This window comes from Prosopis cineraria, unplaced genomic scaffold, assembly GCF_029017545.1.
Source record: "Prosopis cineraria cultivar Desert tree isolate PC_DT_omini unplaced genomic scaffold, ASM2901754v1 PC4, whole genome shotgun sequence".
Taxonomy (NCBI): domain Eukaryota; kingdom Viridiplantae; phylum Streptophyta; class Magnoliopsida; order Fabales; family Fabaceae; genus Prosopis; species Prosopis cineraria.
Window position 1 is genome coordinate 6976850 of NW_026555335.1, and position 50950 is coordinate 7027799.

General features: G+C 33.1%; 3 protein-coding genes and 1 pseudogene across 11 annotated transcripts; 2 read left to right on the plus strand and 2 right to left on the minus strand.

Moving 5' to 3' along the window:
• Positions 1–565: 565 nt before the first annotated feature.
• Positions 566–11489, plus strand: LOC129308546 (probable inactive DNA (cytosine-5)-methyltransferase DRM3). 4 transcript variants are annotated; one of them, XM_054949710.1, is made up of 11 exons: positions 566–973; positions 1245–1290; positions 2189–2316; positions 3071–3167; positions 3319–3365; positions 3719–3817; positions 6331–6430; positions 8719–8828; positions 9012–9111; positions 9469–9545; positions 10074–11489. In XM_054949710.1, the coding sequence occupies exons 3-11, from the start codon at positions 2230–2232 to the stop codon at positions 11400–11402; spliced, it is 2046 nt and encodes a 681-aa protein (XP_054805685.1). In that variant the 5' UTR covers positions 566–973; positions 1245–1290; positions 2189–2229; the 3' UTR covers positions 11403–11489. The 4 variants fall into 4 exon arrangements, with proteins under 4 accessions (XP_054805685.1, XP_054805686.1, XP_054805687.1 ...); XM_054949711.1 differs by lacking the exon at positions 566–973 and adding an exon at positions 1022–1125; XM_054949712.1 differs by lacking the exons at positions 566–973; positions 1245–1290 and having other exon boundaries at positions 2275–2316; positions 3763–3817.
• A 592-nt stretch (positions 11490–12081) lies between these two features.
• Positions 12082–14735, minus strand: LOC129309240 (uncharacterized). 6 transcript variants are annotated; one of them, XM_054950711.1, is made up of 5 exons: positions 14577–14735; positions 13906–13984; positions 13752–13796; positions 12809–12906; positions 12082–12577 (listed from the first exon to the last, which is right to left on the minus strand). In XM_054950711.1, exons 2-5 carry the CDS (start codon positions 13948–13950, stop codon positions 12490–12492), a joined length of 276 nt encoding a protein of 91 aa, XP_054806686.1. In that variant the 5' UTR covers positions 13951–13984; positions 14577–14735; the 3' UTR covers positions 12082–12489. The 6 variants fall into 6 exon arrangements, with proteins under 6 accessions (XP_054806686.1, XP_054806683.1, XP_054806687.1 ...); XM_054950708.1 differs by having other exon boundaries at positions 13897–13984; XM_054950712.1 differs by having other exon boundaries at positions 14524–14729.
• Positions 14736–32790: 18055 nt separating this feature from the next.
• On the plus strand, positions 32791–34421 carry LOC129308431 (uncharacterized; annotated as a pseudogene).
• A 21-nt stretch (positions 34422–34442) lies between these two features.
• LOC129307952 (polygalacturonase At1g48100) lies at positions 34443–39232 on the minus strand. The gene is made up of 7 exons (XM_054948905.1): positions 39148–39232; positions 36851–37256; positions 36585–36752; positions 36363–36407; positions 36060–36267; positions 35873–35954; positions 34443–35268 (listed from the first exon to the last, which is right to left on the minus strand). The coding sequence occupies exons 2-7, from the start codon at positions 37238–37240 to the stop codon at positions 34761–34763; spliced, it is 1401 nt and encodes a 466-aa protein (XP_054804880.1). The 5' UTR covers positions 37241–37256; positions 39148–39232; the 3' UTR covers positions 34443–34760.
• Positions 39233–50950: the final 11718 nt, after the last annotated feature.

Below are 50950 nucleotides of genomic sequence, written 5' to 3' on the forward strand. Positions count from 1 at the left end.
ATATAATATTAAAAATAAAGGTAATATTTCTATCACTTTCCAAAAAAAATTAAAAAAATTATAAGTTAAAAATTTTAAATATAAATCAAAATTAAATTCAAACTATTCAGAGTATATCTGAATAATTAATTTCTTAAAAAAATTAATATTAAACAAAACTTTTCGTATAAAATCTGTATTAACTAAATTAGTTATTAATAGACTTATTAAAAGTATTATATTTTTTTTATATAAATCTTTACTTTGGATAAATTGTGATTGTGCATTTATAAGTGAAAAACTTTTTTATACATCTATTTTTTATTATAAAAATTTACTGTCAAATTTTTCCACCTCCCATCCACAACACGATTTTCACTGTACACGATACATATCTCATTTTACTTCTATCCCACTTGAGTCTTTTTATTTTATGAAATATAATAAAGTTTTTAGTTTCCCCCCTACCTCAAAAGGAATCATTTAATCAGTAATACGATCAATAGGCTTTTTAGTTTTGGACGATCACTGATCTCATAACTCATGAAGGCTCCTGTTCCTGATCCTGAGATAAGGTCGTGCGACGCGTAACTCAGAATAGGTAACCGTTGGATATCGAGTAGCGATTGTATACGACAGATTTCCCTGGTGCTGCAGCCTGCATGGCTATGTAGAGAAAACTGGACACTTGTACCTCACACAAGAACTAGTAGTCGCCAGTGAACAGAGAATAGTTTCGACCAAAAAGAAAAGTCAACAGACAATAGTCAATAGCAAAATATAACAGATGAGGCAGATCGACCAAGCGAACTAGGAAAGAAGGGAGAAACCGAGAGAGTAACCCAAAACAGAGGAAGGGAGAAGCCACAGACGCGAAGGAAAGGAGATGAGGGTATTTTGGGTACTTAAGATGTTCAATTTTCTAATTATCACTGTCAACTGAGAACGCAGACGCAGAACGTCTCCGCAGCTTCTCCTGGAACGCCGATTTGAGGTAGAACGCGATTAACCCAAGGGGTTATTTTGTTTGTTTTCAAATTATTTGAACGGCGGTTTATAGCTTTGAAACGACGTTTTAAGCTGTTGAACGCCGATCCAAAGTCCGCAGGCGGGCTCCTCGCTGCGGAGCGAGCTTTCGCGCTGTAGGTCAGAAGTACTCTTTTCTTCAAGCGACGATCATGCATGTCCCGTTGCACTTCTGAATGTGTGAGTCTCGCCACGAGGGATTCACATTCGACTCTCTGATTTTTCTCTTTCATTTGCAGGCTCCCAACTCCCACTCCGCCTGATTGGATGCCGGTCTGAAGAAAGGTATAACGCGAAATGGTTTTCTTGGTTTTGAATTCTCTTAAACATTTATTGGAAGTAAAGAGAATCGAAATATTTTTCCATTGGGACAATTATTGGCTTCGCCAATTATTCAATGGGCTGGGTTATTCTCAAGCTTGATACTTTAAAGTATTTTAATTTGGCACTTTGCTTTAAATTTATAGACTTTACTCTTCAAGTTGGTGGACAGGTGATGCGTAATTTGAATTTGGACCGACGATTTTAACATGTGACCGAATACCTACTATTGAGGACTAGTTATTATAGAACAGGATTAAGTTGTGAGGTGCAGCCTTGCATGCCGGAGAATTGTATATATGTCTTTCACGTGCTTTCACGCCAAAGTCCTTTGGTGTTGATGAGAAGATTAGGCTTATCACTTTTGTCCAGGATTTTTATTTAATAACGGGAGAGGCAAGAATTGAATTACTCATTGCTTGGTCATGAAGGTTGTGATACAACGTCATGGAGTTGAAGTTGATTGCAGTCACGAGAATGCTTATCGAATGCCTAGTTGCCTACCAAATTCTTGGGATGTGACTCTGGAAACATTTACGGGGGTGATGATTCTTATGTTTGGAAAAGTATATTTAGCATAACAAAAGGGGACATTGTTAATGTGTTGTTTTTCCATTGCACAACTGACTTTTGTACAAGAGGAACTTCCCCCAGGCATATTATTTCTTACTGTTGTGCTATTCACAGAATCACAGCTCACTTAGAGTGTTAGAAAAGGGCAAATCTGCTTAATATCTTGTTGTCTCAGATAGTGTCCCTTTAGATTTTCCAATGGCAATCTTTTCTGAATGACTTTTACAGGTCATGCATTAACTTAAGATGGAGTACATATGCAGTTATAGTTTAATGCTTAATTCTGCAGGTGAGGTGGTAGGAAATTTGATTCGATATTGTTCCTCTGACATGGAAGGAAAACGGGTGGTGATTCCAAAGACCGAAGTCTTGGATTATGAATTGCCATCTTATACGACCTGCCCAAGGGATGTTGGGGTATGTTGCAGACTTTCAACACAGACACATAATAAGACAAGCATACTTAGTGATTTTGTATTTTCTTTATGCAGTTTGTGATATTCTATCCCTCATGTGTCTTTAGTTGATCAATTTTTGAGCTTTACTTTTAGTTGCTTGATGTTGAGCTTGATAATATTGTGAAAATTTAAAAAGAGTTCATCTGTTTCTCCAAAGAAAATGATATATTGAAAATGGAATATTCAACTAGAGATGCATTTGCTTGTACAAAATCAATTGTTGAGATTGGGTGGCATTTTAAATAATTTTGGTATTTTCTTCTCATAAGTTCTACAAGAGGCAGTGGTCTCTCATCTTTATGGAAATTGAAGAAAATAGGAAATTGGTTTTCTTGTTCCATATCGCTCTGAACCAGCTAGAAACAGATGGGAATAGAGGCCACAAGCCAGCAAATCAATCCTGATAATCAAGGAGCAAAATAAAATCATTATGTCAAATCTCTAAATATATGAACAGAAGATAATTAAATAGATAAAGAAATAAAATTAGATAATAAGGTAGATGGGCCCAAGATTTAGGCTCTTGTAGTCGCCCATAGAAATTAATATATTATTGTATCTACGATAGGGCTTAAACATTAATGAGATGTAGACATTTCCTCTTCTTTTTACCTGAACTTGTCTCTGAACTTTTTTATGATGTCAGTGTATAGACTTGCTGTGCATTGTTTCTTCAATTTATGTATGTTTAACGTCTGTCTTGCAAAAACCAGGACAACGTTGCAAGTTCATCTGGAGGCAATATAAGAGAATTCTTCATTGGAATGGGATTCCTACCATGTCTTGTTGATAAAGTGATTAAGGAAAATGGTACTTTATGCTTGAGCAAGATGCTCTTATCTGTACCAAGTGCATGGACATCTTATGCATTTCAGTATGCCAATGCAATTTCCGTACAGATTCTGATTGGTTAAACATCTTTGAAATTAACAAAAATAAACACTTTATTTCAAATTTATAGGTGAGGGTAATGCTGACCAGTTATTGGAGACTCTCTTTGCATATTCTGTAAGTAAACCACTTTGCATGTATTGTTTGCCATGTGGTGGGGAGTGAAGACAGTTATAACTATAATTATAAACTATAGATAGTGATAAAAGCCGTATTGTCTCCTGTGGTTCCGTTGTGCTGAGAGTTGTTAATTACTGCTCAGTGCCGACAGATATGCTGATAATTATGGGTTCAATATCGCACCTATTAAAATTTCCTTTTCTATCAAGAAATACTTCAAGGAAAACTTGGTTTTTTGTTGTATTTTGATGGATTAATTATTAGGAAATGGATGACTTAAAAGTTTTGACTAATATCATTTTTTCTCTTTTGTTAATGACTACTATTCAATTTGCCTTGTAATTACACAGGCTCTTGAAAAATCTAATTCGCAATCTTCTGATTCTCTGGATAGCTTATTTGATGATAAGGATACTCCGGAAATTTCCACTGGCATTAATCCAAAAGAGGTATTTGCCTCTTTTATTTAGTTGCTTTCCTCATTACTGTGGTGGCAATAATTTGTTGGATGCTTCTGCTTCTCTTATGAAGCATTTGAATGAAACTCTATCAATGGAGTGTAGGTTGGCTTGTTACCAATACTAGTTAGGGCCGCATCATTACAGTAGCTTTGTTCAATATCCGTTTTGGATCTCAAGAAAGAAAAAGTTATTTATTATTTCTCTAGTTCATGCTGTCATATTTGGTTGACCATTGTACCGTTAGCTAGTGTACCTTGCCATGGCTAAAGCTCTCTTTCTGATACATGGATAGATCTAATCTATCAAAGATACTATGTTGTTCCTAAGAAGAAAACTTGTTGAATTTCCTTTTATGTGGGCGTGCATGAGAATGAGTATGTGTTTGTGTTCATTGACCTCTGAAAATTTTCCTATCTTATCCTAACCTTGTTAACAATCCTTCCTGATGAAATAAGCATAATTTTTCTGACTGAAACATGCCTCATTAAAGTTTCCTTTTCTCTTGCTGAAATACACCTTTTTAAACATACCTGTCGCACACGTGCATATCAAGTATCCTGGGTGTGTTTGAGAGTTTAGGATTGAATGGAATGGTTATTAATGGAATGAAGTGAAGTGGAATGAGATTAAATATTCATTCCATTCCATTTTTTGGGAGTTTTTTTTTTTGGGAGAATGAACAATTTTATTTAATCACTATTTGGGAATTATTATAAAATTAAATATTTGAATTTAGTTATAATTTTGTTTTTCTAGTTCTAGAGTGGGAGGAAGTGAAAGAGTGAGAGGGGATGAGAAGGATGGGGGTAATTTTGTAGTAGTGTTGTTTATAACAAGCCATTCCATCCTTGATCCCCTAAATTTGGGGGCTAGGAAAAAATAGATTTACAATGTCTTTGAAGGTCATCTTAAGCCATTCCACCCCTTTTTAAAAGATTCCCCCAAACAATGGTAAAAAGCTTCTAGCCATCCCACTGCATTCCATTCCAAAAAACTCCCAAACACTAAGTTAGTTCTTGCAGCTAGAATAGCTAATAAATATTCAAATTATTCCATTAAATTTCCGATCATACAATGGTTTAATTTTTTTATTATTATTCTGGTGTACTTCTACATCATCGTCAGATTTACTGATAACTGTCATTACTTTTGGGATTTTCTTGCATCTTTTCTTGAGTCTGTAGAACCAATTTAACAAAATGACAAATGAGAGTTGAAGCTCATCTAATTAGCATATATGTGAATAGATCCAATGACCAATTTAGTAATCAATATTGTACCATAGATTGCCAAAAATATGCAAACTAGCTCCTTCAAATGCTGAGATTCAAGTCTCTACAGCTACACCAACAGACATAACTACCAGTAAGAATGCAATTCCATTTCCTTGTAATTTCTCAAAGCCACGTTAGGCATGAGGGGATAACCATTATAGTTGCCAAAGGTGAGACAGTTGCCCAGTAATGCTAGTAGCTACTTGGTAACATTAATCACAGTTTTTACTACTATCATAGCTATGCAAATCAAGATTTGATGTTCTAAATCTCTGAATGGGGCAAAATGAAAATGAATATGTGGTGAGAGTATGGACCTCTTTGTGTTTCAATAACAAGCAATCCTGCCCATTGTGGTCAATGCCCTCACAAGCTGAATTATCAAAATAGATTATCTAAGTGCATCGTGAGAGCCCAACAACAGAAAAGTGACCACAAGCCTTGGTAGACTTGATAAATTCTCCAATATATTTGACATTAATTTATTCAGTTTAGTTCTAAAAGGCCCAGCTTATGCAAGATCACATTATTCAAAGATCCCAAAACATCAATAAATATGACATTCACACGCTTGATTGCTATTGACTTAGCAGCATATACTTCACCCTGCTACTTTCATCTGTATTATTGCATCTGTCACTGGCCCAAAATTATTTTTCTTTTAAAAATCTAGATTCACTTGGCTCTACATTTTACTCTTTTATCACCTGTCTTGATATGCCATCTATTCCTTGTATTTCAACTTGATTCTACTAGGCATAATCTCTCCTGCAGGAAGTTAAGTCTTAATAACAAAATAGGGAAGTTAATCTTTATCTAAATCTGGACAAGGATCTCATTCAAATTAGATAAAGCCAGGAGGGAGAATCTCCAAATAAAGAGTCAGAAATCATCCATATCCATTCCTCAATTAACTTACAATTAAATAACACCATGAAGTGGCAGTTACAACTGTAACTTGACAGCACACACAAACTGACATCCTAAAACTTGACAACTCAGCATTCCTAAGACAAGAAACATAAACTGCAATATTAAAATACTGACAGCACATAAGAAGTAGTTATTCAGCATAAATAACTCCCTTATCAACTATTAAAATACTGAAAGCACATAAGAAGTAGTTATTCAGCATGAATAACTCCCTTATCAACTAATTTCATCGCTGTATTTTGACTTAAATCCTTCTTCCATCTTTTATATACCAATAATGGACTTCTATCACAGGAGCCTGGTGAGCTTTGTGAGGTTAATGATGATAGAAGAGCATCTTTACTGAGGATGAACTTCCCCGTGAAAGAAGTAGATTTTGCAATGCAAAAGCTTGGTATGTGTTTGTAGATCTGTCACATTTTGCTGCTGCTTCTGTATGATCAATATAGATTTTCTCATTTTATCACTGCATATAAATTTTTTTCTGCTTATGCTATCTTAACCAGGCTGTAAACATATGTTGAGGAGGTGACACAGAACTCTGATAAATCTTAAAAAAAAAAAATTGAGACAATGGAGAAATAGGAACAAGATTAAAGGACAAGATACCGTCTTACGTGGGAAAAAAAAAATCCTGAGTGAGCAATTAAACAGCATCTGATCTGCAAATGCAAATCTTACCAACCTTTTCACACATCCATCATAGAAACCTGTCTCAAGTAACCATTTGCCAAGCACCATAGCCAAGGAGCACTTCATACCATTTATTCAAACATTTCAATGGGTTAGTGTGAGGTTTTGGGGTTTTTTTTGTCCCAGTGGATTAGTCAAAGAAAATATGGCAATTGAAAGCCACGAAGCATAGATGGAAATTACATTGTATACAACATGAGATGGATTTTGGGATTGCAAGACAGCTAGGATATAACAACAACAACAAGCCTTATCCCACTAGGTAGGGCTGGCTACATGGATTATATGATGTCATTGTGCTTTATCATTTATTAAATATTTAAAAATACTGTTAATTAAAAGGTCTCATTCAATAATTTCCAAAACATTCTTTTTGACTTTCCTCTACCTTTCGTAACAGGGCTCAAAGTCATCTATTCCACTCTCCTCACAAGTGCCTCCCGTGATCTTTTTTGTACATGTTTAAATCACTTTAAACGATTTTCTATCATTTTTTTCTTTAATAGGTGCGATGCCTACTTTTTCTCGTATTAGCTCATTTTGGATTCTGTCTTTATATGTATATCCACACGTCCATCTTAATATTTTTATCTCTACTACTCCAATATATACTCTTGTTGTGTTGTTAAAGTCCAACATTCACTATCATATAATATTGCTAGTCTTATAGTAGTTCAATAAAACTTTCCTTTAAGTTTATTTGGTACTTTGCGATCGTAGATAACTCCTTTAGCCTTTCTTCAATTAAACCACCCAGTTTGTATCCTACGTGGTATATCTCCATCAATTTCTCCATTATGTTGAATAATCGCTCCCAAATATCTACACTTTTTCACTTGAGATATGATTTAATCACCCAATTTTAGTTCCCAAATTACTATTCGCTGATCTCTTATCAAAATTATAATGGAGTTATTCCATTTTACTCCTACTCAGGTGGAAACCTTGTGATTCCAACTTCTTCCTCCATAACTTAAGTTTACAATTAATATCTTCTCTTGTCTCTGCAATAAAAACTATATCATCCGCGAAAAAACATACATTTAGGAATTTCCTCTTGAATATGCTCAGTCAAAACATCTAAGACTAGATCAAACAAATAAGGGCTCAAAGATTATCTCTAATGCAGTCCAATCTTTATTAGGAAGTCTTGTTTTGCTGCCAAACGTTCTTATATGTTGCCTCCTCACATATGTTTTGTATAGCTCGAATATAGGCAACCCAGACACTCTTCTTTTTCAATGCCTTCCAAAGTACTTCTCTCGACGCACGATCATAAGTTTTTTTCAAATCAATGAAAGTCATATGTAAGTCTCTACCTTTGCAAGACAGCTAGGATTGACTTGATTAAATAATTCTATAATCTGCGATAGATGAACTTCTTTAGCCCCTCTTTCTTTACAAGCTTTATGTGTTATTGGTAATCTTTAATGATAAATATTTGAAAAAATTAATCATTTAGTCCTTGTAGTTTTGACCCAGTTATAACTCAGTCTCTCAACTTTGACTCATTATAACTCAGTTCTTGAAATTTTGACTCGGTTATAAATCAATTCCTGAACTTTGTCTTTTACAATTTAGTCCCTGAAGTTTCAACCTCTTAAATATTGGTCCCTGTATTTTAAGAAATAAAATTATAAAGATTAAAAATATTTTTAAAATTTTAATATTTATAAAGATTAAAAGGGTTTAATAATTTAAAATATTAGTAATAAATTTTAAAATATTTTTAATCTTTATAATTTTATTTTTTAAAATACAAGAATCAATATTTAAGAGGTTGAAACATTAGGAGCTAAATTGTAGAGGGGAAGTTCAGGGACAGATTTATAATGAAGTCAAAACTTCAAGAACTAAGTTATAATGAATCAAAGTTCAGGCATTGAATTACAACTAAGTCAAAATTACTATAACCAAATGATTAATTTTTCCTAAATATTTTGTTGTTACTTATATGTGTGTGGATTTCTTGCTTTGTTATTGTGTTAGGTGATAACGCTCCAATTCATAAGCTGGTGGATGTTATAGTTGCCGCTCAGATTGCCAAGAATATTGAAAAGGAAAAAGATGATGTTGCCATTATTTACACAAAAAATGAGGTCTTCATACTTGATACACTTGAATGGTCTTTCTACGGGTTTTTTTTATTTGGCTAATTTAAATTTATTCTTAAAGTCCAACCTAGACAGGAAAAAAAAAACACCTAGTTGTTCCGTGTCTATTTTCATTATCCTATGTCTTATACATGCATCTGATAATGATTATTAAACGTTGGATCTCAGGTAAATAATGAAAAACTGTTTGGGACCATGGAAAAAACACTTAAGCTACTTGAAATGGGCTTCTCTGAGCGTGAAGTGTCATCAGCAATTGAAAAACTAGGTGAGAAACAATTGTAATTATTTATCTCTGCAAACTCCAGTGATTGAGGTTATGTTTACAGTCTTTCCTTTGGAAGGCTTTTACTGGTTTTTTTTTTTTTTTGGGTTATGGGATAACACCTTTGGGGTAGATGGTTGACTGACAGTATCTGCTGTAGCAATGCCTTCTATAAATTAGAGCGATCATTTAGTTCTTCTATGTTTTATTTGCGCTCTATTTACTTGATCATTTTCTCCATCTTCTTTCGCATTTGAATTTAGAAATGTCATGTGCATGCTTTTATATTTTTTTCGGTTTCAAAAGGCCTACACTTTGCTTTTACTTCTGTATCTTTCATGTACTAATTAGCTATCTCAGGTACTGAGGCTCCTATATTAGAGCTTGCGAACTGTATTGTAGCAGAGCAAAATGGCATCAATTATGTTGTGTGTAAGGTTAATACTATATCCTACTTTTCATATTTCTTTAATTTTTTACTTTTCACAGTTAATTCATCTTTCTTAGTACTTTATAGCATCAGATTTTAGTCTTAAGAAAAAAACACTATTTTTCTACCTTCAAACAAAATATTTGATTGATATATCCAATAATGGTAGTATCCAACAATGGTGTAGTATTCACCCCTTGACCTATACTGATATTCTAACTAGAAAAAAAGATATTTATTCTCTTTACTTTGTATTCACTTAACCTACAAGATTTTCCTAGATAATTTCTTGAAAGGATATTCCTTTTCTTAGCTTTGAAAACCTTCTAAATTCTTCATGCCTCTTGACACATTATTTTGTTGAATCAAACTTGCATAGCTGTTTCTTAATTGCTCCGCACTAGATAGAATTGAAATTTTGCCAAGTGAGACTTTTATGAAAGACTGGTTTGTTTTATGCTGACCATCATGGTACTGTAATAATTTATTTACTATTCAGTTAGTCCCGAAATGATGGAATTTCTTGTTTGTCTAGTATCCCCCTGCTTCTAGTTCATGTTCTACGAGGATCAAAAAAGAGTTAAATGGCACAGAAGAAGTGAAAACAGAGAATTTTGGCCACGAACCTTTGCAGTCAAGGGATGTCAACTTAGAGGAACCTTATCGTGGTAAAAGGGTGAAGGATGAGTATGCTGGTGAATTTCCTGTTGCTAATTCTAGCATGGAGTATTCCAACTTCGAGGAAAATAATGTTGGTAAAAGGCCAAAGCAGGAACATTATGATGTCTCGACCTCTCCTCTTGATCCTGATTGGGTGGAAGAGAAAGTTAATATTGACACTGGTGGACTGCCCAAGCTTTACAAACCAAATCCATCCAGGTGTCTTAACATAGTAGCAGCAAAACCTCCATATTTCTTGTATGGAAACATAGCTAGTATATCTTATGACTCATGGGGAAAGATTTCTCAGTTCTTGTATGCTCTTGAACCTGAATTTGTGAATACTCAGTTCTTTTCAGCCGTGAGTAGAAGAGAAGGATATGTACACAATCTTCCAACTGAAAACAGATTCCGCATCGTCCCCATGCCACCTATGACTATTGCAGATGCAATACCGCATATAAAGAAATGGTGGCCATCTTGGGATCCAAGGAAGCAGTTGAGCTGCATTAGTTGTGAAACCAGTGGAATAGCTCAACATTGTGATAGATTAGGACGGACCCTAGCTAATTCTATTGGAACTCTCACATCTGAACAGAAGCAAGACATCCTACATCATTGCCATTCGCTAAATCTTGTGTGGGTTGGCAAGAACAAACTGGGCCCCATGGAGCCTGAACATTTGGAGGTTATCTTAGGCTATCCATTGCATCATACCCGTATTCCTGATATTAGTTTGAGAGATAGACTCAATCTACTAAAATACTGCTTTCAGACAGACACGTTGGGTTACCATCTTTCAACGTTGAAGGCCATGTTTCCTGATGGATTGACGCTGTTGTCAATTTTCAGTGGGATTGGTGGGGCAGAAGTTGCTCTTCATCGTCTAGGGATCAAGATAAAGAATGTTGTGTCAATTGAGAGTTCTGAGGCTAAGAGGAAGGTTCTGAAGAGGTGGTGGCAGACTTCTGGGCAAAAGGGGGAGTTGGTTCAGATCGAAGAAGTTCAAAAGCTCACAAGTAGCAGGCTTGACGGTATGATCAAAAAATTTGGTGGTATTGACCTGGTCATTTGTCAGAACCCATCCTCTTGCTCAAGCCCTAAAAGCCAGGGAGGTCAGACTCACATCGCTTTCGATTTTTCCTTGTTTTATGAATTTGTCCGTGTTGTGCAGCGTGTGAGGAGCTTGTGTGAAAGGAGGTGACACTGTAAATATTTCTGTTTCTTTTTATCATTTTGGAGACATGTAGTGACCCTAATATTCCATTTTCTCTTGAAGTTTTTCTTGGTACCCAATTCCAGCCAGCACAATGCCAAATAGTGTTCGAGGTAATTCAAGTGGGGAAGCTAATATTTTGACGTAAATGAATTATTCTATTAATTTTTTAATTTTTTTATAAATTGGATTATAAGGGATCTAATGTGTGAATTTTTTAGTTAATTGAGTCAATTGAAACAATAACTGGAATTTCAGAACTTTTTCTTACAAAATTCTCGCGCGCGCACAAGTAACAAATGCATGCATGCTTACAAATGTGTATGCTGAACATTACAGCATTCATTCACCTAAATTGATGGTAGAAATGAGATTTGGCTTTAATACTACAACCGATACACATTTTGTCAAATCATATAATCACTAATCCAACCAATTTGATGTTGATCCTTAAAATATTCAGTCTCAATAGCTGGTCAAATGTCTTTTAATCAAAATAGCATAGACTCTGTTTATCTTTAGCCCTTGGGATGGCCAAATCTAGTTTTCATTTTTTTGAAGAGGCGATTTAGTTTGGATAAAAGTATTTGAATGCCTACTTTGAGATGTAATTCAAGAAGCAAATCAAAAGAAAAAGCCCCTTTTTAAAAACTAGACTGGTAGAAGATTTTATCTGTAATTGTCAATCATTTAACGCCGTAAAAATCTTCCGCTTACAAAGATGCACGTGTCAATCTTGAAAGATGGAACAGATGGGAACAAAAATATAAAAACTTCCTATAGAAAATATAAAAAAACTGGAACAAATTTTCCTCCCAATAAACAACCCTCGGGAAGGCAAGGTTCTGCATTCATTAATAGCCAAATAGCCAAGACCTAGGATTGATGATGAAAACTGAATCGCCTCGAAAAAATTAACTAAAACTTCACTGCTCTAGAATGTGAGCGAGTAATTAAGAGACCACTGCACCTCCTCAATTATTTATTCGATCATAAACACGTTGGAAGAGTTGGTCTCCACTCATGATTTTTCAAAACCATAAATTGATGAGCAAACTGAATTGGAAGAAGAAGATTAAGCAACTTTAGGGTTCTGGCTGAATTTTCTACCAGACATTTCCTCCGACTCGTACAGGATATGGTTTATAAGTCCTCTCGCAGCACTGCAAAGCCCCAAATGTACATTATTTTGCGCTCTAAATAGAAGACACGTAGAAGAATAATGTTTACTTGCATAATCATGCGTATCTGTACATGCAGACATGCATTGTATCAACTGCATGTATTCTTACCGCAAAATATATCCCTCCCCACGCCCAAAAACAAAAAAAGAAATGGCTAAGGAGCAGGAATATATACTAGAATATATGCAACAAACTAAAGCAAAAGCTTACTCATCCTTTAGTTTCTGAATTTTCTCAGGATCTGTCTCGTGCATGTTTCTCTTAAACTGCTGCCTCACCATACTGACAAGGAGTTCTGTGTTATGTTGCTGCAACAGCAACCAGGTAAAAATTGGAATCAGTTTCACAAATCTTACTATAACCATACTAAGGACAAGCACTAGAGACACTTTAAACATCAACATCAATATCAATCAATATAAAATGTAAAAGTGCAAGGAACTGCACTGTTTACAACCATCAATTCAAGCTCCTCGCAGAAACAAGAAAACCAATCTAGTTAGAAGAGGTAGAGATAAAAAATAATGGGTGAATAGAAGCGAGGTTATAAAAGATGGAATTTGACCCCTTTAAGAGGAAAACATGGTCATGCTCAAATGAAGTGTCACGCATATAGCTCTTGTCAAATTTACAGATCTTGGCTAGCAACTTCTGGAAAACACTTGTATGTCTTCAAGAACCTTATGCAACGAAATTTAGACATGCAATTTATACTGTATCATTTTCTTCGTAAAGTTTACCATAGTATCGCCACATGCCACTATAAAAATGCCTTTCAAATGACATACAACACAGGAATTCATAAACTTCAGACTTCTTTATTCCCACGTTACGAACATGATATGACTGCAATGCATGGCTTCAGGTACAACTGCGGCATTAGAAGATTTGAGGAGAGTAATATGGCCTCCCTTTCAACAATGTTTTCACTACTAGAACACGGAGGACGCATTCCCAACTACAGTCAGTTACTTAGAAGCTAAAGGGCAATGACGAGTTCTTTACATGGCCATAAAAATCCCATAAAAGGAAAGAAGAATAAAGGGGAGATGGAGAATTCAATAAAAGCACTGCAATTCAATTGTTAAGGCAGCAACAAGGAGCCACAGAATTAGGGCAAAATTTGGTGTAAATGAGGGAGAGATTTACATACCCTATGTCCAATATATTTAGCTCTTCGTAGGCATTCACGGTAAAGCTGAAAAAAAAAAGGGTAGAAATCAGTAATACTAAATAAAAATTCAAAGAAAAGAACACTAAGGTAATTCAAATAGAAGAAAGAAAGAATCAATTAAAACCCTAATGACATTGTTGGCCAGCTCAGGAGGCAGAGCAGTTTGAAGAGAAGGCATTTTTATAACGGCTTCCTCTCAAAATTACACAGCCCTGCAAAACACCCCAAGCTATTTTATCTCCATACAGAATCTTCAATCAAGCAAAAAAAAAAAAAAAAAACAATATGATCCACCAAATTAGACCAGTTTAATTTAGGGCCTCAGCTCTCAACAGCTGACCTATATTGCTTTGAAATATGCATAATTGATATAATACCGTTTTCAGATACTTTGACACAACTCGAGCTAAGTCATTTACTAGATCATACACCTTGAGAATTTTCCAAACTAATGGTAATATAAAGAGATTAATAACAGAATGTCAATACACAATAAATGCAACATTGCAAAACAATCCAAAGCATAGCAGTCACTAGTAATCAAAATAAAGAGGGCTGAAGCATAATAGCCAATTACACACAATTCAAGCAAAAACTAGTTGCGAAGAAGTTAAACCGAATCTGTAAATATTCCCAAAATCAAAAGCGTCAATATTCAAACGGTTATTGGGTCCCAATAACCTAGAATTAGAACAAATTCAAACGGTTATTGAGATGATGCGGGGAACAAATTCAAGTCAAGATTCAAAACCAGATTGAGCAAATCAATCTCACTGGATGTTGGGAAACCCCTAGAATTAGAACCTTCTTCACTGCTTTCCAGAAAACAACCACGCAGGGATGAAAACGGTGGACGGCGTCTGGCAGGGTGTGGAATGCTTATTCGTCGACAACGAAAAAGGAATCCGCCACTTCTTTAGTTCTTCCTCCGACAGTGTGTTTTCTGGGGTTACAATTACCAAACATAAGGTACTAATGTCACTTAAAAGAGTTTAAATTATTGAAACACACTCTTTTATTTATCTTTATTTACATTTTTTGGCCAAAAATCTTTATTTATAATTTAAAAATAAATAATTATTGACATAGTTAATAAAAGTTAATTATTATAAATTAATCAAAGTTAATTGTAAATAAATGGATAATTTTATAAATTTGTGTATCATCACTCATAAATTAAAAAATAATTCTTTATAAATTTTAAGAATATTACTGATGAATTAATGAGAAAATAGTCATGAATAAATCAAGGTTAACTTATGATTTTCCCCATAGACAAATTTCCTGGTAATCAATCTGATGTATGGATCTGTGCATGGGGATAGAAGAAAACAATAACTACTTCATGATTATTAAGAAATTTGTTGAAAATAATTACTATTCTTCCTTTGTTTTTAATACAATTATTCATTATTCATGGATTAAGTTAGGTAAAATCACATCAGCAGCAAAAATCTTCCAAACAAGCATTTAACACGGATATATATTAAGAATTCAAACTTGAGATCATGAAGTGTTTTTCTCTAAAAACATCTTTGGTCATCTAAAGTTGCGGGTTTTAAAACGGATGGAATGTGAAATAATCGGATGATATGCTCGCATTTTAATCAAGATTTACGGCGGGCTGATGGTTGATGACACATTAAATTTGACATTATATATATATATATATATATATATATATATATATTTAAGAAGGAAAAGGCTAAAAAAAGAAAACAAATTCATCAATATATCACTTAAATCTCTTCCACTAAATTCCTCCTTATGAACAGTAACTAGGGGTAATTTTGGCTTTTTAAAACGTGCACCAATAATAGTTTACCAAGGGAAGGGCATTTTAGGTGTTTGAGTCTATTATTTGTTATTATTAAAATTACTTACTTTATTGTGAATTTCATTTTTTATTCATTGATTTGATCAATCAACTCCTGGACAAAGCTATTATCCTTCTCCTTTTGTTTCTTCTGCCTTCTCGAAAGGCTGTCATCCTTTTTTATCCATTATTTCGGTCAATCAACGCCTGCCAAATACCCATCCAATTCTCTCTTCCTCAAAAAGAACTTTAGCCACTTCACTAGAGGTTTGCCTCAACTGGCTTATTTTTTGTTTATCGAAATTTTAGCTAAGTTGTTTTCTTACTCCTTTACCATCTATTTCTAGAGGAGATAACACGAATATGGAGACTGTGCATCTTTCTCCTTTTTCAGCTAAGTTGTTTTCTTATTCATTTATGCCAACCCTTCCTGCCGCCCAAACCTCCATAGGATTGAGATTGCTCGAGCCTCCCCTCTTTATAAATGAACTCATGAAACTCTTACCAGCTCGTGAGGAATTTTGAGAGGCTCCGTTATTCTAAGAAGAGATGGATTCATTGATGCACGTCTCTAGTGGACAGGGAGGTTTTGACCTCCTTAGTGCTATTAATCAAAGTAAAATGATTTGGCGTATTCTTGTAAAGGTTGATCGCATGTATGGAACCACCAAAAGGGAATGTTTTCATGGGGATGTTGGTTATCCGAAACATCTTTCATCCATAACACTTCTGGTGTTTAATGTAGAAGTAAGTTGTTTCACACCCGAAATTTTTTTTTTACTTTCTGTTCAATTTTTCCCTGTGACTATTCATTAAGATGGGAACCCTATAAAACTCATCTGTCTCTTACCTTCTGTAAAGGGAACTCGAATGAAAATTTGTTTGGAGGGCGATATTATGAGGGGACCTATGAGGAATCAGTTCCAAGTGGGAAAGTCCTATGAAATATACAATTTTACAGTTTGTGTGGGAGGTCAACCAATTCATCCGGGATATCATATTCTGTTAAATGGAAGTTCTAAAATACATGAGCATGAATCCAATTTGGTAGGGCACAACCTGAAGTGGTCTTTAGTTCAAGACTTCCAGAAGTTGTCATTTCCTATATGCCGTGTAGTTGGTCAGTTTTGGTTTTTATGCTTAATTTTTGATACTTGAACTATTTAAGTTCTCTTTTCTTGATAGTGACTTTGAAATTTTATTTATGGTTCTAGATGTTGCTGGTATTTGTGTCCATGTTAGAGACCTTGAATGGGTAGATGTGGAAGAGGAGCCGTGGCTAACAACCAGAGAGCTTTGGGTTGCTCTACAGGATGAAAAGTATCTTGAGCTAACTTTCTATTTCGATTTATGCGAAAGTTTTCCTTTGTGATTAAAAACTAACAAATACCCTAACGAGAGGTCACATCTGATTGTTTTGGGGTATGTATATGTTTAAGGGGGGACATGATATGGTTTCACTTACACAGTGATTGTGCTGTCGAGGCTTGGACTGAATATCAGAGCTACAAAGACATTAAGGAGGTGGATGTAGTCATCTAGTATGCTACTGTGATGAGATGTCAAGGTAAATATGTTCTTCTATTAAATGCAAAATCCATTGCTTTAGTCATTTACTCAATTCATATACACATTCCTATTTTAATATTTCGATGCATTCTTTCAAGCTGGGTTTCTCTCACAGAGTACTCAAATGCTACCAAAGTTGGTTCAAAAATCTTGAGGAAAATCTTAAGGTACAAAATTAAATAGTTCTATTTGGTGGTAAATCATTAAATTTATTGTCAAAATTTCTTTCCCTTAATATGCAAATTGAATAGCAATACCCTGCTTTTTGAGGGCCTATTAAAAAAACATTTTGGTATTGAGAATTAATATCATGGAAGAGGATTAACTATCCATATGGATTCAAAATGCTAATAAAAGAAGGCATTCAGACATGATTAAAGAGAAATGCATTAAAAATTGAAAAATAGATATTAACATGAACTTCAAAATACAAGCCCATAACAAACCCAAAATAAGACAATGATTTAGTTGAAAATATCTTGAGCTCTATCATAGCAAACTAAAGTGTAAAATGGACTCCACAAAACTGGACTAATCAGAGACAAATCCCAACTCAGCACCTAATTGTGACGTGCTTGGAAGAACATTCTCAACTGGCATTGAAGGTTGCTCTTCTATGTTAACAAAGGAAGATGAGATTTCAACTGAGTATGCCATGTTTTCTGGTCAGTTGATGATTGTTCAGTTTCCACCTCATCCACCAATTATGAACTGATTGGGACATTGATCATCGTTGGTGGTGGAGCTTGCTCCATTCTATATAAAGATGAAGATGGATCTCCGATGGAGTATTGTATGTTTGTTTGGGCACTTCTAAGAAGAGGAGTAACTTTAAGGTATGTGTTATTGATGAAGTCCCTAATGATCAATGGTTGGCTTACTGATTCGGGGAACTTTACCAGAAGTTGTTAAGCGTGTACCCTTAATTCTTCGAGGTAATACACTGGTAATGCAAAGGGATAACCATATTTTGCATATTCCCATCGAAGGTTGGTGAATCTCATGCACCTCAATATTGCATATAGATAGCAAAATAAAAGGTATCTTGCATCATACCAGAACAAAGTACCTGCAGGTACGCTGAATCCTTCATATCCTTGAATGCATGTCATTGTAGAATGTATTAGAGCTTGCCTCAATATAATGAAAGGACCACAGCATAATCTAATGTAATGGACATTGTGTTCTTTCCATGTATGTAAGGTGGAGAACAATTTTTAGAATGAAAATGGAATGAACTGGTCCATATGTCAGCCAAGGAAAAAAAGTGAAATTAGAAGTGTGTGAGTGACCTTAAAATAAGGATTTAGTTCATACGATATACTTATATAGTTTTGTTCTTTCTTGGAATTAGCAATATATTTTTTAAGAGGTTAATAAATAAATAAATTAAATCAAGTATCTATTAAATCAATTTAAATCTATTAAATCAATGATTTGGAGTTTGAAATATGATAAAGGTCTCACAGTTGAAATTTTGACCAGCTATATTGCAAGGGCTTTACATAATTGGTATTCTTCTCAGAGGGGAGGTAAATAAGAGAATAGTGGCTAGGTAACATAGTTAGTAAGGTGTGCAAAAGGTATGCACAAGTCGGCTGATTGGACTTGCATGTTTTGGTGATTCATTGTTTCTACAAAACGATGTTGTCAGACATCCTGTAATGTATTTTTTAAATTTTTGGAGGCAACATGTAAATTCCTTATTTGTCTTTTTTTCCCTTGTGCTTTCCATATGCCATTTGGATAAAAATATGTTTCAATTGTTTGCATGATAGTCAAAAGGACTGTGTAGTTTATATATCATCTACTTCCAATTGTTAAGCAATCCAGAGTTGTTAGATTATATATCCTAGACTTGTGGAAGACAACCTATACATATTAAGGATATATTTAAGGCAAATTTTTAGACATATGGTTCTTCTATCTTCATGTATATTTACTTCTAAAAAACAAAATACAATATTGATGGTAATTTCCCTTTTATTCATAAATATAGAGATATATTACTCAAGTAATTTTATGTACGGTCTATAATGGTGGATTTCCAACGTCCATGCATTTTTATCTATTTTCTATGTCATTTATTTATCATTTTGAGGTAAACCTTTAGATTTGACCAATGATTGTTGAGGCTTCTTTCATTCTACCCGTGCATTGCGTGGGAAGTATTAACTAATTATATATTAATAATATTCAATGGCTATATTTCATCTAAATGTGTAATTAATTTTTCTTGCATTGCCATAAATCTTTGAAATGTAATGGACTAATCAAACAATATTTATGAAATTAGTAAGGGGATTTATTTCAGTATTAATAAGAGCACCAAATATACAAGTTATTGTAATATCTAGAGTCAATATAATACCCCATGTTTTGTGAAATAAATAAAATAAAAAGTCATGAGATGGTTTTAGATAATCCATTAAAGAATTCAAATTATATAATGTTATATGAAGGCAATTATAATTGTGAGAAGCATAACACAGAAAAACTCATTTCAATACTAATAAATACTTGATGAAAGAATTTCAATAAAAAACTAAAACATGTTTCATGAGAAGAGAAAAGAATAATCCTATATTCATAAATTGAGAAATCACATTGAAGCATTAATTTATTGCTACCACTTGGTGAAAAAGCTAATAAGTAGTATATCATAACTATAATGACCAATCACGCATTTCAATAGAGCTTCCATGCTTTCTTTCATTTGTGGATAAGTTTAGATAGTAGTAATGTGATTTTGAGATGAAAAAGTCATGGCTAGAAGTTAAAATAATATATCACAAAAAAGACATTAAATAAGAAAAGAGAAAGCTAGCTAACAGCAGAAACAAATGACACCCTATATAAGCATGTTAGCATCCTATCATTAAAGGGACATGAGCTCTAATTTTATTATGTAGATTGTAAAAAAATTCCAATTAAGGTCAATGACATTATCTTTATCTCAAAAAAAAAAATTAATGAGTAACTTTATCCTTAGAGCCAAATATTAAATCTCCAAACAAACTGATTTCATTCATTGTCGCATAGAACTATTAGCTTATTTTAACAAATTAGTTAAGATGCCAAAAAAAACACATGCATTAAAAATAACTTTATCCATTAAATTTAGTGAAATAAGAAAAAAAAAATACACAATAAATGCCTTGAAAGTAACATTCATATTAATCGTATTAACTCATTTTTTACCATTAGCCAAAGGCGAGGAACCTTTCATAATTCTTGTCCAAATAAATGAAGATACTTATATATAGTCCCAAACATTGTCTAAAATAATGACACAAGTTAAATAAAAATCCACAACAAAAAATAACAGCAAAATGTCAAGATGATCACAATAAACTTTCTCTGAATTAATGTCAAAATATTTGAAGATCTTGACTGGTTAATGTCTTTTTTACAAGGCAAATTTTTAGACGTATGGTTCTTCTATCTTCATGCATATTTACTTCTAAAAAATAAAATAAAATATTGATAGTAAATTCCCTTTTATTCATAAATATAGAGATATGTAACTCAAGTAATTTTATGTATGGTCTATAATGGTAGATTTCCAAGGTCTATGCATTTTTATCTATTTTCTATGTTATTTATTTATCATTTTGAGGTAAACCTTTGGATTTGACCAATGATGCAGAGTTATCGAGGTTTTTTTATTTTTTGTGATGAAAGATGGGCATACTTTAAGCACAGACAGCAAGCAAATTTCCATTGTTGAGTGATTTTTCAATCAACTAAGTACATAATGATGGCTACTTCTCATCTATGAAGTGACATGTGTTTTGATATTTTTACGACTTTTAGACCTGTGTTGTATAAATCCTACATGTGATCTGCACATCCCACATATAAAAGATGCTATAGACTGTAAAAGGTAGGAGGTGTCTAAATTTGTTATATAGTTTTGTCTTTAGTTTTTGTCATCTTTTTCACTTTTTAAAAAGGGGAGGCTGTGCTTAGCATTATTGTCTAAATCTGGCTTTTATGTTGACTATTTTAATAAGGACTATCCTTCATTAACCACTTTTATGTCAAATGTTTACAAATGTTATAGGTGTCAGATTAAGCATACTTTTTAAGATTGCAGACTATATGAAAAAATCACTAAGACCTGCCATCAACTTGGAGACTCAAAAAGTTCTGTACACAATTGAAACCCCCAACCTGATGTGATCTATTCAGGTTATAATACAATCTATGGTTGACCCTTCTTATATTAAAGGTTATAGGATCATCATATAGTATAGGCTATATATAATCTGAAACAATGCATAATATATGAAATCCTTAGAGCCTTTTACAGGTCGACTGTAAAAGGATCCTCAATGCCTTAATTTATTGAACACCTCATTGACCTCAATAGATTCTGCACATGTTGCATGAAGATAGGTAGTATGTGGAACTGTGCATGACCACAGCATACTGATTGAACTAATATAAGTTATAGACATTATAGTAATATCTTTTATAATGGTTGGTTTCCCATATGTAGTCCAGAATTTTCACACACTATTGACAGCACAATATCATAGTTAAATCTGTGAACCAAGTGGCTTTTTAAGACTGAGTCCTCTATGATATATTCATTCAAAATAGAAAGTATATAGGGTTCGTCACTTCCAATATGCACAAATCTAATATTTTTGTTGATAAGAATTTATTATGATAGCTACAACTAAATACACATGATTTGTATCTATTCAAGTTATTATACAATCTATGATTAACCCTTCTCATATTAAAGATTATAGGATCAGCATAGAGTGCAGGCTATATATAATCTAAAAGAATGCATGATATATGAAATCCTCAAAGCCTTATGCAATTCGACTATAAAAGAATGCTGCATACCTTCCTTTGTTGAACAACTCATTGACCTAAATAGGTTCTGCATATGTTGCATGAAGATAGGTAGTATGCAGAACTGTGCATAACCACAGCATACTGATTGAACCAATATATGTTATATATGTTATGGTAATATCTTCTACAATGGTTCATTCTAAAGGAATGGTCCAGAATTTTCACACACCATTGACAACACAATATCATAGTTGAAGTATTTGAAATAAGTAGCTTTTTTAGACTGTGCATTCTATGATATATTCATAGAAAATAGAAAGTATGTAAGGTTCATCACTTCCAATGTGCACAGATTTAATATTTTTGTGAATAAGAATTTATTAGGATAGCTACAGCTTAATAAACATGATTTGTAACAATATTGTATGCACAGTTCACACTACCACTGTGCACAGACCTAACATTTCTGAGTCAAAAGTATAGAGACATCACCTTTAGTGTACAGTAATGAGAGTAACAATTCTGAGTCACACCTTTACTGTAGTAGTTGTTGTTGTCCTTCAAGGTGTTCATTAGTGGTTATAAAATGGTGTCTTGGTTGCTTCATATAAACACACCGATCTTAACCTTTCAAGTAAACTGGTGAATACTAGAGAACAGAATCAACAATGTCAAGACAATCTATGATTAAGGATCTTCATGATGGAACAGATAGGTGGATCATTGTTGCTAAGTCTTGAGGAAATGGAATGTGTATCAAAAATCTAACCCGACAGAGGTCTTTTACTTCACAATGGTGTTAGTTGATGAAGAGGTTAGTTCAACTTATATGTATCTATTTCTCCCTTAATACTCTTAATGGTACTAACCGTCAATGCTGTCATTTTTTTAAGGATCTAAGATCCAAGCAAGTATCCTGACCAAGAGCCTACTTGATCACTATCGCCAGACACCTGTAGAGGACCAAACATATTTCATAGCTAATTTTATGTTGTCAACTAACACTAACCAATTTAGAGCAACGACTCATCCATGTAAGATAACATTCTCTCAACAAACTTTTATGAGGGAAGAAGTGGCTGGAATCCCAAAAATGTGTTTCACATTCTTTCCTATTTCTGAGATAATTAAGCAAAAGGAGGATGAATCTATTGATCATCTTATTGGTGATCATATACTCTTCTTTATACTTTTATATTTGTATTGTAGATTAATATTACGATTGTACGAGAAACAAATTTTTATTGTGTCAACAGATGTTATCGAATTTTTAAGAAACATGGGTTCACTAGAAGAGTATGGGAAAGACAATGAAACCAAACATAAGCTGAGGATGGTTCTATGTGATACTGAGTACATTCCTTACCATATACTAAATTTTCTTTTCTGTATTTAACACGTTTTAATTTTTAATTTGACTCGACATAAAATAAAATTGCAGGGACAATGACATTGAGGTTGTTTTGTTCGATGAGTGCTCCAATGATGCTTTTATGGGGCAACTGCATAATCTACAAACTCCAGTGGTCATTGTTATCCAGCTAGCTAGGATTGGTTTCTCTGAAGATGGTCCATATTATATGTTTTCTAATTTTTATTTAAAATTGTATCATTGATTTTTATACCACAAAGTCTGATTAACTCATGAGCCACACAATGAAACTGTGGGAGAAAGTAATTGAGCACAAGTTGAGATTGAGACAAGTATTTTTGAGAATCAGTTTAGTTTTATACCAGGTAGATCAACTACAGAGGCGATTTATCTACTAAGGGGATTAATGGAAAAGTATCGTTGTAAAAATAAAGATTTACACATGATTTTTATTGATTTGGAAAAAGCTTATGACCGTATACCAAGAGAAGTGCTTTGGAAAGAGTTGGAAAAAAAGAGAGTACAGATTGCTTATATTAAAGCCATACAAGATATGTATGAGGGGGTAAAAACTAGTATAAGAACGTCTAGTGGTCAAACAAAGGATTTTCCTATAAAGATTGGACTACATCAGGGATCATCATTGAGTCCTTATCTGTTCAACTTGATCTTAAATGTTTTGACGAAACATATTCAAGGGGAAATTCCCAAATGTATGCTCTTTGCAGATGATATAGTTCTTATAGCAGAGACAAGAGAAAAGGTTAATTGCAAACTTGAGTTATGGAGGAGGACATTGGAGTCGAAAGGTTTCCATCTGAGTAGAAGTAAGACGGAATATTTATATTATAAATTTGGTAAGAGACTATTCGACAATAATTTGAAAGTGAAATTGGAAAATCAAATTATACCTCAAGTGGGAAAGTTTAGATATTTGGGAGCCATTATTCAAAATGATGGCGAAATCAATGGAGATATTTCACATAGGATTCAAGCGGGGTGGTTTAATTGGAGAAAAGCTAAAGGAGTTATTTGCAACCGTAAGGTGCCTAATAAACTTAAAGGAAAGTTTTATCACACTGCTATCAGACCGGTAATGTTATATAGTAGTGAATGCTAGGCTCTAGCGGGACAGCAAGAGCATAAAGTTGGAGTAGCAGAGATGAGAATGTTACGATGGATGTGCGGACATACACGTAAAGATAAAATTCGAAATGAACACGTACGCGAAAAAGTGAGGGTAGCACCTATTGAGGAAAAAATGATAGAAAATCGGTTGAGATGGTTTGGGCATGTACAAAGAAGACCAAGGGAGGCACCAGTGAGAAGAGTGGAACATATAACTTTGAGTCCGATTAAGAGGGGTAGAGGAAGGCCTAAGAGAACACTCTTGGAAGTTGTTGAACGCGATCTTTAATTAATAATATTCCTAAAAGCTTGATAAATGATAGAGCACAATGGCGTCTTGCAATCCATGTAGCTGACCCCACCTAGTGGGATAAAGGCTTGTTGTTGTTGTTGTAAAGTTTGATTAACTTTTATTTGGATAGGTGCACCGTATGTGTGCAGCTCCTTCAATGCCACCAAGGTGTTATATAATCCAGCTATCAAAGAAGTCAAAGATATGATAGAAAGGTAAGTCAAAATATACCAAATTTTAGAGTTTTGTGGCTCTATTCCATTTCCTAACCAATGATAATAATGAATGACAGTGCAAAGGATCGTTCATCACCAATTATGAGTGCTGCATATCTAAACATGACACCGATTAGCACCCAACCATCTACATCAAGCATGATTCGAAATAATAGGAGAGTCAAGATTGCTCAGATTCAAGATCAGGAAGTTGTGAGTGTATTCTGAACTATGCTCTTCTGATTTTACTGGATTTTAAATTAATATTAAAATGTCATTTTCCTTTGATGATAGGACTCAAGTTTTTTGGTGCACTGTACCATCGTTAAGTTGGATACCTGTCATGGTTGGACGTATGATGGGTGTTCCAAGTGTGGATCAAAGCCAAGAAATCACAATGGAGGATTATTTTGCAGTATGTGTAAGAAAAAGCCAGAAGCAATAGAGGCTAAGTATAACTCTTTATAATATGAGTTTATAAAATTTATTGTAAGGATTGTCTGTCTATATTTAATATGCATTTGCTTATGTATCAAGATTAAAAATTCACAACATTGTGGAAGATGACACTGGAAAGGTGTCCGTAATTTTTTGGGACAAATTGGCTATACAATTGATCCAATTGACAACAACAAAGCTAAAAGTTATACTTCACAATGTAAGCAATCAAAAGGAAAACACATTTATGCTCTTCCTTATAAAATATGAAATATTAATTCAATAATTTAATCATTTATGATGTCTGTTATAGCTGGAACGTGAATATGATTTTCCTAATCAGTTAGACGCTTTGGTTGGAAGGAAAATGCTTATAAAATTGAAGGTTAATTCCTACAACAAAGAGTACCCAAATTCAAGCATAAGTGTGACACAATATACTGAATGTGGTGACCTTTTAGACCATTTGAATGAAGCTGTTGAGGAGGTAAAATATTTATTTATTTTGCTATAAAAAGTATTCTGGAGTAACATCAAAATTGTCAATCTATTTAGCTATGATCATTTTGTATGAGCATTATTATGCATATGTACCGGTATTAAAATTGCTGATAGACATGTGATGGAGTTTTGAAATAGTTTCATCGCAATAATAAATATCCTTATTATCCTTGCATATAATAGTAAATATTATATTGTATATATTGAAAGAGTGATAAGTAGTCAATGTTTCTAACATCGTGTAGGAGGGAGTTGACATTCAGGAAGCAGCAGATAAGGTTCAAACTCATATTTCATGTTCAGATTTATTTGATTATTGATAATTATTTTATGTCATAGGTGAATAATCTATTCTTATTAATAATTTTTTCTATATTATGCCAGGAGACTGATTTATCTATGCAGCATACACAACACAATTCAATCCCTGTGAATGAAAAGATACAATCCCTCACTCAACTAGCTCTACCTACTAATGATATTGTCCCTGAGATGTCAACGTCTGAGATGGTGACCCCACCACATATAGTACATGAAGGATATGGAAAGGGTAAAAGAAAGAATACTGTCAAGAGGAGTGGTGGTGCAGGTACTACTGCTAAGGCAACTGACTCAGGAAGTTCATCCATTACACTTGGCAAACCACTAAAAGCTATAAAGCAAGAGAAGTAGACTTCCATAATGAGCTTAGCTGAGAGGTGTCATTCCAGCTGGAATGGATGTGGAGTCTATTATATTTCTGTTTTTTTTCCTGTAGCTTTGTTTGAGAAATGCCTTTGTAGACCTTTAGAATTTCCTGCCACTATATGGTTTTGGATTTCGTTAGTTCTTATATGGCCTTTATAAGCCATACATTTCATTGTGTTTATTTTACTCATGACTGTTGTTGTGTGGTCTCCATAACCCTATAGACTTTTCTTGAAGTGATCAGGGTTGTGGTTGTCATGTTGTTATGTTCTTTCTCTTTATTTCAATAATAAATCCTCTCAGTTTGTTTCACTGTTTCTTTATCATAGTTCAAATTCAAATTCAATTTTTTCTTAATTTAAATTCTATAAGAGGATCGTATAAAAGAAATTTATATAATATTATAAATAAAAATAAAGAAGGTTGCCAGATAAATGTAAGCTAAGTAGACTATGTAATCAAAGTCTCTCTATTAATATATAAAACTACCAAGACAAATAGTGTTTGAATCTTATCTGTTAACAAACAACTTTTAAAAAATTTGAGGGCATACCCACGAAATACTTCAACTTACCTACTTGTGTATTTTGCTAATGAAAGCTTATCTATTTAGTAGATAACTTGATATGCGATGCATTGAATTTGATAGCAACTTCAATGCACAAATGACTTGAATTCCCTTACATTACCAATAATAAATTCTTTTCTGATAAAATGAAACAATAATGTTAGAAATGACTTCCATGACTTATATACTTCAAGCCATGTAGTAAACTATTTCCAAGGTTAACAGACAGCATTAAACAATATATACTTAATGTAATCAAATTGCTGAATTTTTAATAATGACATGGATAGGTTTAGCAGATAACTTGATATGCCATGCATTGCTAATGCTTAAGACAAAAACTTCAATGCATAAAATGACTTGAATTCCCTTGTATTACCAATAATAAATTCTTTTATGATAAAATGAAACAGCAATAATGTCTACAGATTAAAATATAAAAATATGTTGTCAAGAATCTAATATCCACAATCATTGTTAAAAACAAATTGATTAGAGTAGTATGCAATAAAAAAATGATCCATACATTATTTGTTAATAATTTTAATGACTACACAAACTTTATCTTATTTGTAATAAAGGCAAATTATTAGTCTAGCTAGACAAATAGAACATATATTTAATAGCATATCCGAATAAGGTAAGGTGTTAAAGCATACTATTAAATTACCTTATCAGTTGTTGAGCAGTCATTTTCAACCTACTTAACCTACACTCTGTTTCATGAAATAGCCTGTAAAGTTTCTTCCTTTCCTGCTTTGACATTGACATATCTTACTTGCATGAATAAATGAAAGTTACATCTCAGTACTGTGAAATGGGTTTAATATTTCAGTATATAAGTTAGTTTCAGGCTCTGATATGCAACTACATGGCAATAGTTTAGCTTGACTGAAAAGAAAAATGATGGATAGATTGAGCAAACAAGTCACAGCCGAGCCAAATGAAAGCAACCATGCAGTCAGTTCAAAATCACAACATGTATATTCTGCTGTAGGTAATGAAATTGTATGATTAGTTGATTAAGAAGTTTGTTCATAGGTTTATCAGTATTATAATTAAGTCATAAAAACTTCTTCATCTACTTGTAATGTCAAAGAACAGCATGAACTGGGTAGATTTTGAAGAACAAAATCGCATGAGGAATCTACAAAGTATTACCCCACCTTCAAGCCAGAACTTTTTGTATAATTCACCAAATCAATCTATATTTATTCCCCTATCAACCAGTCAAGGTACTATAGTAAATACACTACCATCCACAGTATTATCAAATGAGGATACACATGTGGCTAAGCATCAACGCAGAAGAACTGCTTTGCAAGATATTACAAATGTTGCAACCAACCTATCTACCAAGTTCTATGGTAATGTAATCAAAGGTAAATCTTTGTAAATGTTAGATATTAAGAAAACCAATTACTAATCATTTGTACAATTTGTAGTTAATCATGATACAAGTTATTTATTATAACATGTACTGACCAATTGTAGAAGTGCAAGTGAATTGTGATGCCATTTCATTACCAAAGGATGTATTCAAGCGCAAGAGCAGAAGGTTTTGTGCAGTTGAGACAATAAACAACCCTACAGTTGTTGTGACAGAACCAAAGAAGAGAGGTCGACCTTCTAAGAAGCATGATGGATTACATCTATCCAAAAAATATTTTGATTTAAGAAATGGAGGTTAGTCATGTCATTTTTTAATTACAAAAATTATATATCCATTATCTAATTAGGATGAAGTGAAAACAGTCATCAGTACCTTTGTAGAATCTATTTCAACATATTCAGGAAGCCTTAATTTAGTAAGTCATAAATAAAAGATGAATCTAATTAAAGGTGCAGTAAATAAATTATTAAGTCATGATATATATTTTATAGAAACCAATATAATTGAACGTACTATGCTGAATATTAATATACATAATAAGTTTAATATAAAAAAAGGCTGTTGAATAAGCACTACTACAAATGTTGTTTGTTATAGAGTTGTAATTAAATTAATATTTTGATGAATTCGAAGAATTTTTAATTTAAATGTTAAAGTACTATGTTCTTTAATTTCAAATGTTGTTTAATTTCAAGTTGATGTAGTTTAGGTTTTATGGGTACTCTACAGAGGTATTAATGTTAAATATGCATTACTAAAAATGTTGTTTGTTATAGAGTAAAAGTTAAATTAATATTTTAGATGAATTTGGTCATACCATAATAGAGTACCTGTAGCTATGCTGAGACTCAATTACATGTTACAGGTGGTGAATTCTTAAGTGAGAGTTCTAATTTAAACAACGAACTGGAAGAAGTGACTGCAGGTATCATCACACTTTAAGAAGTAATTTTGTTACTATTCTTTCATTGCACTCTATTAATATTAGTTTTTGTTGCAGATCCACAAATATATTACAAAGACATCGACTTCTCTTTTAATTGTATGGAGGATGAAGAGTATGAACTTAGTAATGAGGGAGATCAAATTAATAGAGGTCAAAGTTTAATGAATTCCATCTTTTTCATTGATATAACAATTAGTTGATGTGTGATTTCAATAAATTTCATCTTTTTTTGCAGATGAGTATGATAAGTTTGGAATTAGTAGTAAAAATGATAATGAGGTTGGGAGTGGTATAATTGGTACTCACTCCTTCCTATTGATACTTTTAACTTAAAACATTTTACATTGTCGGTAAAGTGTTCATGACTAATTTCAAGATTTTCCTTTTTTTTATTGGTAGAATATATAGATGAAGGTGATCCTTTAGAAACCTGTAGTTTTTGCGGAGCTCAACTATGGTTCAATGAAAGAGTTAAAAGAGATGCCTTACGAAGGAATTCAATATTTTCTATTTGTTGTCAAAAAGGTAAGGTAGTTTTACCATCTACACATTCACCGCCACCACTATTCCAGAGATTGTTCTTTGACAAGAAATCACAAGAGTCAAAGAATTTCCATGCAAATATTAGACAATACAATAATATGTTTTCATTTACATCAATGGGAGGGAAAATAAACCATTCCATGAACTCTGGTGGTGGTCCCTATTCGTTTGTATTGTCTGGATTAAATTATCATATGATAGGAAGTTTATTGCCGCCTGAAGGAGCTAAACCATTTTTCTCACAACTCTACATATATGACACTGAGAATGAAGTTTCTAATCGAATCAATGCTGTGAGGTATGTGTTTAAAAATATATCTTTCAATAATTTCTACTTATCTTAATGTATATTAATAGACTTTTCATTGTTTAAATACAGCAAGCATAAAAAAGATATCAATATTGATCCAACAATAGTTAAGCAAATTAAAGATGTCTTGGACGAGGTTAACCCATTTGTGAAACAATATCGAGTGGTCTCTTCATTGATAAAGAATCGTATATTTAATCAATTGAAGTTGCGCTTGATTAGCACAAGGGAACATGATGGTCGTACTTATAATCTTCCATCAGCTTCTGAAGTTGCAGCATTAGTTGTTGGTGATATTGATATGTCATTCAGTAGAAGAGATATTATAGTAGAGGAATTATCAGGAACACCTCAACGCATCAATGAATTACATGTGTCTTACATTCCTTTTCAATATCCTATATTGTTTCCTCTTAGCGAGGATGGTTATAGAGATGACATTGATCATCGTGAGGAAACTATTATTTCAACCAAGGAAAAGAAAAGGGTTAGCATAAGGGAATACTTTGCCTATAGACTAATGGCACGTGGAAATGAGTTATCCCCATTACTTCATGCACGTAGATTGTTACAACAATTCATCATTGATGGGTATACAATGATTGAATCACAAAGACTACTATGGGTAAAGACTCATCAAAAAGAGCTTAGGGTTGATTTATATTAAGGGTTGACTGATGCACTAATTAGCGAAGAACGAAACGCAAATTCTACTGGAAAATGAATCATTTTGCCTTCATCTTTCACTGGTGGGGCAAGATATATGATTCAAAATTATCAAGATGCAATTGCTATTTGTCAATGGGCAGGATATCCAGATCTTTTCATCACTTTCACTTGCAACCCTGCATGGCCTGAGATAACTAGATTTTGTCAGCAAAATTCATTATCTCCTTCTGATCGGCCAGACATTCTATCTAGAATTTTCAAATTAAAATTACAGTCATTGATGAAGACTATCAAGTAGAAGAAAATATTTGGAACAATCCGTGCAGGTTAGTATAGTAATTTTAATTAAAGTTTTAGAATACATGTTTTCTTAATTATAATTCTTATATTTTGTGTTATTTATTACCTCCTAACTAATCATAATAATACTAATTGTTTTTCTTTGTTTGTATAGAAGTATATACTATTAAGTTCCAAAAGAGAGGTCTTCCACATGCACATATTCGTTTATTCCTTAATCCTCAAGACAAAATTAAAGATCCAGATCATGTGGACAAGTTCATCTCTGCTGAGATTCCTGATAAAGAATCCTCACTATTGTTACATGACTTGGTAAAAAGATTTATGATTCATGGTCCATGTGGTAAAAGTAACCCTAAATCTACATGCATGAAAGATCAAAAGTGTAGTAAATATTTTCCCAAGAAATTCAATGAGGAAACAACCATTGATGATGATGGATATCTTACTTATAAAAGAAGAGATAATGGAAAGGTTATTGAAATCAAGGGTATTCCTTTGGATAATAGATATGTTGTGCCATATAATCCTTTACTATTATCCATGTTCCAAGCTCATATCAATGTTGAGAAGTGCAATCAATCTACTGTAATTAAGTACTTATTTAAATACATTAGCAAAGGTGATGATAGGGTAGTAGCTACAATTTATGACAACAATGATGAGATTCAACAGTATTATAATTGTAGATATGTTTCTACATATGAGGGATCATGGCATATATTTGAATTTGACATTCATCATAGATATCCTTCTGTTGAAAGATTAAGCTATCATCTTCCAAAACAACAATTTGTGATATATTGTAATACTGATGATGTAGCTGATTTGCTAGACAAACCAAGGGTTTGTGAGTCACAATTCCTTGCTTGGTTCAAAATAAATAGATCTAATGATGATTTTGCCAAAACATTAACATATTCTAAATTCCCACAATATTATGTTTATCAAAGGGATAAACGAACTTGGAAGCGAAGGAAGAAAGGATTTGCAGTTGGTAGGATTACTCATGCATCTCCAACATCTGGAGAACTTTACTTCCTTAGAATCCTATTAACAAAGGTAAGAGGACCTTCTTCATTTGATGATATCAAAACTGTTGAGGATATTATACACCCAACATTTAAAGAGGCTTGCTTTGTACTTGGATTATTGGATGATGATCAAGAATATATTAATGCAATAAGAGAAGCTTCCATATGGGCATCAGGAATATCACTTTGAAAGTTATTTGTTAGTATGTTACTTTGTTGTTGCCTAAGTCGTCCCGAATTTGTTTGGAAGAACACCTTAACTCTACTATCTGAAGATCTGTTGTTTGTCCCTCATCATGATCCAACCTTATCAGGTAATTTTAAATTAAGAGTTATTTTTTTCATCCTTGCTTTGAAATATAAGCAATATAAAGTAGTAGAAATCTTATTAAAGTTATTCTTGTATAGGGTTTCAAGTATCAATGTTTGATAAGGAACAAGTTGCACTTCAACAAATTGATGCTTTGCTTAAAAAGAATGGTAAAACGCTTCATGATTTTCCATCTCTTCCATTGCCTGAGTCTACATCAATAATTGACTTGACAAATCACCTCATACTACAAGAACTAAATTATGATCGACATGCGTTGCAACTACAAGCGGATACTCTCATCAAGGCCCTTAATACAGAGCAAAGGAATATATTTGACCATGTCATCTCTTCATTGTCTTCAACATCAGGTGGATTCTTCTTTATTTATGGATATGTAGGCACTAGGAAAACATTCTTATGGAATGCATTATCTTCATCACTTCATGCTAAAGGAGATATAGTATTGACTATCGCATCTAGTGGTATTGCTACAACATTATTACCTTCAGGAAGGACAGCACACTCAAGGTTTGCAATTCCTATCCAAATTACTGAATCTTCAGTCTGTAACATAAAACATAATTCTCCATTATCACATTTAATACAATGCACTAAACTCATAATATGGGATAAAGCTCCAATGGTTCAATGTTATTTCATAGAAGCATTTGATCGAACACTTAAAGATATAATGCATTGTAATAATCCTTTTAGTGGAAAGTGTGTTATAATGGATGGTGATTTTCGCCAAATATTTCCTGTCCTACCAAAGGGGGCAAGAGCAACTATTGTAAATGCATGCATTAGCTCTTCACATTTATGGGATCATTGCACAATATTCCGATTAACAAAGAATATGCGACTGTGTTCTTCATCTTCAAACAATGATACCCAAAAGTTGGCATCATTTTCACAATGGTTGTTGGATGTTAGTGATGGAAATTTAGGGGAACCACATGATGATACAACTAAGATAGAAATTCCTCCTGATTTGTTAATCTCCAATTACAAAGATCCCATGGAAGCAATTGTTCCATCCTCTTATCCGAACCTATTAGAAAATTTATCAAATTCAAAATATTTCAATGACAGAGCAATTCTTGCCCCTACCATTGAGAGTGTAAATGAAATTAATGATTACATGTGTTCATTGCTCCCTGGTGAATCAGTTGAGTATTTAAGTTGTGACTCCATTTGTAAGTCCACCCGTGACAGTGATTGCTTTGAAGATTTGTATACTATTGAATTCTTGAATACAATTAATAGCTCTGGATTGCCTCCTCATAGACTTAAATTGAAGGTTGGAACACTGGTTATGTTGCTGAGAAATATTGACCAAGCATTAGGTTTATGTAATGGGACTCGATTACGAATTACTCATATGGGGAAGAGTGTAATTGAAGGCATCACACTAAATGGATCAAATCCAAATCAAAAGGTTTTGATCCATAGAATGGATATGAATCCTTCGGAGAATAGATGGCCATTCCGCATGCAGCGAAGACAATTCCAATAAGTCTTTCATTTGCAATGACTATTAATAAAAGTCAAGGCCAATCTTTGAGACATGTTGGATTATATCTATCGAAGCCTGTTTTTACACATGGGCAACTATATGTAGCATTATCAAGAGTGAGAAGTATGGACGGGCTTAAAATTCTTGTGCAAGATAATGACAACATTAGGAAGAGCATAACTACCAATGTTGTATACAAGGAGATATTTAGGAATTTGATGTAATTTTTTGCTAACATAATGGAATTGTTACTGTAAAATATATTTGGTTGATTCAATGGTCTATTGATTTAATTACTAATACATGTATTTAGAATTTATAGTTTTTAAGCTTCCCGCACGGGGAGTGAACGCTAGTTTATATAATGTACATATCCAACCAATCTATTCCTATGACAATGTGTTGGTCTAACAAGCTGGACCCAAGCCAATAATTCTTGTCATCACACAACAAGGGATTAATAACCCAGAGAGGGATGAATCCTAGAGACAAATTATAAAAAGCCACAATCATCAATCAATTTTTTCTATATATAATCTATTAATCATTAATTAATCTTTTTTTTAACTGCTGCATTCATATGCAGAGAGCTCTCCTACAGTGGCAGGCTCGCCTTCTCTTAAGCAATTAAGTGGAGGTATGGTCAGAGTCTCTTGAGTCCCATACGCATTCCAGCAAAACGGGTCGTCCAGAAGCTGCCCTTCGTACGGCAACAGCTCAACCTCCGCCATTGTTATGTTGGTGCATGCGATGGTGTCGCTGCAAGCGAAGTGGATCGGAGGGGTACGCACGTCGTACGTGCCCTTTATGCTTCTGTACGACACTTCGTTTACGTGCACCGCCGACGTCTGGTTCCGGCATTCCTTGGACAGGCAGTAGTATTGATCTATGATGATGCAGTTTAGGACGTTGTCCATTTGAATGTTCTCGAACCTCAGCCCAGTCACCGAGCCCATCCCTCCCTGCCACGTCTTGATTCGAAGCCCATTGTCTGACTCCCTTATGACGGAGTTTCGAACTGTTAGGTTCGTCACACATGCCTGCGAATTGTGCACTCCCAGGCTTCCGATACTGCACATAATAATAATAAAACATGGTTATGTACCAGAGACAGATTCTATAACCTCTTAGTTTGCATTTTGCTCCTTTCATGCCTATATAATAGAACACGAAACAACTGAAGGAAAAAAAGGAGTCATGGGGATGTGTCTTTTTAGGTTTGGTTTTGTCTGTCTGTTCTGGTTCTTTATTTCTGATTGCTCTAACGTCCTACAAAATTAAAGATGCTGCCTTATATGATATGATATGGACCATTCCAACTGTTGAAGTGATTGGTCGTCACAGGTAGAGGAAAGAAAAGTAACACTCGTCTTTAAACATTGATCATAGTCTTTACACAAATTGAAAGTAACTTTCACTTTCATTTTCATGAGGCCCGCACTGGGAAGCTCACATGTAGGGTAAAGTTTATAAATCCTACTTATCTTGACATGGGATTCATGACAAATTTATTGTTGTCATTCATCTTCTTCCTTTGAAAATTAATATTTGCTTGAATTTGACAGTAATCATTAAGAAACAGGATTTGTTTTTTCTTGGGTATGTGCTTTGATATGTTTAAAGTTAAAATTAAGATTTCACTCTCTTGTGGATAAAAAGAGGGAATTAGAGGTACCTAATCCCGTGGCTAGGACCACAAGTGACACCCTCTATATTCACATTTGAGCACCCAGGTCCAATTGAAATGCAATCATCACCTGCCAAGTCATCATATTTTTTTAAACCGCACGTCCGAATATGAACAGAAACACGGGACTAAACAGGCAAATGTGGTGATTGAAACTTTGTTGTTTTGTGTGTACCGTTGCTAATCATGGAGTTGGATATTTGCACTGTGTTGCAGTTCTCTATGTGGATTCCGTCGGTGTTGGGGCTGAGCTTAGGCGAAGAGATTGACAGCTTATCAATCACAACTCCTTGGCAGCCATCGAACTTCATGTGGAACTGAGGGCTGTTTTGAATTCTTAGACCAGTCACCGCCAAGTTCGAGCTCATGAAGAACCTTATCATCTATGAAAAGTCCAAAAACAAAAAGAAAAGAACAAATCAGAAACTTTGCTGAGAAAAGGCTCATAATCAATGATTCAGCTGAGAAGTTTACTCACTGTTGGGCTCTGACATGGTCCTGGCAGCGTTTTCCCATTGGGACCCTGAAAGTTTCATTTTTTTTTTTTTAAGTAGAGTTTCAATTTCATTTCAACATCAATTGAATACAGAATTCATCGGGAAGGGCACGGATTACACGTTTCAAGAAATTAAATTGTGCCCACCATAAATACTAAAGGAGGGATCAATGCGTTACTGATATGATAAAATGATGAGATTACCCTGTGAGGTTTGCAAGGAAGCTCCCACCACTGTTGTCCATTGCCTTCTATAATTCCAGTCCCACTGAAAGTCATTTGATCAAGCTTGTAAAACACAAGCCATTGGTTGCGACTATCCTTTTCTGGCCATGAATCTGGTCCCTCTGGAGGCATAAGCACTCCATCCACCTGTTCACATTTCGCACATTAGTCTTCTTCTTATCAAAGTTTCCAGACAAATGATGTTTTGAGGAGATGAAGTGTTCAATTGAAGTTACAAAACTTACTTGAAACACAAGTCCAGGCTGACAGGGACCTGAAAAGATAGTGGAAGTGATTTTGAAACGGTGATTTTCAGGAGCTAGAACCACCCCTGAATCTACTGCACAGGCTGCTTTCCACGCTGCCATGAACGCGGCGGTGTCATCGGCGGCGCCATCTCCGACAGCCCCGAAGGATGTTACGTCGAAAACAGAGCCAGAAGCGGAATGCCCTGGATTATCTGGATGTGGTTTAGAAGGAACACTAGGAGACTTGGAAGGAGGTGAAAAATTATGAACAGGGCTTTTCTGCTTCTTTGGGTGGTGGTGGTGGTATCTTCCTTCTGCATTTCTCCAATTTTGTGTGAACAGAATCATAGTAATGCAGAGCAAAAGAAATGCGCGAACGAGGTCCATGAAGAGGAGATATACTCTGTAAATTTGAAGTGTGAGAGAAAAATGGTGAAAACTAAACAAGGAGGAAGAATAATGACGATGGACCTATTATGGTCTAACTAGCAAGTTTCATTTCATCCTGAAGCAGAGGTTCGTATTTATGATTCAAGACTTAGAGATGGGCTCAAGAGCTGTTTCCAGAGCACAGGATGACACGTGTCAAACCCTGGTTGGCTAGAAGTGTGGGCATCTGGAGGAAACTTTTGGAGGTTCTGGTGCGACTTTTTGGAAGGGTTTCTTGTTCTAATGATCTTCGAAGTTTTTTTCCAGGAAAAAAAAAAAGAGTTTTGCTTTAAATTTTTCTCTGTTAAGTTTCTTCCTTATATACTGATCAATGGTTTTGTTGTGGCCCGTGGCATCTCGAGCCCCTCTTCTATGTCCCTACATTACATGAATTTCTGTTTTTCAGGTAATCTGTTGGCTAAGAAATGTTCGGCTATTGTGAGGCCCTAGTTTTCTAGAATATCGTGTTAAAGCTGCAATTCATATGTATATAAATCTCTATATGGTATTGATTTTATAAGAAGCCGTTTTATTTAATTTATAGATTATAAAAATATAACTCAATTCAAACCCTCTACAAAACACAGCAAACCCAGCCCGAGGATTTAGTTTAACTCTAATTCTTTATAGCTTCTAGTTCAAAAAGTGTATTGAAGAGTTCATTATGTTGCATGCCCCTGAATGATCAATAGTAGTCAGCATTCTTTAGAATAATTGAAAAGTTAAGAGAATATGGGTCGGGGAAAAAAAAAAAGGCATGCTAGTATATGTTATGTCAAATGTTTATAAATTTCATATAATTAAATTTATGTATAATGTAAAAGTATGGCTCTGCAAAGTACTGATCCATGATAATATATGTGTTTTTACATCATCTAGTTCAGAAAGTGTACTGAAGAGTGAGGAGCTGAGTGGGTTGCACCCGATTAAATTTGGTATCAGTATTGTATTCTTTATGGAGTATTGATTTTTACAGAGTCAACATATTGGGTGACAAATCCATGTGCATGCTCGTTTATTTTATGTTATTTTACTAATAAATTTCATAAAAATTATCAGTATTTTACACGATGATATATTTATTTATGTAGCATCGTGGCCGCTAGTTAATATATGACGACGTGGAAAGATCAGATGAGCTTTCTTTTTATGTCTTTAGAAACCTATATGCATGTAGACGAATACATATACTACCAAATACACTGAATAACAGTGTTCTTTCCCAATATGCAGCCAAAATATTTTCGACACTTTTTTTTTTTTGAAAGGGAAAGACTAATCTCAGCAGAAGAAGCTAAACATCTAATTTTAGCTTATAAGGGGGAGGGGAAGAAATAGAAGCCGTGTGTGTATCAACAAAATCATATCCAATCATTTATGTGAATTGTTAAATGTTAATACGTACGTTTCTAATACTGATGATTATATAAAATAAAGCATGATGAGCACACGAAGTGAAGAGAGAAGATAAAAAAATGGTATTGAGCAATATTTTGGGAAAAAGCGGGGATCGGGAAGACTGGGCAGGGAATAAAGAACAGAAGTGTCAATTTAAGAGTGAATGTGGTGATGGTGTGTGAGAGAGAAGAATCAATCTCGTGACTCTTTGTTGTTGGGTAGCCAGAACCTCCATGTATGGCCATAAAACTAGGCCGCACTATTAGGTCCACGACAGCAGAATTGTTCATTCACGGGTCACCAATCCTTTTTTATAATTGTTTCAAGAAATAAACAAAACAAAACAAAAATAGCCTCAATCCACATGCATGAGTAATCACTATTATTTTGACGAACTAAAATTATACATGTTATCATATATGAAACAATGGGATCATCATCAGGTCATCAACTGGCCAGCGACTCACCTGGTGAAATATCTCAGCGATCTGATGCGCCGATCGAACTTGTCTTTGTGATCGCGTGAAAGAACAACGGACGTAGTAAGTTGCGTTAATTGTGTGGTTGAATAATGGGTGGGGGGAGAGGAGGCACTTATAGACGAGGAAAATGGAAACTGTAGACGACGGGGGTGCGTGAGCGTTTTGTCCTACCTGTCACGTGGGGACTCTCACGGGCGACATCTCTGGTGGCTTTTCACTTTTCGTGATCTCATGTTCAGGGGTGACATCGGTGTGTTTGTGGCTCCCATGAACGACACGTCGGATTGGCTTCCTTCACGCGCCAGGATAGTGGTTCTTTTCTTCCATTGTGGTTCCAGTATGACCACCATGGCTTACGCCAGGGAATTTTGTTCCTCACGTTAGCTCTACATGTGAGAGAGATCACCCAATGTTAATTTAATTAATTAATAAAGATTTCATCAATCACTTAACAAGGTCACATCATATCAGTTCAAATCTTACTAGTAATATAAAGACGTGAGTGATTTACAAGCATTTTTATAAACATTATTCAAACTTGAAAGCATGCGTAGATCTTAATAAACTCTTACAACTTAACTTGTCTAAATTTTTATTCTCTCAATTTTAAAATATAAAATATTTTTAATTAAATTTTACTTTTCAATAAAATGATTACTATTTTTTAATTAATCTTATTTTTTTATATTTATTTTTATTAAACACCTTACAATAAATATAAAGTTATTATCAATAGAGACATTTTAAAAAAATATAATGATTACACCTCAAAAGATTAAAAATATCTTATATTTTTTAATATTTAACTCCTCAAAAAATGTCTTAAATTTTTGAATGAAAGAATTATTTATTAAATAAAAAAAACTTTACATGTAAGAGGATCAGTACTAAAAGTGAACTAATTATTCAATCATTTAAGACAAATGGTTCAATAATTAATATTTTTTTTGTTTAAAAATATAAAATATTTTTAATTAAATCTTACAACTTGATAAAATAATTAATTGTTTATAAATAAACATTATCTTTTAATATTTACCTTATTTAATAAATTATTTTACTTTAAAATAAACATGAAGTTATTTATTTATTATGGATACACTTTTAAAAAAAGATAATAATGACATCTTAAAATACTAAAAGTAATTTACATTTATGAACATCTAATCTTTTAAAAAATATCTTACATTTTTTAACGGAGGGAGTAGTCAAAATTTTAATTAAATCATAGTCAGGTAAGTCATAAATAAAACATTTTATTGAAGCAGCCGATACACTAATTTAATGATTTTGGATATAGCATGAGCCTAAACCTTTAAGAGCTTTTTTTTTTTTTTAAGAATGGCATTCAAGGACCTTTCAAGGTAACTTATCACAATAAGGGCTCATCAATTTTACATCAAATATTATCTTATAAAAATAAATATATGTTATTGTTAATAGCTTAAACTTGTTAAGTTTTTAAAGAAATCCTAACAAAAATACAAGTCAAGATTCAAATTTTTACAGTAACATATACATATTTTTTAGAAAATGTCCTATGTAAAACTGATTAGTCATTGTCGTGATAAATTTCTTGAAAGGACTTTAAATGCCATTCTCCCTTATAAAAAAATTAGTGTGGTTTTATTTTTCAAACTTATGTTAAATCTCTTAATCATATGCTCAAAATGGTGCATGTGAATGTATAATTCTTTTAAATACGTTGGATTCAGAGAGACCGTGCGTGTTAAAGTTCAAACGCAACATTACCAATACTCACGGGCTAGAGCTACTTACGCACTGAGTTTGAGTTCAGACGTATGACGGGACGAAGAAGGGACACATATATGTTGGGAATAATTCACGAGATGGTGTTTTTTTGTGTGCGGTCACACTCACGGGCTGCGTATAATACACATGCAATGGGATTAAAAGGTAAAATATTAGACATGATGTGGTTGGCCAACAGAATTAATAATTAATAATTATTTCATAAATAGCTTTATTGATAGGGTTCTGAATCCTAAAAGGCTGCAAATGAACCCATTACTTTAAGCTTATGATCTTTGGTTTTTTTTTCCCCCTTCCCTGACCGGCCACCCGCTCCCCGTAAATGTTGGAGTCTGATTATGATAAAATATAAAAAAATAACGACACCAGCCACTTGGGGCAATAAACACTGCTTGATGTTCCCAAGTTCACAGGCAGTTTACCCGGCCCATTCATAAAGGCTGATAATATTGGGCGGTTTACATCCCTTTCTCAAGCCACATTAACAAGCTTAAGTAACTTAACATTAAAATGTATTTTCTGACCAATAAAATTTGGTCTATAAATATTTAACTCATAACTTATAAGATTATAGATTTAAATTTCATTGCTAATGTAAAAATTTTGCTGATAGGTAATCTAGAAGTACTTATATAAAAATTCTTTAAGTTTAGATGCATATACTGATTTTGTTAAATTTTCAAAACTTAACTCACTTAAACTTTTAACTTAGTTATTTTCTGTGATAGCAAGTCTTTGTAATATATCATCAAAATGATGAATATTATAAGCAATTCATTATATGCGTTGGCATGTTATTCAAGCATCTAATGAGAGCTTGTTAAATGGGGGAAAAGCATAAATGTAAAGGTTTCCATGTCATAGAACATTAGAATTGTCTCTAATAAAAAGCAAATGTCAAGAAAGAAAAAAATTGTGACATAATTTCAACTTGATTCCACCTAACCTTAGCTTGAATTCGCTAACATTATAATTGGTTTCAACTTGCAAATGATTGTTGTTTCATCTAGACATCAATTGATTATATAGTTAATCTCTCCACCCTGTAGAACGTAAATGTATGTGGTAATAATTTAGAATTCATCTGGATTTTAGTTAGGTATGATTGATTAATATGATTAATTTTAATTATAATTAATTATGTTATAATACAGTTTGTTTTGATACTAAAATTGACTTTAGTATATAAATTATCATAAAAGACATTGCTTTTTAAAATTAAATTATTGATAAAGTTGTATTTAATATTATTAAATTTGTTAAACTTTATTTAAAAAGTAAAATATATTATAGTAAAATTGAATATATAAAATCTCTCAAAGTTTATTTTAAAACGTGATTTTAACTTAATAATCAACCATCAACTTTTTTTGCTTTTAGGTATTTTTTTAAAAAATTGATTATTTGTGCCCAAAATCAATTATAATGTCTTGTGAAACAAGTAGTTAAAGAAGAAGAGAATAACATGTTTGTAGAGATTATTGTAGGCCAGCGAGTCATTTCTACTCGGCCAATGCTCCTTCATTCTAGATTTCAGCTCATGAACTATTAACTAGAACTATAACTACTTTGAACATTGGCAATGCTCTTCATTCCACATTTCATCTTGAGAACAAGTTAGTAGAGGCAATTGATGTCTACAACACAAAAAAACAGAGTTTGCTTCAAAGTAAACAATATGGTCTATGGAAGGTTTCAAGAAAAGCAAGTAATGTTGGAGGGTGACAGGGGGAGAGTGTTTGAGGTTAGGGAGAGTGAAGGCAATGAAGTGAGAGAGAGGGAAAAGGGAAGTTAAAGAAGAAGGGAGGTTTTGTAACAGCCCTCCGCTCACCCCGCCTCCCCGAGGTCTTTTGCAGCATTGAACACTCTCCCCCCAAGCCCCACAACAGGGCGACCCCACCCCTTACAGTGAGCATCAGGAGACAATCCCCCGCAGTAGTGTGCGGATTATTCCCCTTACATAGAGCCTCCCCAAACTCGAACCCACAACCTCTCCTACATAACAAAGTTGAGGTTGAACCTGGTACCATTGAGTCACTTGACTTAAGACGTATCATGACTTAAGACGTGGTTGGTGGTGGCCAAGGATGAAGAGAGATGTAATTGAACGTGTAACTCATTGTTTGACTTGCCAGAAAGTCAAAATTAAGCATAAAAAAACCAGCCGGAATGCTACAGTCTCTTGATATTCCAGAGTGAAAATGGGACAGCATTTCTATGGACTTCATTACAGGATTGCCTAGAACATCTTCTGGTCATGACACTATATGGGTAATCGTAGATCGACTCACCAAATCAACTCATTTTCTTGCTCCAATATCACGTATTCTCTTGAAAAATTAACTGAATTCTACATAAGAGAAGTGGTGAGATTGCATGGAGTGCCGACAAATATCATATCTGATCGTGATCCAAGGTTCACATCAAACTTTTGGAACTCATTACAGGAAGCTATGGGTACTCGTCTGAGTTTTAACACCGCTTACCATCCCCAGACCGATGGGCAGACAGAATGAACCATACAGACTCTTGAAGATATGTTGAGGGCTTGTGCCATTGAGCTTAAGGTAATTGGAATAGTCACTTGACATTAGCTGAATTTGCTTACAATAATAGTTTTCATTCTAGCATTCAGATGGCACCTTATGAGGCATTGTATGGAAGAAAATGTAGATCGCCACTGTGTTAGATAGAATTAAGTGAGAGAACTGTTTTGGGGTCGGACATTGTTGATGAGACTACCTAAAAGATTGCTTTAATCAAGCAAAAATTACTCACAGCTCAAAGTAGATAAAAGAGTTATGCGGATAAGAGGAGAAGATCGCTTGAGTTTGAAGTAGGTGACCATGTATTTTTGAAAATCTCTCCGGTAACTGGTGTTGGAAGAGCTATTAAGGCTAAGAAATTGACACCAAGGTTTATGGGGCCTTTTGAGATCTTAAAACGAGTTGGACCAATAACGTATCAAGTAGCATTACCATCCCAAATTGCTGGTATACACAATATATTACATGTATCACAACTGAAGAAGTATCAACCAGATCCTTCCCATGTAATTGAACCCGAGGAGATTGAACTCAGGGAGAATTTGACGTTCAAAGCTGAACCAGAAGAAATTGTAGATTACAAGGACAAGCAATTAAGAAACAAGACCATTAGATTGGTTAAAGTAATTTGGAAGGGCACAACTCCAGGTGATGCTACCTGGGAGACCAAGGACAATATGCGACGTGATTATCCTCGTCTTTTTGATTAAGTAAGTAGTTAATAGTTACTAACTTCAATTTTTGAGGACAAAAATTTCTAAAAGGAGGAGAGAATTATAACATCCCAATTTAAATTTTAATAGTTAATTTAGGTTAATAGAAATTTTGAAAAATATTTAGAGGTAAGCAAATTAGTAGGAGATGATTATTAAATCTAACTTAGGATATCATTCTAAATTAAAAAAATTAAAAAATAAAATATTATTAAATTATTATTATTATAATAAAAAAAGGGAAAAGGTATTAAAAAAAAGAAAGAAGAAGAAGAAAGTTGGCTTCCTCTTTCGGCGCGTGCTCTTTTGGCGCATGATTACCATATAATAAAAAAAAAAAGAAAGAAAGAAGAGAGAGGAAAGGAGAAATAATAAAAAAATGTGGGACCCACTAAATTTTTATAAAAACTCACATGTTTCATTCGCTTCTTCGTTCTTCCCTGTACGCGAGCTGAGGCAGAGAGAGCATCTAGTTTTACCGGTGCAGGAGATCTAAGTTTTTAAGGTAGGAGTTTTTAATAGGATATTTAGGATGTGATTTTAAGCTTTTCAAGACTAAGTAAGTGTTCTAAAAAATTTTCTTAGTCATCTTTCCTCTTTGGTTTCTGATTTTATAGTGGTAGAAAATTTAGAATCTGGAAGAGGGATGAATTTATGTTAAATAAATATGATTTATGAGGTTGTTAGTAGTATAATAAATGTTCTAGAGTATCAATTTACTGATGATCTTTGAATTTGTGGCTTATGGATCAAATTCTAAACTAAATCTGAAAATATATGTTGATTTATTGAGGTTTAGATGATTATTTGGGATGAGAAATGAATTATTATAGCTATAGGATTATGATTCTAAGTTAGAGACTCAATTTTTAATTTTTGAGTATTTTAGGTGCGAATTTATAAAATAAAAAGAAAATTTTAATAATAGAAATTAGTTTAGAAGTTGATTTTTAGATTATTAATGTTTATTGATGACTAAAAGAGGAGTTAAAAATTTTACTTAATAGTATTGACTCTAGATTTATATTAAGATTGAGATTAAGAATTATGTTATATTTTTAATTCTATTATTAGAATTATTTTATTAGTTTCAAAAATTGAAACTAATATTTATAAATAATATGTTATTTGTAGATTGTATTATTGGTGAAGATTGTGGTGGGAAAGAAATTTGTAAAGAATAATTTATTGAAAAAGCCACGAGGTGACCATGCTTTTAATTTGTGATTAGTGTTACTTCATGTTAATTGGATGATTATTGAGAAAATTATGAATTTTGTAATATTGTATAATTGTGCAATATTATCATGAATTTGTTTGATTATTGTGGGAGGTGTTGGGAGACTTGCTATTGTTGTTGTATTTATGTGCCACGTGGTACGCCCCTATTGGAGCTCAATAGGTGGCTTGTAAGGACTCGAACTAATTTACCTTTAGCCGGGTAATTTAGCATCCAGTGAGGGCTACGGTTCGAGGTTAATGAAGGGATATAAAAATGGTTGTTTGTGTGTATTGTAATATTTCTTATATTTGTTGGAATTATATTATTTTTTATTTTCACTTAATAAGCACACACTTAACTGTTTGTATACAGTATCATAAATTAATTTTGGTTACTAGGACTTTTGAGTCTTATTATGTGGTTAACAATTTTTAGGAGAAGAGCCACGAGTGACACGTGGAGGAGTCCCAGAGGCTTAGTGGCATAGATCCACTGTCTCTTTTGGGTATTTGATTTATGATTTATAATGTGTTATATTGTCAATATTAGGACTCTTTGTTTATTGACAATTATATGAATATATAAATGTAATCATGCCTTTCAAACTATTTCTATTTTTGGTATACTTTAGATGACTGTAATTTTAATATTTGGTTTACTTTGGATTGGTTAAAATGACATGATTATAAGGCCAAATAACTGGCTTGTGTTGAAAATTGACTAAATTGTTTATTTTTCTTGTTGGAAGTATAAGGATGGACAAATGTGATTTAGCCTAATGGCACATGGGAGGTAAAAATTTATTTGAAATGTTATATTGTGTGAGTTAAAGCCAATTATAAAATATTTTATATTGAAATTATTGATATAAAAATGTGTTGGGTGGCTGTAATCCAACTATAGTTGAGTTAAATTATTTAAAAAAAAATTTTTTTGTTGTACAGGTTTTCCTGGGAAGAAAAGAGCCATGAAAGGAGAGAGAGACTAGAATGATAGAAGAATGCTTTAAATAATGATACGTGTTAGCATCTAGTCAAAAACAAAAGTTTAACAGTCAAATATCAGTCAATGTTAATGGTGGGGCAAAATTGTATCCTTTTTAAAGTCTTAGGGCAAAATTACTTTAAACAAAAATTTAGGATACCAAACACTCTTCAAGAAAAAGTTCTTGGGTATTTTTGCCTTTTAACCCAAAAACAAATATGGTAAGATTTGTTGGGGTTAATGTGAGATCAAGCTATAATTAGACAATGTTTATGATAGTTTCACAATTCACTTAATAGTAATTTGCAGTTGCTTACACATTTAAATATATATAAATCATTTCAGATCATATGTCATGTATGAAAACATATATCTAATTATTGCTTGAATTACTAAGACCATATTTCCTAATTTTAAGTTATATAAAATTTAAAAAGTGAATAAATTTTAGTTGAATTTGTTTATTCACATAAGATTATTAATATATATATATCTATATATAGAGTTGAACACAGGATGATTGACTATCAACTATGGTCCTCTAGGCTCAACGGCGATAGCCAAGACATTCAAAAGAGAGGACAATGGTTTTACAACCCATTTTTGGAGGCCTACCATCATTTTTAAAAGCCTTATTTCCTTCATCCCTTGAAATGATTCCAAGTCTGATCTAAGAGCAAACAATGGTTTATGATTGCTTGAAAAAGCACCTTATAACTGTCCACCTCTATAACCACTCTCCGATTCTCTACCGTTTGTTAATTAGCATATATTAAAAGGTCATAACTTTTCATAAAGTATATAGTTAGTTTCATATTATCTTTTAAAATCAACCTCCTTTCTCACTAGTCTTTCTCTTTTCCAATCAAACTCGAATTCTCTACATATGGGAAAGGGCAAGTTTTGCAAGTTGGCAACATCAAAATGGGATCATTGTGGTATGGAAACAAAAATGCTGACAATCAACCATCATGCAAATTGAAAAGAAAGGAATTTACTAGTTCTTGGGGGACCCAGAAGTTTTTTTCCTTACAGTATTTAAAACCGGGTCAACTAGATCAGTTAAAATAGTAACTATTAAACTAACGTCTCAACTGTTTTGATGAAATGCTTTATTCATGATTGGTATGATTAATTCAATTGCAATTTTAACTATTAATTATTAAATTAATATCTTGACCGGTTTGATGATTGGCATGATTTTTAGTAATTTATTTTTATTTTTGAGACCTAAAACTTAATGTTACTTTGTACTTTTGGTGATATGACATCACAAATCGATTTAAAGGAAAAGTGTGACACTTACTCTTCCATAATGCCCATTTCGTGTTGCATGGAACAACGTACGTTGGGTTCATTTAAGATAGTTTATTTAAAATTAAAAATAAGTGATTGATTATTATATAGTTTAGAGATTTTATAAAAAAAATTATTTTGCAGACATTTTATAAAAAGTAGACGTTAGTTTTTTATGTATTTTATATTTAAAAAATTTTAACTTTAATTATTTATTTTTGTTTTTATTAAATTATTATTATTTTATTATTTCATGATTTCTTTATGTTGTTTTATAAAAATAACTTATTGTTTAATTATTTTAAATTTTTATACGTATATCACATTTTTTAAAACATTATCTCTCATTTATTGTGTCAGGTCTTTTAAAAACTACTCAAGGTGGCTTCTAAAAATAATAAAAAAATTTATTTTTTTAAAAGTTTAAATAATATAATAAAAACTCATAAAATATATTTTTCTCAAATTAATGATTTTTTCATTAAATAAGCTGAAACAAATGAGCCCTGGGTACAAAAAGTCACAAGCCGAAATTATACATAACATGCAAAGCAATGAAAAAAAGGAAGAAAAAGAATGAAGTATACCTCATATAGACTTGCCGGTAAAAATAGAAGTGCTGCCTAGGGAATGTTTTAATTGGTCATGAAGAGTTGGCATATGAGATGTTAGTATCTCCAACATCTTCACAGAACTGTATTTTAGGTGAACATTTCTAGCTAGTTGAATTTAGTAATTTACTTCTCACTATTAATTAGAAATCTGTCTTGACTAACAAAATTGCAAAATCAGTTATCCTTTCCCCATAATTTGACGCTTCGAAATTGATTTTTCCAGACAATACACATTATTTCAAAGTGTGAAACTCATCATACCAGCTATATGAACTTCGCACCTTTAGCGCATAATCTTCCAGGTTATAAGCTTGTATCAAGGATCTCACATGCTGTATCAACATTATTGGCTAAAATTGCGGAGAAATTTTCATTAAGAATTTTGCAAAACAGAGGATGCTTCAAACTGAAAAGCTAAACGAAGCCCCAATTTCTTGGATAAAAAACAATGGAACCTGACCACAATACTTGGAGTTTTGGATTGCTACAAGTGTTCACCTGCACGTGGGAATTTTAAACACTAATTCCAATCAAAATGACAAAGAAGGCAGGTTGATAAGTGCATATTTAATAATTAAATAGATATAGATTTTAATTTAGATTTAGTTATATTTATTAACATTTCATATCTATTTAATTAATATTTATATAATTTTTTTCATCACTTAATTATAAGATAAAAAGACATTTTGATATAAAATCTACTCATATTTTTCTTTTTTATATTTTGCAGAAAAATAATAGATTAGATAAAGCAAGAAAATGAAAAGAAAAAACATATATTCACACATGGAAAGAGAGAGGAACAGTGCCACAAAATCTCCAATATTCAAGGAAGCACAAAATGTCACGTGTATGTGGTGGGAGAGAGGCAATCACGCATTTTGAAAGAGGATTTTATAGGGAAAAGTTCGAGCAAATTTATATATATATATATATATATATTAAATCCTGCATTGATTAGAAATAAAAAATGAGCCTTCATTTTAATTATAAATATTCTCTTCATTTAAAAAAAAAATCATCCAATCACTTATCTAAGTATCTCAAGAATTTCTCTATAATATTTGGAGCTCGCAGAAACATTTGAAGGGCTGAAAGCAATATCATTGAAGAGTTCTACAAGTCATAATTATTTTTTTTATACTCCTTAAATTTTTCTGTGATCATTTTTTTTATGATTGAGAATTTTAAAATGGTGTTATTTGATTTATATATGTTTCTAAATTATTCAGTTGGGGGTAGTGGTGTAGTGATGTAGCTCGATTGGGGGAGTTAGTTCAGTTTTCTATTTTTTGTTTGACTCTTTACATTTAATTTATGAATATTTTTGTTTTTTCAATTACATTTATTTCCCTATTCTTCATGTTAATTTAATGACTGGTCACCATTTAATTATATCTATAGGCAATCTTGATGGATTGGGAGGTGGGAAGAAAGAACCTGAATCTAAAGAAATAAATATAAATAACTAGGTTAAGGATAGTTCTAGAAATTTGTGGTGACTTAAATTATAGCTTTACAGTTTAATTAGTTGCTTGGGTATCGTGGGCATGGAATTCAACGTTAATTAAAAAGGGACGAATAATTGAGAGAATATTAGAACACTTTAGAAATAGTTATCACTATAATTGATTGATGAAAAGTCACTCAAAAGGTAAAAACTAGCAACTTATAAGGTAAATCCTAAATCCCAACGCTTTAAGTGATTGTGTTTTCATTGTTATTATTTTATTGATTTATTTTATTAAATTATCCATTTTATCTATTTTTCTCGAACTGTTAATTATTTAAATTAGTACAAGCATAACTTTCTTGTGGATTTGATATCTAAAAATACTCCGGATAATTATTACTATCTTCTCATACACTTACAAGAGCGATCTCAAGTCATCTAATGTTCCTAGAAGACAAGAAGTGCCATGTTTATCTTAAATTTAAAGCGAGCCTTAAGTGCATGCAGAACAACTTGCTGATCTTCAAACAAAAGCATTGAAACTTTGAGCTACGCTGATTCAGTTAATTCACTAACGTGTACGCTGAGGAAAAAGGGCATATTATATGGAGTTAATTTACAAATCAAATATATATAAGGAGAATTAAATTAGCTCACCCTTGTCGGTCTATATGGATATCAATTCGACAATCTAGCTTCCCAGAAAGAACACGTAATGATTCAATGTCATATAGCTCTGCTTCCCTGCAGATTCATTTGATTTTCAGATAGATTTACCTAAACAATGGGGCAGAACATAAAAATTTTATAATCAGTTCAGAACGCGAGTGTGTTTCTCCATAAAAGCTTCCATACCAACAAACATGGAACAAAACACCGTCTTTTCATCTACAACTTCACCATCTCTAAAACAAATCAGTGCATTTTATTCTCTCTTTTTTTAAATTTTGGCAGGGTGTGAAATAACCGTCTTTTCATCTACAACTTCACCATCTAAAACAAATCAGTGCATTTTATTCTCTCTTTTTTTAAATTTTGGCAGGGTGTGAAATAAAAAGACTAGTGCACAAATGTTGTGAAGCCTTAATTCATTGAATTTATCAATAATGGTTGAAAAAGTGATTAATCGTCCATACCAAGAAATGCTTGTGAGCTTATGGCTGGCATGAAAAACAATGAAACCC

Excerpts from the sequence above, each read along its gene's own strand:
- LOC129307952 (XM_054948905.1), bottom strand. The coding sequence starts at position 37,240 with ATGGACCTCGTTCGCGCATTTCTTTTGCTCTGCATTACTATGATTCTG. Across the intron at positions 36,408-36,584 it reads TTCCTTGCAAACCTCACAGG|GGTCCCAATGGGAAAACGCT; the intron begins GTAATCTCATCA and ends TGAAACTTTCAG. Across the intron at positions 35,955-36,059 it reads CAACTCCATGATTAGCAACG|GTGATGATTGCATTTCAATT; the intron begins GTACACACAAAA and ends ATGACTTGGCAG.
- LOC129309240 (XM_054950708.1), bottom strand. The coding sequence starts at position 13,950 with ATGCCTTCTCTTCAAACTGCTCTGCCTCCTGAGCTGGCCAACAATGTC. Across the intron at positions 13,797-13,896 it reads TGGCCAACAATGTCATTAGG|CTTTACCGTGAATGCCTACG; the intron begins GTTTTAATTGAT and ends TTTTTTTTTCAG. Across the intron at positions 12,578-12,808 it reads ATTCAGAAACTAAAGGATGA|TGCTGCGAGAGGACTTATAA; the intron begins GTAAGCTTTTGC and ends GGGGCTTTGCAG.
- LOC129308546 (XM_054949710.1), top strand. The coding sequence starts at position 2,230 with ATGGAAGGAAAACGGGTGGTGATTCCAAAGACCGAAGTCTTGGATTAT. Across the intron at positions 3,168-3,318 it reads TAAAGTGATTAAGGAAAATG|GTGAGGGTAATGCTGACCAG; the intron begins GTACTTTATGCT and ends TCAAATTTATAG. Across the intron at positions 9,112-9,468 it reads ATCAGCAATTGAAAAACTAG|GTACTGAGGCTCCTATATTA; the intron begins GTGAGAAACAAT and ends TAGCTATCTCAG.